The sequence below is a fragment of the Phascolarctos cinereus genome, unplaced genomic scaffold (assembly GCF_003287225.1).
Source record: "Phascolarctos cinereus isolate Bilbo 61053 unplaced genomic scaffold, phaCin_HiC Scaffold_1;HRSCAF=81, whole genome shotgun sequence".
Taxonomy (NCBI): domain Eukaryota; kingdom Metazoa; phylum Chordata; class Mammalia; order Diprotodontia; family Phascolarctidae; genus Phascolarctos; species Phascolarctos cinereus.
In genome coordinates this window covers 238818700-238890788 of record NW_027555514.1, presented here as the reverse complement: position 1 = coordinate 238890788, position 72089 = coordinate 238818700, and the positions used below count along the sequence as shown (strand labels likewise).

General features: G+C 35.1%; 1 pseudogene; it reads right to left on the bottom strand.

Annotated features, from left to right (window-relative positions):
- Positions 1-13845: 13845 nt before the first annotated feature.
- On the bottom strand, positions 13846-68454 carry LOC110195959 (NADH dehydrogenase [ubiquinone] 1 alpha subcomplex subunit 7 pseudogene; annotated as a pseudogene).
- Positions 68455-72089: the final 3635 nt, after the last annotated feature.

The window sequence follows — 72089 nt, the reverse complement described above, 5'->3', positions numbered from 1 at the left end:
GTTTGAGAGTTTTGGAGATTTTCTAAGATGTACTATGTACACATCCACATAGTCCTTCACACCTGTCATAATTTAATCACATGATCTTGACTAAGATCTTGGACTCATACCCCATAAGAAAGAAAACCAATTCCCGGGTTTTGGTATACAAGCTCCAAGGAGAACAGACATTTGCCACATGCCCCCCTTCTGTTTCTAATAAGTAGATATAGATCAATTACTAAAATACCTTCGACTGAATGAGCACCTACTGTCTCTTTGAATTAGAACTGGGCTGGCACACCTACAGCTTATAGCCATGTAATGATCTTGCCATTTTCTTATTATACTTGCAAACTACAAAAGTATGATTACTGTATGTTTTATTCCAGTTCTGTTTGACTCAATAAGACACAACATATGGCACCATTATGCAATCACGACTGCAGAGAAATACTGCTGACAAATTACAATGCACAGAAATGTTTATGTCTTTCTACAATGATCGAGTCTGCCATAAGCAATCCTAGCTCTGCCATCTGACATTTTGACATGCTGATGGATTCCAGGAGCAGCTGCTGGAATCCACTGGCAAATCAAGATGTTTTAGAAGTCTAGCTTATTTTCTCTCTGACTCAGTCAAATGCTTCACAGAGAGGGGGCGGGTTAAGGCACTTTTAAAAAATAAGAATGTATAACAAATACTAATTAATGACTGGCTCATGTCCAAAGTTTAGAAAAATAAGGAAAAGGATGATAAAGAATAGGGGAAAAGCAATGGATTCATGTAAAGATTTATTAAGCACTTGTGGTAATGGCAGAAACTATGTTAGGCACTGGAGATAAAAAGGCATACATGAAACAGCCCCTGCCTTCAAGGTGTTTATATTCTACTGGCAGAAGCAGCTTGCCCATAAGTTTATATGAACTATAAGTGACATAAATACATTATTATTTGGAAACCAGAGCAGTAGCAGCTAGGAGGACCATGAAAAGGTCCATGTGAAAGGTGGCCCTTGAACTGAGCTTTGATATAAATTGGAACTAGGGGAAATGAAATTTAAGAGTGTCTTCAAAAACTAAGTTTCGTCAAGTGATGCAGTGCATTTAAAAATATATGTAAGGGGAAAATGAAGATAATAGGATGAAAAATTTTATTTCAAAGCAAAATTGTGTTTTTGTGTCAATTGCACAAGTTCCTTGTAGTGCTAGGGAATTTAGGAAGCAAAGGAGGAAAAGGAATGACTTCCAGACATCCATGATGGCTAGAACAAAGATTTGGAAATTGGAAATAGAGGATACTGTGTGATGAACAGAAAGAAGACCAGTGTGCTACAAATCCACCACATGGTGCCCAAAACACACAGACATTTTATCTTCCTTTCATTTTTTCCTCCTTTAAAAAAAAAATCTGTGGTCCCCAAACCTTGCCTGGCAATGAGGGCAGAGGCAGAATGGATTGGGGGCCATGACTAAGAGCCCTTGTTGGAAAAAAACTGCAATGACAAAAAGATAACTTGGTTTAATTGGAAAATCTATTGTGATAATAGCTCTGATGATAAGAGGTCAGAAGCCCTCAGGTTGCAATAATATAAGAGCAAATGCTCAATAATTGGGAGTAAGCAAGAAGGCAAGTAGAGGGGCATGTCAAAAAGTCCAGTAACACACTAGGAGAGAAAGAGTAAAAGGAAGGTAAGCATGTTCAGGCAAGATTCAAGCAGATTTGAGCTCACAAAGAAGCTATATTTCTCAGGCAACTTAATGCCTTGGCCATGCTCTTGCTTTCCTGAGCCCAATTATTTGAAATTAGCTCAATCCCTTTGATCTGCTACACAAGCTTCAGTTACGGACAGCTCCTGAATTCCAACAGCATTTTCAGTATTTGGAAAGAGCTGTATTTGAGTGGGATTAGGCACTTAGTGAAGCTCCCACCTTCTTTTCATTGTTCCTTTTTTTTGCATTCCTTTTCTTTTCTCAATTTCTTCCATCTCACTTACATAATACATATTCCAGACAGTCAATCCCACAGGAATTCAGACATAAAGAGTTGGGTGAAGAGCATTGAGCAATAGTGTGAGCAATGGGCAATTACACTTTATAAAGAAGAAGGCATGAGCAGGTAGGGAAACCAGGATTATCCCATAAATTATTTTGATAATCAACTTGATGAAACAAATATTACTATTAAATTGTTGAAGCACTACAATGTATTAGGTGATAAAGCTAAAATGCCCAAATGCTACCAAGTGAGTGTGTAATGTTTTAAGAGAGAAATATTATGGGGAAAGCACGAGAATGAATCCTTGAAAATTCACATACTAAAAAAAGAAAAATTGAGGGTGATGTTAAAAGTATCGTAGGCAATCTAGCACAATCCTCTTAGTAAGTGCCTACTTCATACAAGATATCATGTTATAGGTGCTCAAGAACAAAAACAGAACAAAAAAAATTTTCCTTTTCTTCAAAGAAACTACATTGCAACAAGACAAGGCATATTTTAAGGATGGACCTGTCCTTAAAGCTCAATTCAAATCCCAACTCCTATAAGAGGCCTTTTCTAATTTCCCAGATGTTAATACATTCAAAAAAAATTACATTTATTTGGCATATATTTAATTGTGATAGATGATGATGATGATGATGACAATAATAATAATAATATCTAGTCTTTATATAAATCTTTATGGTTTACAAAGCCTTTTATAAATGTCATTATATTTGATCCTCACAACAACTCTAGGAGGTGGGTACTATTAATATCCTCATTTTACAGATGGGGAAACTGAGGCAAATACGGTTTAAGTATATTGCTCAAGGTCACTGTGAATTCCAGTAGTAAGATGTGAACTCAGGTATTACCTGACTTCATTTCATCAACCTACTTCACTGAGTCACTTGGCATAAACTGCCTCTATTAAGAAAATGTAATCTCCTTGAAGTCAAAGGCTATTTAATCATTTTGGTCATTTGTATCTTTAAAATCTAACATAGTGTCTGACACATAGAAATTATTTAAAAATTTTTGGTTGATTGATAAGTAAAATATTTGAAGAGGTAGGGAATACTAAAAACTAAAATACATGGAATGCTTCACAAATTACTGGTGAAACTCCAAAAGACTGGTACATTAATTGAGGACAAATATTTCATATAGACATGACATACCAGCAAATAGGAGTAAAAGTTTTGGTTCCAAACTCTCTGGACATATGGAATGTGTCCTAGAATACACAAAAAAGAAATATCAGTAATCATCTAGAGTAGAATTAATAGTCCTTCAGTAAAGTGGAGGAGGGTGAAGTAAATTTCAGCAGCAATCAATAAGAATTTATTAAGCATTTACCAAGTGCCAGGCACTGTGCTAAGATGTGGGAAAAGAAAAAGAGGCAAAAGACAGTCTTTACACTCTAGGATTTCTCATTTTAATAGAGGAAACAACAAGCAAATAAATATATACAAAAAAGATATATACAGGATAAATAGGAAATAATTAAGAGGGTAAAGGCAATAGAAAACAGTTGAGAAAGGCTTCCTGTACAATATAGGATTTTAGTTGTTTATTTGGAGGAAATCAATTTTTGAGATAATGGTAAGGTAAAAATTAGAAGAATAAATTGTTAACCAAAATAAAAACCAAATCTCTATTTCTAGTATCATGGATGCAAGTGTAGCTATGAGCTATTAATCGTCTATTATTCTACACTTGAACAATGTGATATGCATATGGATTAAAAAGCAAGGAATAGAAATGTTTCTCAGAAAGCTTCAGCTTGCTTTCATCTGACTGAGTTTGAGGTTATTTGAGAGCTCCAATGCTGGTTTAGAATTATCATACTCATGTTCAATACCTCACCTTTGAAGGACTTACTCACGGCTTAAGGACATAAATATATTGTACTGCTGGACTATATTTCTCTCACACCAGTTTTGTCATCTGTCACCGTGGTACTTATTTGAATAAAGAGAAGTAAATATCTTTCTCTTCTCCTTCTATCCTAGTAAAGATAGTGGCAAAACATTTTATATCTCTCATTCTTCTAACCTCATGATATTCTCAATAAATGAATGTTTATTAAATTATTCAAAAGTAAACTATGGTTGAACTAAAATTTCATCCAAAACATACATTTTATATAAATGAAGTTGGACTGGCTGTTGAAAGGTGAAAAGATATAATAGATATTGTTCATTTAATGCTCAGCTTTAATGAGTGCTAATAAATACAATGGAAAATGGTTTCTGAAAATTTTAAAAATAGATGTACTTCCTTGCAGTGGAATCTAGTCATGGGGTTAATATTTCCTTACTCTACTGTGCATACCATTTGATCCAGCAATACCACTAGTTGGTCTAGATCCAAAAGACATTAAAAAAAAGAAAAGGACCAATTTGTACAAAAATATTTATAGCAGCTCTTTTGTGATGGTTAAGAATTGGAAATCAAAGGTTGGTCCATAAATTGAGGAATGGCTAAATAAGTTATGGTATATGATTGTAATGAATGTTGTTGTGCTATGAGAAATGATAAGCAGGAGGATTCAAAAAAACCTGGAAAGACTTACATGAACTCATGCAAAGTGAAATGAACAGAACCAGAAGAACATTATACGCAGTGACAGTGATATATTTGATGAAGAATTGTCAATGACTTAGCTATTCTCAGAATACAATGATCCAAGACAATTCCAAAGAACTAATTATGAAGCACACAATCCACCTCCAGAGAAAGAACTGATACTGCTTGAACATAGAATAAAGCATGCTATTTTTCACTTTTTTTTAAAAAAATTCCTTTCTGTTTTATTAGATTCTTACACAAAATGATTAATATGGAAATGTTTTACAACCTGTATCTGATTGCTAACCATCTTAGGGAGGGAGGAAGGGAAGGAGAGAAGCAAGGATAGAATTTGGAACTCAAAAATTAAAAAAAGAAAAATGTTAAAAATTGTTTTCACATGTAATTGAGGGAGAAATAAAACACACATCTAAAAATATCTCCTTACTCTGTCATTGGTAGTAAATATCAAGTATATCAATTCAAACGGTCAAATTGCTTCAATTATAGTAACATACACCACAGAAAAGATCTTAGGGAAACTATGATAAATTAAAAATAAACAAAATGTAATGGTTTTATGACATCATCTCTAATCATAGTTGGAGAATTCTACATTGGAAAACTGAAGCATTAATTTGGTAATTATTCAGTGTACCTCATAACATACAAAATATGACCTATCATTGTTAATACATTATTTTATCTTAGTGTAGTTTGTGAACCATTTGGGCTTGGTCTCCCAAAACAATGGATCACAGCATAATTTTGAGGAGGCTGCCATGAAATTCTTCTGGCTTAGAGCCCTACACAAAGAAACTGTGAACTTCAATATCTGGCTCATTTAGTAGCTCTCCAGGAAGCCCTCTGGATTATAAGACATCCAATATGAGACAGGTTGGTTTTTTAGCCCAACAAAAATATTGAATGGGCTCATACTCAATCCCCTAAATTCTTAGAAATATTCCTCAACAATTTTTTTTTTCCGAAAGATGTCAAACAATTTTTTCCTATAACAATTTCCATATTCCCTTGGGACTTCTACTGTATGAATGAAGGATAAATTGATGTTGTCCCTTGTCTTCCTGATTTGGGGCTTTCTTCACCCTTAGTATATACGATTTCCTGCTTCTAGCCTCTGGTGCTAGAAATAACAGTATGGCAGTGTTACTCCTCTCTGTGGAATTCTGTTGCTGCCTCACCATCTGTATCAGATTGGTATTCTCTCTTACATTCATAAGCAGAACCTTGAGCATGTGCCCTTGGACTGTCTTGTGAATGAAAGGGAGTATCTAAATATTAATAATAAATGTTAGAAACATAAATATAAGCACAATTTCTGATTTTTCCATACAGAAGGCAGTATTTATATATAGCCCAAAGCCTGAAGCTCATTTGCATGAAATTTCTCATTGATGAAGATTGATTACTCCATGCTCAATATCTGCATTGGGGGGGGGGAGTTGATGAGAGCCTGGGAGGAAAGGGATCCTAGTCCATCTTTGAAAGAACAGAAACATGTGGTCCCAGATACTCTTTAGGGAGAGAAAGACCCTCAGAAGGAGCCAACATGTAGAAGAGTTCAGGCTCAATCATGTCTCTATCCTCAGCTTGCTACAGCAGAAAATTCAGGAAATTTCCCCATGGGTGAAATCAGGGACTTTCTCTTTCTTGACTGATCTGTTATTCCCAATAAGATACCTAATTTATTCTGTGTATTTTCCAGAATATATTTATCTATATGCCTCCTCTGTTTCCTATTCGCTGTCCTTTCAGATAAATTAGTTTATTTGCTATTCACTATGTGCTGTTTTTCTTGAATTGGAATTTTGTGGGAAGCGAGTCAAGCCTTGGACATATACCTTGGGACATGCCTTCTTACTTGGGGATATAAATCAGAACCTGACCTTGAACCTAAATGTGTGTCTGTGTGTGTGTGTGTGTGTGTGTGTGTGTGTATGTGTGTGTGTGTACACATTTAGGTTCAAGCTCAGCTCCTGTTATTTATATGTGTGTGTGTATCATAATATATATTATATATGTGTGAGTATATATATATATATATGTATATATATATATATATATATATATATATATGTTATATATTTCCCCTAGATTATTAAGGGGTTGGCATATGGAAATAATTCTAGCCAAGTATTCCATCTCTGTGAAGAAGCAAATGGTCAGCCTCTGGCACCAATCTCCTGCTTCCCTTGCAGGAAAGAATTGAAGTCTGTCTTGAAGAAGGGTGGGTACAAGAGACTAGAGATATCTTTTTATGTTTTCCTGTGAGCCACCTTTAGAAACGCCCATGTGGACATACATAAGCCACATAGGTAACATACACACACTACAAGTATTTTACATTTCAGTTTATACTTCCAGTGCCACTCATTCATTCACTATTACTACATTCACCAAGCAACACTATCATTTAAGTGATGTTGGGAGATGATTTCACATTACATCACAGCCAGAATTAGAACTGAAAGTAACCGTACAGCTTAAAAAGGCAAGCATCCACTTGGGAAGAGAGGCAAATATTCATCAAAACTGACCCTGTGCAAAGGTCACACATTAAAACTCTTAGAGTCTGATTTATCTTCAGAACTTTAGTGTATCTTTGGGCAAGGAGATTAAACCAAGAATGAAATTAATATCACTTTGTATTTTTAGTAGATTGCCCTTGAAATTGAAAACCTAGAAACATGTGACTAGAAAGCAAACCAGAAAATTCCAGAGATTATTAGCGCAATCAGCTTTTGATGTCTTTGTCAAATTATAAGAAGCCCTCTAGTATCTTTCTCATTTTAGGCCATCCTCTGTCCATTAACATTTTTCAAACTAATTTTGAAGTTCTTCTCTTAGAGGACTGAAGCTGATCCTTACTCAAGGAAAAATACTAAAAAAAAAAATGAACGATGATATTTATTCAGATTGCTCTGGATGCCCAATTCCTGTCAGAAATAATTGACAGATAATTACTTCTTAGAAAGATCACCTAAAAACTTGAGTTATGAAATGAATTAAGAAAAAGCTTAAACTTTTCCTGGTACACCCTAGATTTTTAGCATTTGCAGAGGTAGGGGGAAAATCAGACGAAATCAGTGATTTAATTGGTAGCGGGATGTAAGATCATGGTTCTAGAGACAAAAGTACTTTGGAGGCCTAGTTTATGTTACAGATGAGTAACCTGAGAACTTAGGAGACTTAGTGTCACTAGTGGCAGTGAGAACCATAGGTAGGATTTGAATGCAGATCTTTTAACTCCAGTTCCAGTGTTCTTTCCACCGTACCATATTGCTCCCACTAGCCCTGGATAAGTAAACACCTCTACCAAAGTAGACTGACAACTGTTCATCAATGAACAGTGTTAGAGTGGCTTGGGGGTACTAAGAAGTTCAATAACTGGCCCAGGGTCATACAGCCAACATGTGTTAAGAGACAAACTTGAACTAGGGTCTTCTTGACTCCGAGATTGGCTACACTACACCATGAAGGCTCTCCGATTTATAGTTAAGGTACAGAAAAGCAGTTAAATAAGAAGGTTAATTTCTATAGCACAAATTGTCTAAAGTGAGTCTCTTTCTCCTTAAATATGCATCCTATAAAATTAATATTTAGTATTTTACAAGTATTTGAAAATAGAGACTATTCAAAATTATGTTATGTACTTCTAATTCTCCACTTAGCTGGTTACTATACTCTACTAACATATAAAGTACTTTCTAATGACATACTATTGTCATAAATTTTATAACAAGAGGTAGTTAGAATGTAGACATTTTAGAATGCATTCTAACATGTGAGTTTAATCTTCCATATTTGGTAAGATCTCCCTTCCTCCACTGAGTCTTCCCTCAGATTGATCCTTTGTCCAAGAACATAGAGGAAAACATATAACCAAAGCCTGAGAGATGTTCCCTCTACTCCCACATCAAATCACTGGAGTTGAGAAAGAATCTATATTAATTTCTCTCTAGTCTCTTTCAAGGGTTATATTCTTATTATCAGTAAATTTTCATTGAGGTAAAATCCATATAGCTAATGATCAGTACTTTGGGGCCACTACAAAATGTTCCATGACATACTGGCATACCTCAGAGATATTGTGAGTTCAGTTTCAGACCACCTCAATAAAATGAATATCACAATAAAGTGAGTCACACAAATTTTCTGGTTTCCCAGTGCAAATAAAGTTGTGTTTATATCCTACTGTAGTCTATTAAGTGTCCAATAATATTATGTCTTAAAATGGACATAACTTAATTAAAATAATTTATTGCTAAAAACTCTAATATCATTTAAGCCATCAGTGTGTCATGATCTCTTTGCTGGTGAAGTGTCTTGCCACGATGTGGATATCTGCTGTCTGATCAGGGTGGTGATTGTCAAAGGCAGGGGTGGCTGTGGCAATTTCTTAAAATAAGACAGCAATGAAGTGTGCCACACAGATTGACTCTTCCTTTTAGTTGAAGACTTAAAGACCATTGTAGTTTTATTAATTGGCCTTATTTCAATATTGTTGTTGTCTCAGGGAATAAGAAGGTCTGAGGAGGAGAGAGTTAAGGGAACAGTTGGTAGATGGAGCAGTCAGAACACACACAACATTTATCGATTAAGTCCTCTGTCTTATATGAGTATGATTCATGGTACCCCAAAACAATTACAACAGAAACACCAAAGATCATTGATCACAGATCGCTATAATAGATATGACAATAACAATAAACTTTGAAATATTGCAAGAATTGCCAAAATGTGATGCAGAGACATGATGTGACCACATGCTGTTGAAAAAACAGCACTGAGAGACTTGCTCGACACAGGGTTTCCACAAACCTTCAATTTGTAAAACATGTAATATCTGCAAAATGCAATAAAGTGGAGCACAATAAAACAAGGTATTCCTGCAGTACTTCTCACTTCTGTTAAGAGTTACAGGTAAATTGAACACGGGTTTGCCTTATAAGAAGAAATGCCCTTGTTATATGTTGCTTTCAGTTAATAGAGAAGTAACTTAATTTTAGTTTCTAATTCCTTTTTTTCTGATTCTTGCTATATAATGATGGTTGATGGTTGTCTCATGATTTTCAAATATAAAAATAGTCACTATCGTAGACAGAAAAGGCATAAACATCACTAGAGCTATAAGCAGGGATTTTCTTATCTGCCTGGGGTAAATTCATTGGAGCAATAGGAAGACCTAAGGTGGCTGAGAAAGAATGGAAACAGAAGTCACAGGAATTTGTGTATATGAATAAACTGAGACCAGATTGCTTGAGGGGGCAAGGTTGGGAGAAGGGGACTATAAAGCAGGTAGTGAATGTATTTGAGAGAACAATGATCTTGAGGTCCATAGGTGACAGCAACAAGGATTGGACAAGACCTAATGAATGTTACTATTACTCAGCAACTTTCTCCCCTCAAGTTTACATATTTCTTCTTGCTAATAGAAATACTGAATTGTACACACACACACACACACACACACACACACACACACACACACACACATACACACACATCCTTTTTATCACTTTGGCAGAAAGTGTCAAATGACAAATGTCATGCCTCTATGATATCATACACTGCCTTGAATCATTCTTACACTTAATCATTTAGCAATAGAAATGAGCTGCTAATGGAGGCTGCAAAGTCTTTCCCTGGAGATCTATAAAGTCTAAGAAAGAAATTTTTGTGAATAAGACATTTAAATTGGGTGTTGCTCTGGAACAAACGTATAGATTCAATGAATTATAGAAGTCCTATATTCCCCAGGGATTCTCAAATTTTAATTTGTTAAGAGGCAAGGTCTAACAGTGGAAACTTGGAATCAAAGGATCTGGGTTAAAATTTCAAATCTGTAAAAACTGCATATTTGTAAAGTGGTGATAATAATAGCACCTACCTCCAAGAGCTGTTGTAAGAATAAAATGGCACAATATTTGCAAAGTGCTTTGTACACTAAAAAGTGCTGCATAAATGTTTTTATCACTAAAAATAATATTACTATGGGATGTCAACACATATTATTATTGTCAAATACATAAATTTCCCAATTCTTAAATATACTCAGTTATCATTAGCTATTACTCTATTCCATCTAAATACACACATAGTCACAAACATTACTTTGTCTTCACCCTCAAATGAGGGTGTTCACAGGTTTGTGAAAAATTTACATGTTTGTGAAACCCCAAATTCCTTAAGTGATCATAATATTTTTATCATTTCATCTATATCTCTGCCTTATAGCCCCTAACCCTGTTCTTTATCCTCATTGTGATATCCATCCCCTCAGTTCTTTTCCAGGCCATCATACTGTTCTGTACACTTTCCTCTCTTCCCTATTTCAACCCTTTTGTGAACCACGAACCAGTGTTATGCCATTGGTGACACTTACCCTCTTATCATATAGTTGGTCATGAATTGCCAAGCCCCAAACCTAGATTACTCCTATCATCTACCTCCTTCACTTCTATTTATTAGCTGCTAAATAGAGCTGAAAGAAACCAGGAAACCATTGGGACTTGACCAAATACAAATTTATGTAACCTGATCTCAATGGGCTCTCCCTGGAGCAGGGCAAATATTCTATTCCTCCTTAATTGATTCACTGTCCTGCTCTCCATTGTGGCCATTCAAAATTTTCTCTTCCTAAAACAGTTCCACAGAACATCCTTGTCTCATCCTCTCACCTGACACTATGATTTATATTATCCCCCAAAATTAAAAATTAAAACATTGAATAAGCATTCTCCCTTCTGCCTTATTTCTCTTCTTACATTGCTCAGATATCTTCTACAATGTCTACCTTCAGTGTCATCTCACAATGTCAGATCAAAGTCATAAACATGCACTCTTGATTCTACCTCCTCCTGATTTTTCCAGAAAATTATTCTATCATCCCAATTCTCCCTTACCTTCACTCTTTTTATCTGCTGGCTCCTTCTCCATTGTCTATAAACATGCAACATCTGTTCCAATCTTAAAAATGGAAAAACAAAAGTTTCAAAACCACTTTGCATCTATGCATCCTTAGTTGTTATCATTCTATACCTCTCTTTCCTTTGAGGGATAAATTACTTGAGAAAGAGATCTAGAATTGGTGCTCCCAATTCCTCTTTGTTCTTTTCTTGACCTTCCAAAATCTGCTGCCTGCTTTCATCATTCAGCTGAAACTGCCCTATCCAAAATTATGAATGATCACTTAATTGCCAACTCTAATGGCCTTCTCTCAGATCTTCCTTGACTCTCTGAATTATTTGACACCTTCCTCAAATATTCATTTGTTCCTATATAAGAATGTTGCATTTGCAATTATCCCTCTCTCCTGCTTCATCTTGTCTGACCATTTTTTTCAGTTTTTCTTTTGTTAGATTTTCATATATGTCATACCAAATAAATTTGAATGTTCCCCAAGGTTCTATATGAGATCTCTCCTCCTTTGCTTCTCTACTCTCTCATATGGTAATCTTATTAGCTATTGTGACTTCAAATATCATCTTTATGCATATGATTCCCAGATCTATATATCTAACCTTAATCGATATGGTGAACTCTACTCTCATATCACCAGGTTCTTCTTAGTCAACTCTGACTGGATGCCCTATAGGCATCTCAAACTCAACATGCCCCAAAGACAATTCATCATCTTTATCCAAAACCTTCCCCTCTTCCAGACATCTGTATTAGTGTCAAGGGCACCAACATCGTACCAGTCACTCAGGCTCAAAACTCTGATATCAACTTCAACATTTTATTCTCTCTCAACCCACGTGGCCAATAGCTTTCCAAATAGTGTCATTTCCACTTTAACATCACTCATATAGGTTCTCTTCTCCCCAAACACATAGGCACAAATTATTTCAGGCCCCATCATCTCTTATCTGAAATACTTAAATCACATTCTAACTAATCTCCCTACTTTATGTCTCTCACTGGAATTCATCCTCTGCTCAATTTTCAAGGTATCTATTTTTCCTAAAGAATTCTTCACACCTAACCTTGGTCATTCAACTCTGATACCTCATTGTTACCTTCAGGATCAACCATAAAGTCCTCTGTGTGGCATTTAAAACTCTTCATAGCCTGGCCTTTTCCCCATCTTTCCAGCCTTTATACAACTTATTTAAGTTCATGTACTTTGTTATCCAGCCCTACTGGCCTACTTGAAGTTCCTCAAAAATGACACTCCTATCTCCAGGCCTTCTTAAGTGGTTGCTTCCCATACCTGCCTCAGATTCCTTTGGCTTTCTTAAAGACTCAGTTCAAATCCAGATCCACAGGAATACCTTCCCCTTTCAGATTACTTTCACCTGCATGTATTTTTATGTAACTAGCTATTTACATGTATCTCCCATTAAACTATATATTCCTTAAAGGCAGGAACTTTTTTTTTTGCTTTTCTATCCCCAGGGCTTACCAAAGTGCCTAGTTCATGCTGAATGTTAAAGAAATACTTTTTGATGTACTGACTGAGAGTTTTTTCATATGTGAAAGTAAAGCACCAGATTCTCAAAAAAAAAAAAAAAACCTTTTAACTCTGCGCTTATGATACTAGGAATCACCACATTGGAATACTTTTATCATGGGTAGGGACTGCCAAGGCTTTCATTCTTCTGCAAAGCCTCACAGAGCATAGAATCATTTCACACAGTGAAAACATATAAGAGTAGGGCTTTATGGAAGTGACCTAGTGACGGACCACCATGAATTTGCTGTCTACCATGCTATTCAGAGACTCATTCCAACTTGACTACAGTTTGATGACTTTTTCTTACCATGATAATTCTAAAAACAAATCTTAAAAGTTGTGGAGTGGTTTTAATCAGAGCTGATGGTGGGAATGCCCTCATTGAAGAAAACACAGATCCTTGAATATTGAAGTAGATATTTCTTCTAGTTATTCCACCTGAATTTCCTATTATTTATTAAAATAAGACAGGGATTCTTAACCTTTTTGGTGTATGATGGATCTCTTTAGCAGTCTGAGGAAGTCTATGGATCTCTTTTCAGAATAATTTTTTTAAATGCCTGAAAGAAAATATATAGGATTACCAAGGAAGTCATTTGTATTGAAATACACTTATCAAAAGTTTTGTTTGTTTTTTTTTACTGGAGCTCAATGTATTTATCATTTATTAGGATATATGTTTCTCCCCTAATTCCAAGATAAAATATAATGATATAATATTCACTGTATGATCCCCCATGATGCCTTTGTAGCTGAACTGATGCCTTCAAGTAAATCCCCTAAAAACACAATCTCTCAGCATCTGTATGTCCATCTTCCTATGTCCATTTCACAAATACAGTTCATCCTTTGACAGTTCCCACTTTTTGAAGGGGGGTCCTGGTAGCATTGGCTTTTCCCAAGAAGTTGTCATTGCCTCATCTGAACTCTTACCAGGAAGTCTAGATGCCAAAACTTTCACAGTAGACATTATGATTGAAGGAGGAGAGGCTTATCAATGTCCATCACAAGTAAAATAGTAATTGTTTGAAAATTTATGTCTAGGGCCCACTAGCAGCTTAGGAGGTGGTTGAGCTCTCTTAACTATCTCTTGGTAATGTAACTGCAATTTACCTTGGAGATTACACCCGGAGGCCATATTCCAAAGCCACTGGATGAAGCCAGTGGCCAACACTGTCTTGTATCTGGGCTGAAGGACCCAACATATATATATGTTTTTAAAGTTAACAGTTCTCCTGGTTCTCCTTTAAACCAGTCATGTCCTGACACAATGCCTTTACACTGGCTGTTACCCATTCCAGAAATAGGCTCACTTCTCTCTCTTTCTTAGCTTCCTTGTCTTCTTTCAAGACTCATTTCAAATACTTCCTTCTGTAGGAGGCCTTTCCCAGTTCTCCCTACTATGAGGGATTTATTTTTGAGATTACTTTACAATTATACTGAATGTATCTTGTTTATGCATAGTTATTTGTATGTTGTCTCCCCATGAGAACGTAAGCTACTTGAGACCAGGGATTGAGTTTTTACCATTCATTTAACACCAGTGATTAGCACAATGATTTACACCGAGTAAATGCTTAAGGAATGTTTGCTGGCTTACTGACTGCCATAGCACTGATGGTCAAAAGCCCAAGTTTCCAAAAGAGTGAAGAGTAAAGCTTGCCAACTAGAAGTCATTGAGTTTAACTTCCATTCCTAACAAAAAAAAAAAATTCTGCAATATATAAACAAAGGTATTCTTAGCCTTTATAAAAGGAAGCAGGGGTCATAAAGTATCACCATGACTTCATCAAGAACAGATTATGCCAGACTAAATTTATTTCATTTTCGAAAGTGTTCTTAAAATGTAAATTGGGATAATCTTGTAGATATAGTTTACCTAAACTTTAAAGCTGCATTCCACAAAATTCTTTATGCTATTCTTATGGAAAAGATAAAGAGATATGGGCTAAGCAATCACAGAGTCAGATGAAATCAGGACTGGCTGAGTTGCTAGACTCAAATAATAGTTATCAATAACTCAATATAGGTTCAGTAGGAACTCTCTGGGGGAGCACCCCATGCATCTGTGCTTGACTTTGCGCTCTTGAAGATTTATATCAAAAAAGGGGCAGTTAGGTGGTGCAGTGCATAGAGCACCAGCCCTGAAGTCAGGAGGACCCGAGTTCAAATCTGGCCTCTGACCAAACACTTGACACTTACTAGCTATGTGACCCTGGGCAAGTCACTTAACCCCAATTGCCTAAGAAAATAAAAAGATAGATTTATATCAAAAAAAAAAGGAGGAATGATTATCAGATTTTCTCTGTGTAGGGAGAAATAGCTAACACATAGGATGGTAGAGATAGGATCTCAATAGGTTGAAGAAAAAAATGCAACAGTGTCAAATGGAAAGTCTCAAACTTAGATTCCAAAAATCAACATTGCAGGTACAAGAGGAGGGACTCATAGCTAGATAACAGTTCATACAAATAAGACTGAGCATTTAGTTTAATACCTACCAACAATGTGACAGAGTAGCCCAAAACAATATAATTTTAGAATCTTAAGTGGGAGTAAGACACAGTATTTATGACTCAGGAGACAATTTTCTCAATCTACACATTCTGATCATGTCTTGAATATTTAATGAGATCTTAGTGCTGTATTTTGGGAAGGACATTGATAAACTGGAAAGCCACCCCCAAAAAAGGGTAATGAGTGTAGTGAAGGGCCTTGGGTTTTATAAGCTCATGTATATGCTCTGTGAGGATCTGTTGAAGAAAATGGGGATGTTTAGCCTAGAGAATTAAAAAAAAGAACATGTAAGCTGCCTTCAATTAATTGAAGGGCCATTGTGTAGGAAAAGAATGAAAATTCTTCAGTTTGTTCCCCAAGGGCAGAAGTAAGAGCAATGACTGGAAGCTGAAGAGAAGAAAATTGAGGACTAACATGAGAAAACAAAAATGGCCTAGTACTAAGAGTCATCCCAAAGTGGAAAGGCCTTCCTTGGAAGTAGCTGGTTGCCCCTCATTACAGGTATTCAAAAAAAAATCAATATTACCACAGTCAAGTGTATTGGAAAAGGGATTTTTTTTTTAGGTACCATTAGAATGAGATAGTATCTAAAAGCCCTTCCAACTCTGAAATTCTGTGATTCTGTGAATAACCAACCAAAAAGAAGCAATGTTTGTTATTTATCTTGGGACGAAGATCTCATATTATTGAGTACTGCCTACCTGTAATGTAGCACATTGACCATGAAAATGCAGATAAGGGCTGTGAGAGGCAAAATGGGTTAATCAGTTGTAACCGAGAATACATTTCCAACTTTAAAACAGGTACTGAGCCTACTTTGATTAAAAAAAAATTCCTGAAAGCTTTAGGAATTTCATAGAATGCATAATTATTATAATTCAGTTCCAGTTAAAATGAGTACTTCAAAATACTGAGAGCCATTTACTGTGATTAGCTGCAACCAATAATTTATAGGTGGATTATACATATTGCCTTTTTTCTTGTCTTAACAGGATTCTTTTTCTAGTGGCCTCACATCACCTTAGGTAAAAATTCTCTTTGGCACAGTTTTTCTGCTTCTCAGCCAGGATTCCCCATATTATAGGATTTTCAAGGTCTTAGATCGGAGGTACGGTTAGTCCACTCCAGACTCAATCTTTGCAAAGTACAGGCATATTCTGAATATCAGTAAAGGATTATCCTCAAAGTAACTAAACTGTATATACCCTTTGACCCAGTGATACCATTACTAAGCCTATTCCCCAAACAAAGGGGGGGGGGGGAAGTAAGCACAGATATATTTATAGTAGCCCTTTTTTTTTTGGTAGTGACAAAAAAATTGAAGCCTAAGGGGATTTCCCAATGGAAAAACTGTGACATATGAGTAAAATGAAATATTATTGTGATATAAAAAGATAGTTTTATAAAAACCTGTTAAGACTTATATGAATTAATGCAGAATAAAATGAGCAAAGTCAGAAGAGCACAGTATACAGTAACAACATTGTAAAGATAAGCAACTTCAAAATGCAAAGGACTCCAATAAGGACAATGATCTACAGGTTCAATAAAGAACCATACTACTCACCTTCTGTCTTGGATGTGATGAACTAAATATGCATAAAGAAATGTGTATTTTCAGACCTAGCCAATGTAGGTATTTGTTTTGTTTGACTACACAAATATGTTACTATAGTTGTCCTTCCTTTTCATTCTTTATTGGTGGAGGTGAAAGGGAAAACAAATATTTTTTTTCTAAATTAAAAAAATAGTACATGCAGATTCTCTTTCTTTCACAGCACTCTATCAACTCCAACAGCCAAATCAATCCTTCATCTGATTTCCACACAAAGCAATTGCACTTTGTCTCTCACTGAGTCCCTGCTCTGCTCCCTTCTACCTATGTAACCTTCAGTATATTTCCTTTACCTCTTGAGGGCTCAGTTTCTTCTACTGTAAAATTTGGGGAATAGGGAATATTGGAGCTCCAGGATCATAATATGTCAAAAGCCCATTAGAACTCTAAATTTGTTAATGGACTTTTGAAAATTGGCTATAGAATTTCTATAGATAAAAGTATTCTATTATAAAATTGTGATGAAAGAATGGGTGGGGTCAGACAAAGGTGACTCAGTGAATAGTTCTAGTTAAACTCAGCTTCCAAAACAATTACTCTAAGAGCCAATGGAAAAGATCAAACAAAGCATAACAGTTGAGTGAAGCTAAGAGGATTACCAGTAAGGTATTACCCAAAAAAGGGGGGGCAGCTAGGTGGCCCAGTAGATAGAGCACCAGCCCTGAAGTCAGGAGAACCTGAGTTCAAATCCAGACTCAGACCAAACATTTGACACTTACTAGCTGTGTGACCTTGGGCAAGTCATTTAACCCTAATTGCCTAATTAAAAAAATAAAAATAAAAAATAAAAAAGTACCCAAAAAAGAAAGAAGAGAGAAGAAGAAGAAGAAGAAGAAGAAGAAGAAGAAGAAGAAGAAGAGAAGAAGAAGAAGAAGAAAATTAGGAGAGGAAGGGGAGGAGAAGGAAAATGAAGAGAATGAGACAGAAGAGGGGAGAAGAGAGGACAAGAGAGGAGAGGAGAGAATAAATCACCATGCTATGAAAATTACCTTGCTATGTAGTCTTAGGATAATGGGACCCCTTCATACCTCATTCCCCAGTGGAGCTTGTACAGATATTCTCTTTCTGCTTGTATTAGACTACACGGGAGTTCTGGAAGGCTTGTTTCTAGCTTTGTATTTGAGAGCCCTAAAAAATAATGATGCATGGCACCACCCCTGGTATAAGAAGAGAGCTGGGGGCTTCTGGAATGTAGCCTTCTAAACGTGAAGATGTATTTCCAGTGGAGAATGAAAGACACCCCTTCTCTATCCTAACATGATGGCAGTTGAGGCTACCACTTTCTACATGGAATATTCACTGACCTAACTACACTTGTACCTGGATGCTCTGATTGCTTTTGCCTCCTTTGTGTGTTTCCTCTTTTCAACATTAATTTTATAACCATCAAAAGGTCTGGAGCTAGCATATTCTCCTTCTTTCACCCTTGGGGAGCAATGAGAAGAGAGCAGCTAAGCAAGAGCAGAAGTGGATTAGCCTAAAAGAAAACTTTGTCATCAGAGAGAGACCATCAAACAGATGAAGCTTGGATGTTTCCTTGGATGATGCAAAGGGAGATTAAAAGTGACATTTAATTAACTGTCTTGGAAAAAACAAGCCTTAAACATTAACCTTCCAGCTGATCACACTAGTAATAACTAAGACACTGAATCCTGTTAAAATCATTCTGTTCATGTATATTCTGTGATTCTTTTGTGCTCATTATTAATTTCTTTTAAGTTGTATTATCACAGAATCATAGAATTGAAAAGTTGGAAGAGGTCTTAGGATAATTATAATTCTATCTATAAGTGAAATAACTTTTCCCCTAACATACCTTCTATAAGTGGTAGTCTGATCCCTACTTGCAGAACTCCAAGGAAATAGGCTAACCCACCATTTCTTGAAGGCAGCACACTACACTTTTGGACAACTCAATTTTTTCTTGCCATCAAGCCCAAATGGACATCTTCAAAACTGCATGCACATTGTTCCTGATTCTGTGTTCTGTGGCCAAACAGAACAAGAATTATCCCTCCTTTAAATGAGGGTCCTTCAGATACTTGAAAACAGCTATCCACCCCTCCCCCAATTTCATTTCTAAAAGCTAAATTTGTCTAATGTGTTCAACTTGTCCCTATATGTCAAGGATTTGAGCGTCTACCAGCCTGGTTTGCTTTCTTCTGTACACTCTCTAGCACGGTGCCCAGAACTGAAAACAATACTCTGCAACACTAGGTTAGATCTAACAAGGTCAGATTACAGTGGAATTACCACATTCCTGTTCCAGGAAACTATAGCACTACTAACAGAGCGCAATATCATATTAAAGTTTTTGGTTTCTCTATCACATTGTTGACTTTCCATCTACTAAAACCTCTATGTCCTTTTAAAGCCAACATATTTCTACCAATTCCTTCCCCTGTTTTGTATTTTTGACATTGATTATTTTTGGATCCATGAAAGCAAGTTAAGAATTTATTAGCTGCTCTGTTTTCAGCAGAAATATATAACATGTGTCTAAATAATTAGATTCCTCATTAACTACTATCTAATGCTTTTATGCCAGGCTTGTGATATATTGCCCAAATTCTTCATTTATTTCCTCTTTCATTCTAGGTGATCTGTAGTCCATTCCTATAACAAAATCCATTTTTGTTTCTCTCCATTGACATTCTTTGAAAATAAACTAAAATGAGGGGCCTAGACCCTTCCAATTCATTATCTATGCTCCTCTTAACCTTGGACAAAGGACAACAATGTAGTCTAATAGGGGTTTTAGATGGAGAAGGTAATCTGCTTACTAGCCATTTGAAGGAGTATCCATGAAGGAAACTGGATCCAGGTAGTGATGTCTTGGCTATGTAGCGTACATCTCCAGAGCAAGGGTTTTAACTTTGCATCCCTTGGCCAGTTTGGTGACATCCACAGACTGTTTCTCAAAATAATATTTCTCTTTTTTTAATGTTATAGTCAAATTCAAATAAAATTTAGTAAAAATAAAGATGTAACTCACATTCATAGATCTGCTGAAATTTGTCTATGGATGCTCTGTGAACTCCAGTTAAGAAACCAAATGTTCTAGAGGAAGTAGCAAGAGAAGCTAGTCTAGGTGCAATAGAAGCAGTATTCTAACCCCTCCTTCTTGGCAGACTTTTTTGTTGTTGTTTCCTTAAAAGGTGTGGGGGCATTCCTCAAAACTTAGTTGTTGGAATTAAAGGCTCAGACTGTTTATATCACTTCCTCATAAGCTGGGTATAAAGTAGACAAGAGGAGCTGAAGGGGCTTTCAGATACTTGGTTATTGCATCATGATGGGAATTTTTCTCACTTGAATCAACTCAAGGAGAGGTTCTCAATGCCTTTCCTTCATGTAATATACTTCTCTTACTGTGGCTAAGTAAATCATCTTTTGTTAATGTTGAATGAACTTATTGTCTCATTTTGTTCCAATATCTAAACCTAAACTACCAGGCAACTGGCCTGAGTTAGGCCCAGTCCAGAACACGAGGATTATATAGGAAAAAACCAAATTTCATCATAAGGGAAGAAACAGCCTCAGATAAAGTAGTGATATGTGGGAAACAAAAATCTATAATGTTTAAGTAAGAGTCATTACAAGTTGAATACCCATATTTTATTTTAGAGGCAAAAACATTAAGTACTATATTAGATAAATTCCATAATATCTATTTTTGTAGTATATAACTTCTTTTAAGCCTCTCCCCTTGTATTTCAAGGTGCCATAGACATGGCACCAACTAATCCCCGTAAGGTAGTAACAAACCAGAATGACTTTCAGTATAGATGGAAATGAAATGAACAGAAGATCAGTCCCATAAATACCAACCTGATGAAGTTCAGAAAGGCTCAGCATCAGAGGGCTAGAGACAAGGTGATGATGTTTTTCTGATTCATAGCAACTCATCAAATCATCTATTAAGGTTAAGTAAAGAGGAGATGCAATTAGTGAATGGATGAAATCACCAATCCTTAGAGATGTATTCGTATGTATATTTATGTTTTGTATGCGTATGTATGTATATATTTATGTTTGTGGGTGAGCATATGGATGGATGTATTTACATATGATATACTAAAAGTTTTAGTATACTTTAGTATACTTTAGATGAGAGAGAGAGAGAGAGAGAGAGAGAGAGAGAGAGAGAGAGAGAGAGAGAGAGAGAATGGCATAATGGGTAGACAGCTGACTTTAAAACCAGCAACTTTTAAAACCAGTTTTAGATCTCACCTCTGACATATTTTGATTGTGTGACTCTGGGAAATGTAAACTCTTAGTGCTCTAGAAAAATTGCTCTAAGACTTTAAGTTACAAGGAAGATGCCAACCTGCATTGATAAAGAGTTGTCGGCTTAGATTCTTATAATCTAGCCACAGCTCAGATTCTTATAATCTGGCCAACAGCTCACTAATTTTCAGACTCCTTAAGAGTCTGCCCAATATAATGGATGTTCCAATAAACCTTGTCTTGGCTGAAAGAAGGCTTGGATCAAATTTTTTGGGCAGGACTCACATGTTCTGATTTTGGGGTCCAAGCACCCCTAAACCTCACCATTTTGGTGGCCCTTATGGAGAAACTGCCTAACCCCAAGTTCTTCAGCCAAGATGTAAGGTATGTAAGCCTCTTCCCTTTTTCTTGCTCAGCAGTTGGGGTCGCTCTCCAAGCAGCAAGGCTTGGAGGTGATTTTCTGGCAGACAGTTACTAGGCTGTCTCACACTCAGCCTGACACACTCAGGCTCTCGGTCCACTGGGTCGGTTTGAGACCATGGACCTGGGTACACCTTCAGCAGCATAGAGGACAAGAATGGATGCCCTATCTGGAAGTGTGTACCCAGTTCTGTCAGTTCTCTCACTGCTAGAGAATTGGAGAAAACTGCAGTTGCTTTTTGGTTCCCCGAGGTTTACTTACTCCCTTCCCTCTATACCCCTGAATCATCCTTCATGGAGGTTACAGGAAAAAGTTAGAACAGCTAAAAATATCTTGGCAGATTTTGGAGGTTTTGTGATTGATCATTAAGGAGTTTTGAAACTCCTTACAACCCTAATCACTCCTTTCTCTCACTCCCTTCCCTTGAGTCAAGAGGGTATGTTAACCCCTCTAATAGGAGAGGAGAGTTTCATCCTTTACCCCTCATCTTTGATTTTGCCCTCCCCTACCTGGGAAAGGAAGGAGAGGGGAGGGGCAGCAGCTACAGCCTGGGACCCACTGGTGATGGCCTTGAGCCCTAGGGCAACCTTTCCCTGGAAGCATTACCCAGGTTCAGCATATCCTGCTCTAGGTAAAGTAGCTGGCCTCCAAACTTGGGTAAGCACACTCTTTTAAAGATATAGTTTCAACTCTTAGTGATGAGATGTTGATTCTCTGTGTATTTGGAAATACATTTAACAAAATTGAAGTCACCTGATTGGTAATGAGTTTGTTTCATGTTTCAAATTGGTGAACTTTTTGTATCAGTTATGTCAAGCAACTTTTCGTAATTTGTTTACCATTAAAATAATTTGGCTAGTGTTGGTTATTGTTTTAATGTGTAAACTCAAGAAAAAGATTGTTTGGGTTTTGTCTTGCTAAGAATTTGCAGTTATATAGGAATAATCTCTAATGATTGATTATTATACCAGGACAAATTTTAAATTGAAATGTAAATCCTGGAAAAGTTCTTTCCTAAACTCTGATTAGTGAAACTTGCTGTTTGAGATAAAAGCTCCTAGGCTTTTATTTTGAGTTGTCTGATGGGTCATAATCCATCAATAATCAATCCACCATCTGAGAGAAATTACAGAAGCCACTCAGAGAAGGTGATAATGGTGAGAAGTTAGCATCAGGAAAAGTTGAGAGGACAATTTTAGCCTCAGTCTAAGATGGGATCCTCCCAGCTCAGTTTCCATATTATGTTCCTTTGAAAAGGAATGCTACCCACCTAGCTATTCCTGAGTCTGGCTATGAGGTGGGTTTGATACTGCATGGTGGGAAAACTGAATTATCTGAATCCAAACAGAGCTAAGGATCTTTTATCTGGTCATATCTGTGCCCTACAATCTTTTCTGTCAGATTTCTGTCTTTTGGACTACAGGCCATTCACCTACGGTTGGCAGCAAACAGTGGGTACCAGCCAATGTACACCCATCATTCCCTGGATGCAGCCTGTGCTCAGTTCCACTCAACCTCCTCTTTGGGACCCCCTTGAGGCAGGGACAGCTCTATGCCTCTTGACAGCAGGAAGCAGTTTGAGAAACTGAGACCTTCATCCCTTACTCCAAAAGAATTTGGGTCCCATTTGTTTGAGGGGGGAATGATGAGGATGGGACCTAGACCCAAAAAAGGAAAAAACCTGGACTTTCCCACATGGCTAAATCTCTGTTGTTCCCCTGAGGCTATAATCCCATCAACTGTCTTTCATTGTACACCTCCCTACGGCCCCAGGCCACTTCCTACCCTTAATCCTGTCTAGGCTCCATTTTCCCTTGGCCATGTGGTCCAGGTCCCTGGAATTCTATTACCTTATACACTATTTGGCCACTCCTAGATCCCTCTCATAGTCTTAATGTATATAAGATCCATCTTGTTTCCATTAAGGTGCTTAGATTCTTACAATCTAGCCACTGCTCAGATTCTTATTATCTGGCCAATAGCTCACTAATGTATAGACTCTTTAAGAGTCTGCCCAATATGACAGATGTTTTAATAAATCTTGTCTTTGGCTAAAAAAAAAGAAAAAGAATTGCCTCACCCAGGAGTTATCTATTATAATGAAATCATGTCTAGTTACTATACACATATGGTATTCTCATAGTAACTTATATATGCATGTATACGTATATATAGATATATATATGTGTGTATATACATATGTACATATAAATACACACATATCATAGGAAAGGTAGCATTTTATACTTGTTAAAAGGCTAATTTCAGAGCAATAAAGCACACATTGGCTATGTAACTCTGGTCAAGTTGCTTAATCAGTGACCAAGGCAAATCTCTATGCCTATAAGTGGCACCTACCTGAATTGGTTGAGAGCACTTCCCCATCAAGAGTTCCCTGTACTCATGAAATATCAAATGTGGAACACTGTGTCTCCCAACCACAAACCAAACCTTATCTATTAAACCAAACAAACCAAACGTTTTTTTTTGAACTCACATTTCTTTTATGTAGTGGCTTATCAGTTTTGTTAGAAATCTACTGCTTCTCTCTGTTTCTAACTCTTACTCATTCAATAGACATTTATTATGTGCCTGTTATGTACCAGGCCCTTTCCTAACATGTTGGGATATAACAGGAAAAAACAGGCCTTCTCTCAAGAGTTTTACATTCTACCGGGGGGGGGGGATGTATAGATCAATGAATAAAATATACATTAAAAAAGTAAATATAAAGTGATATCTAGGGGGAAAGAAGAACACTTACACATGGAAAGAAGAGGGGTCAGGAAAGAGATCATGAATGTTGAGCTGGCAGTCAAAGGAAGCTACAAATTCTAGCAGGTCAAGGTAGAGAGGTAATGAATCACAAACATGGGAAGGCTACATTGTGCAACGTTATATATGATGGCTCACAGAGAGACCAGTTTAGTTGGAACAAGAGATATAAATCATTTATAAACATATATGTCTCCACCTCCAATTTCATTAATGACTTCTATATTCCATATCCTGATGATTCTCATTGACTTATCTATATCTATATATTTTTGAATAAATACACATTTGCATTCTCTCATATTTCAAGGGACTGCCGATCTCATGTGAATTTGGTAATAGTTGAGTAAGAATCTTGGTGGTTGGAGATTTTTAATGACTATGGGTATGCTTTGGAGTCATTCTAAATCTAACTGAGGATGCTCTGCAATGTTCCAGTGACCCATGCAATCTGCATAGTGTCATTTGCAAATGAGGATCTGGAGGACATCACAATCTATGGGGAATCCCTCTTCTACTTTAATCCTGTATTGGACACTCTCCAAGAGAAGGGATGAGCCCCTTTGGCAAGCATACATCTCCCTCCTTTATATTTCACATAAAATTAATGAACAAAGCATCAGCCGACAAAGTAAACTCTGTTATTACAAAGTTCAAGGAATTGTTCGTGATCTGAATGCAAAATGCCTTTGAAAGCTATTGAGTCTCTTGCTGGCAAGGAAGGAAGCACTCATGGGATAGCTAAGCATCTTGGGATTTGTAATTTAACATGGTGGGAAAGTCTTATAGCAGATCTTGATCAACAAGGAGACACAACAGGAGATTTTTTAAAAAGCATTTGTAATTAGGGGGAAGGAGAGAAAGAGAGAAAAAAGATGGAACATGGAAACTTTATGTATGTGACCTAAATGGGAGCATTGCAAGTCAGGATTCTGGTGAGTCTTGCAATGTAATGTCCAGGACAAGGCGGGGAACCTGCAACCTCAAGGCCACATGTGCCCCTAGGTCCTCAGATGTGACCTTTTAACTGAGTCCAAGGGGATTTTTTCTGTGAAGCTTGGATTCAGTCAAAGGACCACACTTGAGGACCTAGAGGGCCACATGTGACTTCAAGGACACAGATTCTCCACTTCTGGTCTAGGAAGTTAGAGTTTTTCTTTTATTCCCCCCTTCCTCTCTACCTCTTCACTCCTTTCCTTTGAGTAAGCATTATCCCATATCTGTTCTGATTTGCATCCCGGCTGTCTTTTTTTTTTTTCAATTAGGGTTAAGTGACTTGCCCAAGGTCACACAGCTAGCAAGTGTCAAGTGTTGGGTCTGAGGCCGAATTTGAACTCAGATCGTCCTGACTTTAGGGCTAGTGCTCTATCCACTACGCCACCTAGCTGCCCTCCCCCCAGATGTCTGAATCTATTCTTTTGTTATTCTTCTATTTCCTTTCACATTAATAAAAAAAAAATGTGATCAAACATAAAATATTGTATATGGCTTGTTTGCAGAACAGTAGAAGGCACAGGGAGTTAATAGAAGATGTAGTAGCTATGTGGAATCTCCCCAAGAATTAAAAATAGATCAAAATAGTTAATCCTGTTCTGATAACCAAATGGGTATGATGAGTCTGAGTTTTTATTATTATTTTATTATATTATTTTATTAATAATCAGCACTAAGGTATTTTTTAAATCTCTTGAAATTCCAGAGGAAATAATCAAGCCTTCACACATGGTGAAATACAAGAGCTAATTTCTTCAATCTCTAGTGGTCTGGGTTGCTTTGATTCAAGGTAATTTGTGGCAGTCTCTACATTTGGACAAAGTGAGGGGAATAAAGGTAGATATTAGAGCAGAAAGTCTTGTGAGTACAGATAGGTATGATCTGAGGGTGAATCAGCCATTTTCCATTACTTTGGGGGTGAAAGAAACGAGAATCCTATATTAGTCAACTCTACTGTTCGCAATGCTGCCTAGTAGTTATATCAACATGTGCACAGGAGACATCTGAAGCAAATGCAATGTTTTTTTCTTCTTTTTTTCTCAATATATAGCTAACAATAAGAAATATAGTATATTACCATAACCTTTTGAGGGATGGAAAAATATAGTCTGCTATAAAATATCATTTGCAAAATCATTACTATTCCCTTATCATATTTCATTAAAGATGTTCTCAATTCAAGTGCATATTATTCTATTTTTTATCTTTTCAATCAGATTTTTCTTTCACAGAAGGTGGGATTTTATTTTATCTTATAACATTCATTTTTTTTTAGCTCTGAATTGTCTCCCTCCCTCCATTGTCTCCCCCACCCATTAAGAGGGAAACCAATATAATACCCATTATACATGTGAAGTCACTAAAACATATCTCCCTATTAGCCATGTTAAAAAAAAAAAAGAACAAAAGCTTCAAAAGCACTTAAAGTTCATCAGTTCTCTCTCTGGAGATGGGCAGCATTTTTTCATCAGGTGTCCTCTGGAATTGTCATTAATCATTGTATTGATCAAAGTATTTAAGTCTTCCCAAGTTGATTCTTTTCCATTATTGTTCTTAATATGTTTTCCTGGTTTTACTCATTTCACTTTACATCAGTTGGTACATATCTTTCTAGGCTTTTCTGAAATTGTTCCCATCATCATTTCTTACTTACTGAAAAATTATACGCCATCACAATCGTATACCATGATTTGTACAGTTATTCCATTCCCCAACAATGAGTATAGTCATTTTCTAATTCTTTGGCACCACAAAAAGAGCTGCTATACATATTTCTGTACATATGAGTTCTTTTCCTTTTTCTTTGATCTCTTTGGGATACATACCTAGTAGCAATGCTTATTATTCTTAAAAAGATTTAATTGGGTTTTTTTAGACCCAACGAAGCAAAGCCATTCCAGTGGCATTTAAGTATAAAAATGGTTAGAGAACAACAAAAGGAATAAAAGTGAAGTATTCATAAATTATTATAACTTTTATTTTGAAGGATGGTAGACCCATTGCACTTGAATACTAATATCCCCTAATAGGAAAGGTAGAAATTATACTAAAAAAAGGAAAGAGAGGGAAAAGCAGCCAGATTATACTAAATGTATGTTGAAGAAATATGCTTGAAGTGACACGATTGTAAAAGTTTTAAGGGATGAATAAAGAAGATATTTAGAAGGAAAGAAATAACAAAGTAGAGAAATAAATCTTAGAAGTTATTGATAAGTAAAAAGATAACTGAGCAAACAGCTAACAACCCAGGGGCCTACTTTACCATCAAAATAAAATCTTTATGAGAGTCATCCCTATACAAATCGAAAGGCATCCTCAATGAGAGTAGTCCTGACTGTGGGTCCATGATATTGGAATTGTTTCTTACTGGCTGTTTGCCATATTTTCTCCTTGATTTGGGAGCTCTGGAATTTGACAATAATATTCCTGGGAGTTTTTATTTTGGAGTCTCTTTCGGAAGATGATTGGTAGATTCTTTCAATTTTTATTTTACATTCTAAATCTAAGATGTCAGGACAGTTTTCCTTTAGTTCCCATCTGGCATAGATGTGGGATAATCTTCTAAAATGTTGTTGGATCCCCCACTGACTACCAGAAGATACTTAGTCTGAGGATGCCTAAACTAATCCTTCATTGTCAAGTCAATGGCTTGTTCAATATCTGCTAGCCAGGTCCAGAATTAATTTAGAGGAACATTTCTCAAACTTTTTGGTTTAACCCAAAAAGACCCTTTAACATTCTTAGTAGTTATGGAAGACCTCCCAAAGGAGCTTAGTTTCTGTAGGCTATCTATCTATCTATCTATCTATCTATCTATCTATCTATCTATTTATCTTAACTTTATTTGAAATTTAAATTTCTTGATATTATTATGAGATTAGATTTCACCTAACAGACTTAATGAAAGGTACAGAATCAGTTCCATCTAACATCAGAGGAAGAGTAAGTAAAAGTATGTAAGAGGCAATAGGGAAAGAAAGGGTCTACATATGTTTATGTAAGGAAGTCAGCAGTCATCAAAATAAAAGACCAAACTAAAATGTGTCACTTCTTTGCTCTTCCCATCCCAAATTGTCTTCAAAATCTTCCACTGAATATGCCTTGTGTATACACTTGTTAGGACACAGAATGAGAGAATCACACAGAGTTTGTAGGGCCTTCAAAGGCTAACTGGTCCAACCTGTATCTTATTAGGCAACTAAATGGCACAGTGCATAGATAACTGGGTCTAGATTCAGGAAGCCTGTTTTTTAATCTGATCTCAGATGTGTACTATCTGTGGGACCCTTGGCACATCACTTAACCTCTATTTGCCTCAATTTCCCGCAAAATTTGAGATAATAATAGCACTTACCTACCAGGGATAAAACAAGATAACATTTTCAACATACACTGAAAAATTTAAAATATTATGTAAATGACAGTTATCATCATCATCAAAATATCCTCCCTCTAGCAGTACTCAAAAGTACTCATTCAACCTTGGCTTAAATAAGTTCAGTGAATGGAAACCTACTACTACCCCTTTCATTTGGGGATAATTCTAATTTTTAGAAAGACTTTTTTTTTCTTACTTCAAACTTAAAGGTAAACATGTTTACATTAAATAAGTATTTAGGAAGTCAAGTGTATTTTTTTCAAACCTCTGTCATTTAAGTTCCCCTCTGCAAGAGAAAGTCTCCTTTTTCAAATTGTAGATCTCTTAGGCTGTAAGATTCCTTGAGATCTCATACTTAATAGGTATCAACTCTTACTACTTAATTAAAAATAATATATTATACTCCCCTATGTCTAATACCACAAGTTGCAAATTACTTTATATTTAATGGGAGTGTTTAATGCCTCTGAGGTTTCAATAAAAGTCAAGTTAGATCATAGACTTCAATGATCAGTAGTATTTCTTATGAAGATTGCTGCCAGTGAAATTGTTATGGTAAATCAGAGTTGAAAACATTCTGTATCTGTTGGACAAATATTTTTTACTTAATTTTATCTCAGCTCACTATTAATATTTTTGCTTACCTTGGTATTTTTCTCCTATATAGTTGTATGAGGAAATATTGTACATTATTTGATTTCTTCTTTTTTAATGATTCTCTGGAGTACATTTTTGAAAGGAACCAGCAACGCTGTGTATATCACTGATATTGCTTATGTTGCATTTTTCCCTTGGTGTCTTTGAAATCTTATCTACAATATTAACACTATCCCTGTCTTAATAGGACAGTAATGTCTACAAACTGAACTCAATATCAACTCAATTATGTTTTCTAAGGACTATTTACAGTCTGAAGTCTAATCTAAATCAGAAAATTTAATTCAAAACTTTCAAGTTAACCAATAATGATAAGAAATCAGTAAATAGTGGGAAACTTCTTTTGTCTTAGTAGATATAAATTAGCCATCACTTAAAATCTTATTCTGATTCTCATAACAATATCACACCATGGAAATGAACTTGAAACTAATGAACATTATCACTGGAAACATCTATGCTATCAATTTCTTATACTATTGAAATGACTTTTATTATCTCAATATTGTTTCAACAAAAGATTGCCGTTTTTAAAGAATGGATCATTTTAGTGATTTTATGTCTAAATTCAACAAATATACCAAGTGATAGGAGATTATTGAAATTACTTTATCCATTTTCTTTCCAGAAGTGTTTGTAAAAGCATAAAATATAACTCTATAGACATCATACAAAGGCACTGGTTTCATTACAAGATTTTCTAGTATAACTACAATATGTGTATATCTTTCACCTATCATATTTATGTGTAGATGTCATGATATCATGGTTATGGGATGTTCAGAGAGGGCTAGCACCCATCATGTGAGGACTTGCTGTGCCCTTTTCAAGGCTGTTCACCTACCTTTGGTGTCCACATTCACCCAACTCTCATTTATGACTCTGAGATGAGTGTAGCATATGGTAAAATCATGATGGCAGATGGGCTAAAGCAGCTGAGGGTAACCAAGAGGCCCCAGACCTGTTGGTGAGTTAGGGGGGTGTCTATCAGAAGCATATGAGGACTTGCCCTGTGGAATGGGCAGATGACAAACAATATTTGTTCCAACGGCCATGAACGCAGCTTAAGCAGGTTCTCTGTGGGGTGCTTTGGGTTTGGTCAGATATCAAAGATGCCAAGGTCATCCACTACATCCTGAGACATCACCTGTCATCTTACCTTTTGTCTTACCCCTGGACTTCCATGACTTTGGAAGAGAGACTGATGTTTATGACTTTGTACAACCTACCTCACTTAAATCCAAATTGACCTGAAAGTCAAAACATCACTTTGTGATGTCATTGGTCCCCTTTGAAATGAAAGATAAGTATCTATCATCTATCTGTATACTAAGAATCTTTTTAACATAAAATTATAGAGCAAATATAAATGTTAAGTAATGTGAATTTTTATTCAAAAATCCTATAAACACTTTGGCTATTTTTTTGTCTTTTTTGAAGACATACGAGTTTATCAGTGTGGGAAGCTCTCTAAAGAGCAAAATCCTTCTGCCATTGCAGATTTGAAACTGTGTTTGATTTTTAGCCTTTAGTAAGTTGGATGGCATGTTTTATCCACATGACTAGTATGTGTCAGAGGCACATCTTAAATCTAGGAGTTAGGACAAACTAATTTCTATTCTAGAGCAGGAGTTCTTAAACTATGTTCTTTGAACTTTAAAAAAAATTTACAACCATTTCAATGTAATTTTTCCTTTGTATTCCTGTGTGTTTTATTTGGTGCCTTTAAAAACATGATTTTGAGAAGGAGTCCAAAGCCTTCCACCGGACTGGCAAAGGGGTACAGGGCACAAAACAAGTTAAGAATGCCTGCTTTAGCTTTGCACTCTGGCAGAGTGAAATGATCATTGTTCTTTAAGTCAGAAGATATGGATTTAATCCCAACTTTGTCCATTACTGGTTATGTGACATTGTGTACTTACTTAAACCTTCTGAACCACAGTTTCAATTTAGACAAGCTTGAGATAATAATATTCTCACTACCTCCCCAGGGCTGTTTTGGGAAAAGTGCTTTGTAAACCTTGAAGAACTATGAAAATATTACCTGTTACCATTATAAGGAGCAAACAAAGTATATTTATCCATTTATCCCATCATCAGAGGGATAATCAAATGAAATGTGGCACCAAGGGCCCTTCCACATTCTTGAATGTGGTTGTGAAGTTATTGAACAAGATACCTTGCCTCAAGCAATTTCTGTTTAACTTTAGAATTAAATACATCCAAAAATGATTTTAATTTTTGCTAATATTTGCTACATTCAAGTGTATGGCAGGTAGGGAAACAGATCACAGGAGGGGAATGAACAGAGAAGAAAGGTGTAGGTGAAAACACTGAAAAACAACACAAGAAAACAGATACTAAAAATCACTGAAATATTTATAGCTAGAAATTATGAGAGTTTTCTATTTCTGAACCATATCCTGAGTACATATGTTGTTTTTATTTAGTACAACTGGAGGAAATAAGGGAAATGCTTTTGTATCCTACTAAGAGGAAACAACTGAGAAAATGAGCCTTCAAACCATGTACAATTATAAGGCTAATTTCTGGGGCAAAGCCTACTGTACCAGATAAGAGGAAAGTTTCCTTAGATGCAGGTTCTCAGTATGAGTAACCTGTAGCATGTATTTTAAAACCCCTTCCAATTCCCATCTTAATTATTCACTTGGATTTTACTTATTAAAGGGGAAATTGAGGCAGAAAATAAGACTGAATTCAGACACAGAATCAGAAGCTTTTTTTCAACAAACCTATTAGAGATGATTGAGTGAAAGGATGTGCATAAACATGAGGGGAAAAAACTCCAGTTTGAATAGGGAATTGCAAAAAATGAAAGTAAAATTGTCCATGCCTTTTGAAAAAATGTGTTTATGAGAAAGGATTGGTTTCAATTGCATGGTAAAACTGACTTTTTATTGATGAGGACAACATAAATAGAACTGATAGAACTGTGACCATATTCTCACAATGTAGTGAGGTAGCTTGAAGGAGAAATTTCTCTAGATATAGCCTAGAAGGGGGAAAGTCTACCTGAGTCATTTGAACCTAAACCAATTATTATTGGGTATAAATAAATGACACCATGAATAGAGTGCTGCACTTGGATTGAGGAAGACCTAAGTTCAAATCCCATGTCAAATATTTACTAGTTGTATGACCCTGGACAAGTCATTTGACCTCACTCTCCCACAGTTTCCTCATCTCTAAAGTCGTGATAATAATAGCACTTGCCTTATACATTTATTAGGAGGATCAAATGAGATAATGTGTGAAGTGTTTTGCAAACTTTAAAGCAAAATATACATGCTAGCTATAATTATTATGATATGGTATGGGAAGAAAGGTTATAAACAGTACTCCTCATAGTGAGGTTCAACTCCTCCCTACCACCCCTTTTGCTGAGGTTTGAGTCACAGGCCCCATAAAAAGACTCAATACCAACAGATGAGATCCAAGTACCCTGAATAGAGGTCCCCAGGCTAATTCAAGGTTAGCAACTTTAGACCTTTTTTATGGGGGAGGGGTGTCAGTTTTCCCATTGCACTGGCATGAGCTGCCCTTATCAGTTCCTGATTTGTGTTGCCATCTGCTTGCCCAAAGGCTGTATCCATAGCCATTCTGCAACTCCAGGCTTGCCTCAGGCTCTTCCATTTATTGAATTTCAGCTGCCATTCCCTGCTATGCAGCTTCCAGCTTGCCTCAGAAACTTCTGGCCACTGGTCTCCTTCTTCATTGCTGTCATCTGTTGGAAACTACTCCTTTTACCCGGCTAGCCTTCTGTCTTACCTGGCAGTCCATGCCCTGTTCTCTTAGGGTATGTGCCTCAGGTCCATATTATTCATGACGGGAAAGTTAGTCCTTTTGTAAAGGGCATGGCTCCTCTTCTGGAGAGTGAAAAGGAAAATAAACTTGACATATTGAAAGAAAAAATATGAAAAGAAAAAGCTCAAAATATGTTCGTTGATTTACCTCACTGAATAAACATAAGGTTATTCATTTTGGAAGAGGACCAAGGACATTATGGATAATGTCTTGACTTGCAGGTGAATTATATTAAAGTGAGGCAGAGTTACACAAAATTATCAGCCTCACACTCTCTTCTTGAGTCATTAAAGTCTAGATGAAAGTCAAGATGACTGACGATGGTTTGGGACTCAGTGGATGACTCTAGTGTCTTCACTTAGAGACCAAGCTCTAAGCACTCCATAATGTCTACTTCAGTCACCTTTATGGCCATTGGAACAAATCTGCCCACTCTGCTAGGGAAAGTCTTCACATGCTTTAGGTAGATATCCCCCTAACTCACCAATAGGGTTAAGTCCTGTCAGTTACCTTCAAGCTGGTTTAGTCCATCTGCTAAGACAGTCCACCAGTGTGTGGCTGCTGTACATGCTACAGCTTTTTGGAGCCACAGGTGAGAGTTGAGTGAAGGTGGACACCAAAGGTGGGTGAGCAGCCCTCAGAAAAGCTTGGCAAACCCTCTCACCAGAGGTGCTAGCCCTTCCTGAACACTCCATACACCCAAATTATAAGATTATAGAAGCCTGACCAAGGTAATATGACTGATCCTATGGCAGCTAATTTTTATTACAATTTGCTATGATATCTTTGCTTCTTTAAACAGCTTTACATGATAAAATGTTGGACCTCACACCAGTTTCTACCTTTCTTCTTTTGTGCATCCCTTTGTTTTTCTTTCTTTTTCTTCTTTCCTCCCTTCCTTATTCATTCTGTCTCTTTCTCTCTCTCTCTCTCTCTCTCTCTCTCTCTCTCTCTCTCTCTCTCTCTCTCTCTCTCTCTCTCTCTCTCTCTCTCTCTCGTTATAAGGTATTTGTTGGGATTGGGGCAGTCTGCACTCCAGCCATGAATATGCAATCTATGAATAACTGATCAGAAGTTTATGCAGTTATTCTTTATAAGTCCATACTATAGAGAAGGACCCAAAATAACTCTTCATCACACACCCACAAACACACCCATACACCCACACTCACACACACACACAGGTGATGCTAAGATCACTTACAGGGAACTGACAAATCCTACGTTTATTTCAGTACTAATCCAATTGATTTCATGGAATGGTAAACTTTTAGAATTGAAAGGAGTTGGAGTTCAGATCTGCCCTTTTATATATGAAAGAAGGAAGGAGCAGAGTGAATCACCCAAGGTTGTATAAGCTACAGATGGTTATTTCAGTCAACAGTACATTCTCAAATTACCATTTGTGATTTTTAAAAATATCAGTTAGCAAATAATATTTGAGGAAAGTTAAACTTGGCAGGATCCAAATATTAGTGGAGAAAAGACCAGCCTGACCAACATGACATCTTCCCATAAAGAGTACATCAAATTCAATTATGCATCAGCTATTTAAGGGAAGGTGGTGGCAATGTAGTAGTTAATAACAGAAGCCTTATTTTGTTGTTGTATAAAGTCACCACATTTTTATTTTACACCGTAGAATTGCACATAAATGCTTGCAAATAACAGATGGTCATTGAAACAAACATATTTCCCACCATATCATCAGCATCAAGTTAGGTGCAGAAGGCTTATTTTCATTCTGACATGGCATCGGTGAACTCCTGGTTATTAGAGTATCTTTGTTAGACTCAGTTTTAATAATAACTCAGCTGTGTCTTCCCATTGTCATTTGAGGTAAGAAAGCTGCAGTTGTTTTTTAAAGGTTATTAATAAGCCAATTATTTTCCTTCACTTTGTCAAAATTGACAGATAAATTCTGTTTTGACTAATGCAGCAATTAAATTTGTTCATATGGTAATTCAAAATTCAGAGTCACATTAGCATAAATGTAGTTCTCTTCAATTACCATGAGAGAGCTAAGCAGTAACTAAATGAAAAGGAGAGTTAAATGTCACTCCATATTCTCTATAGACCTCTACCCTGTTCTGCTGACTAGCAAGTCTTCTATACCGAGCTTTTAGATCATAGGTAAACTGAAAAATATACCCTCAAGCTTAATCCATAGTAGCTATGTGCAATAAATTGCATTAACCTATATCATGTTTCCTCTATGATAAATATTGCTAACCCATTTTTTCTAAATAGACATTTTAAAATTGGAAAAAAAAATCGGCACTAGGAATCAGCTGAGGCCACATTAAGACCTGTGATACAGTTCATTACTCATGAGGTGTTCTACATCAGTAGGCATTTCCAGAGGCTTAATTCTACATACAAAACCACCAAAATGGGTCTGATGAGTGATAAGATGATCTGCAAATTCATTTGCTTTCTGAAAGGAAGGGAATTGAACATTTTGACACAGAGATGGCAAAGCAAGGTATGTATTTCTTGAAAATCAATGCTAGTAGAAACCTTAGAGAATTCTATCATCTAAATTATTTTTAAAAAAATACAACTCATTAAAATGCTTATATGTCTGTACATGGACAAATATTGCCACTACCTAGGCATTTAGATATTTTTTAAATATGCAAAAAAGATATTCAGTATTCCAAGTTCATTGTCCAAAATCTGACCAGGTGCCTGTGTTTGTGAGATGTGTCCCTGAAAAGATGTGATTAAACATACTTTTCTTTTTGAAAATTGAATTGTAGTTTCATTGTAGTATGAAGAATATGCTATTTAAAGAACATTGACTTCTCTTGGGGAGAAAAATCTTCTTTACAATATCAATAACTGAACTTCTATTTTATCCTTTAATTTGTTTTGTTTCTGCATATGGGACATTTCTCTTTTTGAACTAGAGACAGCACTGGATCTTCCAACCAGAATACTTGTTTATGTCCTGCCTGATACTTAATACATGTTTGACAAGTCATTTAACCTTCCTTGGTCTCAATTTCCTACTATGTAAAAGAGCTGGACTTGGTAGCTTCTATCTATGATCCCATGATCCGTGATTTCATTAATATAGGAAACTCTCCAAAATAAAATTCCCTCCACTAATGCAGATTGCAACTCTCCTTCAATTTGTAGGATTGGAGAGTTGTCTGGGCAGCCTAAGAGTTTAAATCACTTGTCCAGGGTCATACAGTCTATACATGTCAGACATGAGATTATGTCTTCTGAACTCTAAGCCTTTCATCATGGTCTCTCTTGTTTTATTTTAAGTGAAAATAACTCTACAAGGAAGTTGAACATTTCTGTAATTAATTCTCTGTGTAATCTCATTTGCAAATGAGGACTATGCTAACCTAAGAAGAAAAGGTATCCTGACTAGATACTTGTTAAATCCCATACTGTGGCACTAATCACTTTCCTTAAAATTTCTAGCCGTGAAAAGTTACCAAGCAGGAAAACCCATGAGACTGTCATGACAGCAACATCTGAAGATGGGGTATGGATTTGCCTTGTCTAAATCAAGATCATAAATTTGACAGAGCATAAGTACAAATCAATTCATTTCTCCGTTCCTGTGAAAAAACTCTTTTCTTGAAAGATTTCTGGTATATCCTCAACCACTGGGGATAAGAAAGAGAAGGTTTACGGGGGGGAAGAAACAAATTCTCTGAATACAAGGTAAAACTGTAGGAAAGCCTTTAAACATGAAAGAATGCTTACTAATTAATAATGACTATATACTGTGCCAAAAGCAATTGTAACAAAAACATTTTCAGAGGCTAATTCATTTTTTTGCTGTGTGTGTATGAATTCTTCTGATTTCCAGAAGTTTTGATTCTCTTTGAAGGAGAATGTGGTCTAGCATGGCACATACTAGCTAACATTTATATAGTGACCAATTATCTACACAAAAACTTGTTTTGCCTTAATATTTCCTGCCATGATGCAATCAAATAATGAGGAGAAGAAAGTGAATTAGGGGTTGATATTGAAGGAAAGATAAGTTTAAATTGTCTAAGCATGGCTTCTACTTCTGGCACACACACAAAAAAGATGTAATTAACTGCCAAACAATAGGTAAGTGTCTGGCACAAGAAATGTTTATTAATTGATCAATGCAGTGGTTTAAGCTTTGTAAGCAGTTTCTCTCCATATTCTCCCAGGATGTGGGAGAACTACTTCTGAGGGATTGTGTGATTGATGTCTGACCCATAAATTGCATCTATATTATCTCATTTGATCCTTCTACAACTTTGTGATATGGGTACAAGGGTGATAAGCTCTTTATTATTATGTAAATTGTGCAGAACAGCCAACTGAAGCAAAGAGGATTTAAGTGACTTTCACAGGGCCACACACCTAGTAAATGTCTAAGATGAGATTCATACTCAGGTGTTCTTGATTTCAGTGATCTATTTGTTATGCCATGCTATTTCCAACCTTTCCTTTGTTTTTTTTTTTTTGTTATTGTTCTAAGATAGATCCTATGGCATAGCGGAAAAATCGTTAGCCAGGAAGGAAAGAGACTTTGTTCCAAATATTATTAGTAACACAGTGCATCACTTTGGGCAAACACCTATTTTTCAAAACTCCTATTTTCTCATTTGTAAAATGAAAACTTGGGATTACATCAGGAGAAGGGGATTTGTTCTGTGAAGTTTGGATTTAATCAAAGGTCAACCTTGAGGACCCAGAATGCCACAAGTGGCCTCAGAGCCACAGGTTACCCACCCCCAGATTAGATCATCTTTGAGGTCCCTTCAAACTCTAACATTTTATAATCCTATGAAGAGAATTGGAGAATCCTATGGAATATGAAATGACTGTAATGAAAGACAAGCTACTGAAACAGATACTATAGCAAAATCCTCATTGAAATATGGACTAAATCAGCTTTCTGCTGTTAGGGAAAGATAGGATTGTTATCTCTATCAGGAAGGAGAAAATAAAAGAGGGCTAGCTTAAGTAAGAACATCCTGAATGATTTCCAAGATCTCAGTATAATTGTTCCTGAAACCATGTAATGAATGAATTAATATGTATTTCCACATTCCTACATGTGACATAGTAGAAAGCACACTGACTCCAAAGTCCAGGGATCTAGGTCCAAATCTGACTTCTGACACCTATTTTCTGTGTAACTTCACACAAATTATTTAAGCTCCTTAGGCCTCAGTTTCCTTATCTTTAAAACAAGAAGATTGGACTATATGGTAACTAAATGCACTTCTAGCTCCATATCTGTGAGACTTTGGCGTGTCATAGCCTCTCAAAAGAAAAGCAATTTTTTTTTGATGACCATGGTCATGAAGTTCATGGCAAAGCATCACTCCCAATTCAACTCTTTTTAAAAGGTCTATGCACTGATTGCTCCTCCTTGGAAATAGAAAGTGAATAAATCTCTCAGGGTTGGGGTTTGAGGTCATGGTGTCTGGGAGTTTGAAGTTATTTGGCATGTAGCTGGAAAACAAAGAGCTAGAAATATTTATGCACAAAGAATTTAAGTGCTTTTTATGTTCTTAAAGGAGCATATGAAAGAAACATCAAAAATGTTTACTACCTTTCAGGAGCTTGTAATCTAATTGAATAGACACACATGAAACAGTTCAATAACTAATCAATAGATGACCCAGCATCCAAATGAATAACAGACATTAAGTTTCAAGAAATTCAGAGACAGAGGGAAAAACATGTGTTGGAGCAGTTAGTTGGTGAAAAAGGAGAGGCATGATGTGAACTTCAAAGGATGACCAGGAATAAAGAGAAAAATCATTGCAGGGGAAGGGAAGAGCATTAGTAAAGACTTAGAATTGAGAATGAATAAGATGTGATCATGGGACAAGAAGGACATCAGCTTGCCTGAAGTGGAGGACTCATGACAAAAAATCAAAGTCTCACAGAATTATTTCTTCAATATTAATTATAGTTCATGTTATCAAAGTACTTTACAATTTGCTTTTTTCATAATAACATTGTGAGATAGGTAATGCAGATATTAATCTGCATTTTACACGTAAGGAAATTGATGCTCAGAGAAATTAAGTAATCTGTGCATAGTAATGGAGCCAAAATTCAAACCCAGGTCACAATTGCAGGGGGTTTTTTCTCTTTTTGCTCTATTATATTTACTTTCAAGACATCCAGAAAAGTAATGAGATTTTTCAAAAAAATAAAAAACACTAATATAGTATGTTTAACCAGTGTGAATCACTAGATTTAAAGAGCCTCCACATAGAAAAAGGAATTCTATTTATAATGTGTAGTTTCTGAAGGCAAAACTAGGCACTTATGAATTCATGTTTAAAAAGAAATTGAATGAAAAAGCTACCTTGCAAAGAATGTAGCTCTCCACAAAAGAAGTGTCTAAGATGACAGAGATGATACAGAAGAGATTACTTCATAAGATAAAATGTCATTCAATCTTAAGATTCTTTCAGTCTTTAAATTGTTATGTTCCTTAGGTGGAAACTGGGCTCCATTTTTTAAAACATGTAATCAAGTAATACATGGCATGGGATTAGAAGATATGTACTCAACTGCAAAAGTACCTATGCAAAAATAGACCTTTCCTTAACACCTCAAAAACTACTGCTGTACATGTATAAGGAAGAGGTAGGGATACTACAAGTGGTTGGAACACTACGTATCCATGTTATCTTAAATACAGGAAGGATCAAGTGTCTGTTTCTGGGTAAAGAAGTGTTTCAATCACCCAAAAAGCATTTAAAAGTACCTCTTGCTTTCCAGGCACATTGCTCTGTGCTGGTGGTACAAAGACAACAATAAAACCACCCCTGCCCTTAAGGAACTTTATTCTATCTGTAAACAACATTCATATGGGCAGCTATAGAAAATGGGTCAGCTGGGCATGGATATGCCAACATACCTGACCCATGCACTTTGTATGTCTGTTTTGTACACATATACGAAGTAAATGCAAGGGGATTTTTTGTGAGCTTTTTGTTTTGTTTGCTTTGTATAAAGGAGACACTAGTAGATGGGGTCATTCTTTATAAAGAAGTTTTTCTACCTGGAAGAGGAAAACTGGCTTTTATATACTGTCTGTCTCTCCACTTCCAATCTACAGTGATAGTCAAAATATACTGCCCTACCCCCTCTACTCCAGATCATAAAGTCTCAATCTAGTCAAAACTTGAAGGAAGTTGGGGCCAATATTGTTCTAATACTTTTACTTCCAAGTAATTTCATTATAGTTAATCTATAGATCCAGTCAGATCCAAATCTCTTTTGTCTTTGGCCTTCACTTAAAGACAACTTTAATTAAAGATAGATCCTTTAAGTCCAAGTGCCTAATTTGTCAGAACTGGGTATATAGTTTGGTTTGCCTGGAAACTCTGTATGGTCCTCTCTTAGAAATGCCCTCCTACTTGGAGTTTCCAACTTTACCATAGTATAACAAAACTGTCAGGTTTTCCCAAAAAATTCTATTACTGATAGGGTTATTATAGTATCTCAGCAAATCTGCTATGAGGGTTTTTTTCCCTTTACAGATTACTCTTAAGAATATTTTCCCCCATTACATTTATATAAATAGAAGTAGTAGAGTTAAAAACTTACTTATTTCTCACCTCTTTGATGACACTATAAAGGTGCCAACCAAGCTATTCTGGAGTTCTACCAGTCACTCAAGGCTAGGCACCACAGTGGGGCAGCCTCTGGCATCAAGAAGCTCAAATAGGAAATGTTACCAGCAATAAAGGTGATGTTTTCAAAAGATCAGATCAATGAAAGCAAGTGAGAAAAACAGATCTTTTCCCTTTAAAGTCAAAGAAGCTCATTAAGATTCTAAGAATATAAGGGAAATTCTACTAAGAAAAAAATAACAATACATTGCATTTCCTTTCAAATGGAAAGGAGAAATTCCATTTTTATTTCAAATTCTTCAAGTTGTTTTGTTTCATTTTGTTTTTAAATAATATGTGAACAAATATTTTCAGCACAAATGAAGATGAAAAAGAAGCCATGGGCTTTGTTAAATCTATATTGAACAAACCAAGGGAGGGAATGAAATAGAAATTTGTTTGTTTGTTTTTGTGGGGTTCTTCTTTGTATTTTAGAGGAACAGTTCTCAGCTGCGAGTGCAGTGACTTATAAGTCTGATTAACAGACTCTAGAAGGAAAAAACCCTCATGGAAAGCCATAGCTTTTCTTCAGTAAAAAACAATCCCAAGGGCAGCTATGTGGCGCAGTGGATAGAGCACCGGCCCTGAAGTCAGTCAGGACCTGAGTTCAAATACGACCCCAGACCAAATACTTGACACTTACTAGCTGTGTGACCCTGGGCAAGTCACTTAACCCCAATTGCCTAAAAGAAAAAAAAACAATCCCAGTTATGGTGAAGTGATAAGGTATGTTAAGATGAAGGATTCCACAATAGTGGTAAGACTGTTGACTCTGCAGTCAGAGTAATTGGGTTCAAATCCTACTTGTAAATTAATACTTACATAACCTGTGGGAAGTCACTTAACATCCTGGGGTCTCAGTACTCTCATCTGCAAAATAAACAGGTTGGATGACCTTGCCTCTCAGGTTCCTTTGAGCTCTACTTCACTGGCAAGGCCTTCAACCACAGATTCCAATAAAATTCATCACTAAAAGACCCATACTGCATATCCACTGGCACTTTCCTAGAAAACATTCTTGGATCCCTCTTCTGGTCTATCACATTCTACATTGTATGCTAATTTATGTTATACTCTTAATCTGTAGGGGCTGCAAGTTGGTGCGTTAAATAGAGTACAGGACCTGAAGTCAGGAAGACTCATCTTTCTGAGTTCAAATCTGGCCTCAGACACTTACTAGCTGTGTGACCTGGGGAAAGTCACTTAACGTTGTTTGCTTCAGGTTCCTCATTTGTAAAATGACCTGGAAAAGGAAATGACAAACCACTCCAGTGTGTCTTTGCCAAGAAAACCCCAAATGGGGTCACAGAGGGTCAGATATGACGGAAAAACAACTGAATAACAACACACAGACATGCTCTCTAAAAATAGTGTTTATCTCTATCTATCTATCTATCTATCTATCTATCTATCTATCTACCATATCTACATCTAAACTATAAATATCCAATTCTACATAATTAGAACTTTTTGACCTCTGTATTTTGTACAGTGTCTTACATAAATTAAGAGCTTAATAAATGTAAATTAAATCTGAATAGATTTGTTATATTGCTATATATCTGAATTATTCATCTTGAGCCTTTAAATACATAATCTAAGCCTTTATAAGTGAGTTTTTATTAAATCCAACATTCATATAGCTCCACTTTATTCGGTCTTTTTGGCTCAACTAAAATGAATTATTTTATAGCTTAACACTTCTTCCAAGTCAGAGTGGTTCAATGGAAAGACTAATATATTTGGAGCCAAAGGACCTAAGTTCAGAACCTGACTTAGGTGCTTACTATGGGTATGATTTTGGTCGTTATTTACCCTCTCTAAACCTCAGTTTTCCCCTCTATAAAATGAGGGGTTTGCATTAGGTGATGGCTAGCTTCTTTTGAGGTTCTAAATTTTTACTCCAATGGAAGGTAAGCTCTATTTAGAAATAGAGGACACATAAAAATCTGTATACTCTCCATTTTTCTACTTAAAAAGATAATGAAAAGGAACTCTTACTAATCTTCTGTTCTACAATATCAAATTTGAATTTTAATCATGTAAGTTTTTTAAAACAATTGGTTACATTATATTTAAATGACCTTGTGGAAAAAAATGTAGTTAAAAAGGGTCAAATGTTTTGTGCTCAATTATACTTAACTTGATGGGTTTGTTTCTTGTTGCTGTTTTTTTTTCTTCTCTACAAGCAGCATTGTGTGATGGAAAAAAAAAAAAGCAAGCACTGAACTAGTCATGAAACATGTAAGCCAGCCTTTCTGAGCGTCAGTTTGTGGCTGTTATTTGTTCATTTCAGTTGTGTCCAACTCTTCATGATCTCATTTAGGATTTTCTTGGCAAAGATACCAGAGTGGTTTTGTCATTTCCGTCTCTGGCTCATTTTATAGATGAAGAAACTGAGGCAAACAGGGTTAAGTGACATGCCTAGGGTCTGGGGTAGATGGATTGGATAAAGTGACCACTGTGATCCCATTTAAGTTATGACATGGTAAGATTCTGTTTATAGGAAGAAACAGATGTGCAACATTCATATTATACATAAAATAAATATAGACAAATATAAATTATAAATAAAAACCTATAAATAGGTTTAATATTTCATAAGTTAAGATAAACAAATTGTTCTAATTCTCATTTCTTTCTATTATAGAATGATTAAAAGGTATCATATATAATGAAGTTTTATCATTTTTCTTTTTAACCTAAGTCAATCAGAACTGTTCTGCACAAAAAGGAGATAAAGAAGGGAGAAGAGAAAGATAGATATAAATAGAGATAAGGAGAGACAGGCAGGAAAAAAGAGAGAAAGAACAAGAAACAGGAATGAACGGTGAAAAGGAGAGAGGAAGGAAGGAAGAAAAGAAGGAAGGAAGGAAGGAAGGAATGAACGAATGAACAAATGAACAGAGGAAGGAAGAAACAAGAGATAGAAATTAAATAGCGTGGCTGGTAGAACTAATGTGAGGGATGGCCTTAGTTGGCCTTTCTAGGTTTCTACATTATCTAGAAAGTCTATATTTTGATATTATATATGTTTGCATTGCCTGCCTTGGTGAAGAAGGAAAAATAATTCATTATGTGTTATTGTTATCACCTTCTAATGTAACCACTTTTAGCTGTAAAACCTTTTCAAGAGTACTTTTGTAACCTTACATTTTTGTGAGCTTATTTTGGGCTTACTTTATTTAAAATTTCTCCCACTCCCTACCCCCCGTTGATAGTCTAACTAGATATTACCAAAAATTAAATTTTCATTCTTATTATTTCCATAGCAACCATCTTAAATCCATCTGTTCTCTGATATCGAATGTCCCCTTTTAAAGAGACCATAGGCTTTTTCTAGCTACAACTTTCTGAAGATACAGTACTATGCTTTATAGGTAAATTTAAAAGATTTTCAAGGGTAATTTTGATTATATTCAATTTTCCCCTTAAATACTGTGTTTGGAACCTAACCCAATTGTATGTTGTAATTCCACTGTATTAGGTTAAATTTCAGTCACAGGAAGTTCATCAATGTTATATCCCAAGGAATTAATTTCCCAGTTTAACACTAGCTGCAATAGCCTCTGTGACAGAGTATAAATATTGTTATAGTCTCTTTAAAAGGTGATGGAATATTAAGCAGTTACAGCTTAAGTGTCATTCTTTGAGTTCTCTATGAGGAGAAAGAATTTAACTGTTGTTCTGGAGAGTTCAGTAAACTGGGGTGTTTAAAGAAAGGACAGAGAAAAAGGACTCAGGGAACTTGTTTCCTTAAAGTACTGGGTTTCACTCCAGTTTTATTAAGAACTATGAAAACATTAAAAAAAATAAGACTTTAACTGGTATCCTGTGAGAACTGAATGTTGTGATGTTTCCAGAGTTAAAGAAAAAGATGCCAGTTTTAGTGGTTAAAGGTGATTTTCTGACAACTGATATGCTGAAGGAATTATTTCTGCCTTGATTTGTAATCTGAATAAATAGTATTGTGACTAGAAGATTAGGGTGATTTTGATACACACTTGCTCATAGGTATATACATATGTTTTGTGTACATAATTTTATTAAATCTAACATTCATATAGCTCCACTTTGTTCAGTCTTTTTGGCTCAACTAATATGAATTATTTTATAGCTTAACGCTTCTTGAAAGTCAGTGTGGTTCAATGGAAAGACCAATATATTTGGAGCAAAATGACCTAAGTTCAGATCCTGATTTAGGTGCTTACTATGGGTATGATTTTGGTCAAGTTATTTACCCTCTCTAAACCTCAGTTTTCCCATCTGTAAAAGGAGGGGTTGACATTAGGTGATGTCTAGCTTTTTTTGAAGTTCTAACTTTTTACTCCAATGGAAGATAAGTTCTGTTTAGAAATAGAGAACACATAAAAATCTATATACTCTCTATTCTTTTTTTTTCAGTACCCTTCCTCTCAGGCTGTGCCTTCATCCAGACTTTCAAGCAATATGTTAGATATCACATACACACGTGCATATATACACATATATTTTCTGCATTTAACATATATATTTATATATACATAAATATAGAAAGAGATTGTTTATGTTTGTATGTATGTTTATATACACACATTTGAGAGAGAGAGAGAGAGAGAGAGAGACAGAGAGACAGAGAGACAGAGAGAGAGAGACAGAGAGAGAGAGAGATGAACAAGTGGTTGTAGGCAAAGTACGGGAAAAGAAATCTCTATTTTATTAAATAAACAATAATAAGCTGTGGTAAAGGCTATTTATATATGAATGAGAAAATGTTGCAGGAGTAATAATCAATATGGAAATATCTGAACATAACACTTGGCTGCCTCAGAACCTGGGGTGAGAAGGAATAAGGAAAATAAACCAGTAGCAATTAGAGAGAAAATAATTTCACCTTACCTATTCTATACATAGGAATCATCACCTTTAAATCCTTATTATGTCAATAAAGGGGGCAAAAGTCAAATAACAGCTAACTATTTTCTTCACTATTTTTATAGTTTTTCAAATTTCTAAATGATGAACTTTCCTCTTTCCCTCTTTAATGAAAATATGTAGATACCTCTTTCAGGATAAACCTATGTTAGCATATGATGCGTTACTAATGAAATATCAATAAAAATTTACTTTCCATTTCCATAATTTCCTTTGGGATTTACATGTAATTTACATAATAATCATAATTAAGTAACATTATTGTAATTGGGTGAAAAAAATAACCATTCTAAATATGACATGCTCATGAGTACAACAAAGAAAGGTGCCTTTCTCTCTATAAAAATATATCATTTACCATGTTGTAACATGCATATGTATTCTATTGCCTTATTTTGGCAGGACTGTATTCTTACCTATAATGTATTTCATAATATTTGCATTTAGCTTAAACACAGAATTGCAGGAATTTATTACTATTTATTTTGAGAATAATGTGATATAAAAACAAGAAATGTTCTCAATATTTAATTTTACTTTTTGGTCTAGTGCCAAGTGCCTTGAAAAACATATTTGTATGAAGGAATTCAGTTGCCAATTTTAGTATTATTCATTTATATGGCTATAAGTACCATTTTCATATCTTAGATATTTCTTTCTCACTCTATATTCCATTGATCATTATTCTTTTTTCTTCCTCAATTTAATCTGGCAAATGTTTGTTGAACAATTATTTAGTATTAAATATTTTTTTAAAAAATTCCAAATTATACCTTTTGTTTTTCTTAGTTATAAGATTTTTGTTTTCTTAGTTATTAGATTTCCAAATGAGTTGATTATATTAGCATAAAGAACTATGGGCTGATATTTTGGATGTTTTACAAAATATATACGTATGGGCCAAATATATATCCATGATCACCTGGTAAATTGTGACTCCACTTAGAGCTCAGAAATCCTCTTTGCTAAATCCACAATAGTTGTTACTGCTATTCCTCTTTGAGAGAGCTCTTTTTTTTCTTTTTTTTTAGTGCCGTTCCTCTCAGGCTGTGCCTTCATTCAGACTTTCCAGCAATATGTCTCCTTCCATTTCAGTATCACTCCAATCCCTATCTCCAGGCCATCCTTAGAAATGGTTTTATAGTCCAATCTCCTCCTTCAAGCACAACCAAGGAATTCTATGCTCACCATTCCTTGAAGCTTCATTTGATTTAGTTAATAAATTCATTCATGCTAAGTGTTAATGGTAGAATTAACCCAACCCTGCAACAGCTTATACCTCACAGTGCTATTCAAATGTGTAGTTTCCAGGTATTGGCATAGAATCCAGTTCAGTGACAAGACTTAAATTTCTCACTCCTTAACTTTATCTACATATCCAACTTATTTTAGGTAAGTCTTGATTGATGGGATCAGGAATTCTTTTATTGAGCTATACAGAGCTTTGGAACCCACTGGAGTTAGATAATCAGCAATGATTTCCAATATACATAAAATAAGTATAATGTGAACCATGCTATAAGTAACCAAAACAGAGTGTGTATTCTACCCTTCTAGTTATTTTTTCATTTTATGTTATGTCATAAAGCTTTTTTTAGAATTTTTTCATTCCACACACTTCTCCATTTTAATTTGTTTCCAAGGAATTAGAAGGGACAGCTAAAAATGTGTTACGTTTTGTGCATTGGAATTAATTTAAATGTGATTAATTATTAAATAAGAACAATTCTTTGTATTGATGTTTAACATAAAAAAAACACTAAAAAAATAAGGTAGATATGCAACTTTGATCAGATCATACCAAACTTCCCAATAAATGGGCTAATGAATTCTCCAGAATAACCATCCCTTTGCCTGGGCAGAAAAAGCAGCCACCTAGTCAGTATAATACGAGGATTATGGCAAAAGACCTTTGAATAGCAATATCTCTTCTAAAAGTTTTCTGTGAGATATCATTACTCCAATTATGGTCAAATTGCCAAAGAGATTAGAACACACAGCCTCTGTTCTCTCCACATTGAAAGCTAGAGCTGGTAGAACAGAGACCTCAGAGAATAGCTAGGGTGTTCTTTTCATTATATAATAATGAATATACATATATATATATATACATATATATATATATATATATATATATATATATATATACACATATATTGAATGTAATGTATAAATATGAGGCAACTGAAACTGGGAGTAAAGTCCCTTGGCCAAAGATATACAAATCAGGTGTGATGTTAACATTGCTAAATTGGCTTCCTCTTGCTTAGCGAAGGCAGATGTAGAAAAATGTAGTAAAAATATAAAACTGAACTTGGTGTCAGAAAGTCCCAGGTTTGAACTCTATTTCTGTCATTTCCTCAGTTCCTTTTTTAAATTAACTTCTTTTAATCTCAGTTTATTTTTTTTTTGTAAAATAGGAATCTTAATAATATGCTACCTATCTTACAGACTTGTTATGAAGTTTAGGAATCTTAATAATATGCTACCTATCTTACAGACTTGTTATAAGGTTTAGGAATCTTAATAATATGCTACCTATCTTACAGACTTGTTATAAGGTTCAAATTTGATAATGCATGTATTTATAAATGTAAGCTATTGTTAAATTAGTCAAAATAGGCCAAGAAAGAAAGAAAGAACATTTATTATATACCAGGTACTGTGTTAATAAAAATTATAGAATATCGTGGAAGATATTTAGTAATTATGTAGCTCTGGCTACTGGTAATCAGCTATTCTAAAAATCATTATGATTTCTAGAGATGATTTCTATTAAAAATCTCAATTTCATTTTGTAAAATAGTTGCCACCAAAAGCAGTTATTTAATAGGTGACTTGAGGGGAATAAAAGAAGATAAGTTCAAGTCCTCCCCCTGTCTATGTGACCATAGACAATTCACTTACATGCTCAGGGCTCCCAGGCAGACCTCAGAATTACAAAGGAGTTGCTGAACTGCTTCAGTGAGGGGATTTCCATATAGCAAGTTCCTCTGTACCCCAAGATACAAAAACCTACTATCTTACGATAATGAACTTAAAGCCAGAAAGGATCTTTGAAGTCATCTAAGTCTAGGTGGTGCAGCAGATAGAATCCTAGACCTAGATTCAAGAAAACTGGAGTTCAAAATCATCCTCAGAAACTTACTAACTATTGTGACCTTGGGCAAATCACTTAAACTCTGTCTGCTTTGATTTCCTATCTGTAAAATGGGAATGATAATAGTACCTACATTTGAGGGTTGTTGTGAGGATAAAATGAAATATTTGTAAAGCACTTTGTAAAATATAAAGTACTATATAAATGCTAGATGGTGTTTTTAAAGGAAACTGAAACCCAGAAAAATTAATTTATTTTCCTAAAGTCATGAAAGTATTAAGTGACACAGCTGAGAAATGAATCTAGATTGTTTTTTAGTCCAAATTCTAAGCTATTTCCACTATGTCATATAATTGGTATATCTATTAGTTTCACTGATCATTCCTGTATTGATCCTTCAAACTAATATTTACTCAAAGAAAAAATGTTATTGTAGGTATCCTAGTAATAGGACAGATTGGTTTCATAATAATGTGGTGTCAAGAGATACTAACAAGGATCACTTCTTCATATTATTGCATTACAAAGCCTAATACCTATATTCAACAATTGGACCAAAAATGGCACAACCTCAGTTGGTTACAGCAGAAATTCTGAGCACTGATCTTCCCATGCCTACTACTTATAGATCTAACATTCACATCCTCTAAGTGTACATAACTAAGAAGGCTATTTGTACCCTGCTTTACCTGATACTCAAGATGGCAACGTCTCTGGGAACATCATGATGATGCAAAATATTTTTTGTATTTTGTTATCAGTGCTTATATGGAAGAATCAGAAAAAAAATTTAGGATCCCTTGGCAAGCATAATACTTTGCATATCCTAGTAATAGTCTGGAAAAAAGGACACCAAGCTCAATTTTTAAAGACTATGAGGTCAGCAATGATTGAATGGCAGCTATAATTCTATTTGAATATGGTTATTAGGAAAATTAACTCCACTGGTAGCCCAGGATAGTAATAAAGATAAAAAAAATGGTAGGATGTGGTCAATGTCACTCTGAGAGGAAAAATACATAACCCGATCTTGGGTGAATGAGAGGCAGTTGAATTATAAATAGGGACAGTGTATCAAAGGGAGAAATCAGCTGAATTGGCAGTTAGTCCAAAAGCCAGTTTGAAGTTCTTTAGAAAGAGCTCTGCTCACTGGCCAAATCAGGAAAGGAAGATTGCCTGTTAAGAGTCGTCCTGTTGCAAAGTGGAAAAAAATTAGTTTTCTCATCTGTATAATAAAGGAGTTGGTCTAGATTGTCCAGCAAAATCTCTGAGTACAGTCTTCAGTATCATAGATGTACAAAATTTAAGAATTTATAGAATCGTGATAACTAGAAGGGATATTGGAAATCATTATTTTCTAATTCCTTCATTTTACAGTTGAGGAAACTAGAACTTCATAAAGTTATTTAAGTCACACAGGTGGTATGCAAAAGAACCAGGATTCAAACCCAGGTCTTCTAATTACAAATTTTATTTTACACTTTAACAATCTAGAAGAGCCAATCTATATCTGAAAAGCAGCATTCTCTAGATACTCCATAAGTACTCATCTGGCTTCTAATTTGAAAAAATTGAGATCAATCAATAAGCTTTAATTAAAGAACTAATAAGTGCCAGGCACTGTGTTAAGCACTGAGATACAAATAAAGGGGGAAACAGTTATCCCTGCCCACATCCTAATGGGGAAAAGTAACATGCAAAATCTCCATCATATATACACACACACACACACACACACACACACACACACACACACACACACATATATACACACATATATATGTATATACTATATATATATATATATATATACACACACACATATACACACACACGTATATGTATGTGTATATGTATATGTATGTGTATATGTGTGTATGTATAGGATGTATATATACATCTCTCCATATATAGTATGTATGTACACACGTATATATGAACATGCATGCACACATATGATATAAACAGTATAAATGAGAATTGAGCCAAAAGAGAAGATGTGGGGAGGTTAAAGTAGGGGAGATAGGGAGAGAGGGGAGAGAGACTAAGAAAGACCTCTTACAGAATCCAGGATTTGAGTAGAATCTTAAAAGAAGCAAAAGAAGTCAAGAGGAAGAATTGAGGAAGCTGAGCATTAGACGACCACCAATGTAAAGGCATTTAGACATTTAGACTTTCATAGGAACGGTCTGTTTGTTTATTTTTGTTTGTTTTATTTTTGTGTTTTCCTTATATGAAGTCTAAGTCTTTCCCTCAGCAATATTCAAACATTGGTACCAGGTCATAGGGACATGGAACTAGATATGAAAGTTATCTCAGAGACAGACTTATTCATTCCCTTTATTATACTAATTTTTGTATCCCACTCAGCATCAGGAAGAGGTTGGTTTCATAATAATATGGTTAAAATACTTATTCAAGGTCACAGAAATAGAAAATCTCAATGGTAAGACTTCAGTCATAAGTCATCCAATTGCACATTCAGCTAGCTCTCTTTCCACTGTACCGGGCTATACTGGCCTCTGGAATGAAGCAAAATAATTCCAATCATTCTTCCACATGACAGTCCTTCATATACCTGGAGAGAGCTATCACATTCCCCCTAAATATTTCCATCTTCAACCTAAATATCTCTATCAATTCTCTCAGGGTACCATCTACAGACTTGTAAGTTTCCCTCAGGAGATGCTCCCTAAAATCTGGTACCCAGAATTTGGCATAACGACCTAGATTTTACAACTCCATTTAATTCCGGTGTTTTCCTTCTGTTAATTATTTACTTTTTATCCTGTGTATGTCTTCTTTTGTATAGATTTGTTTGCATGTTGTCTCCCCGACTAGACTGTGATTTCCATAAGGGCAGGGACTATCTTTTGCCTCTTTTTGTATCCCCAGCACTTATCACAGTTTCTGGCACATAGTATGTGCTTAATAAATGTTGATTGATTGACTGACCAGACAGAGTAGAACAGAAATATCCCCTATTTTGCCCTTAGCATAGTGCCTGGCACATAGTAGGTGCTTTATAAATGTTGGTTTATTCATCAATTTATTTCAAATGTTGATTTTATTTATTAATAAATATTGACTGACCAGGCAGAGTAGAATAGATATATCCCTTATTTTGTCCTGAATAATATGCTTCCCTTAATGCAGCCTGAGATACAATTTTTTTTAATGATATATCATCAACTTGTTAACTCATCTTGAGCTTTTAGTTCACTAAAATACCCCATGCTTTTATGGAAAATGTTGTAGAGCCATGATCACCCATCCTTTCCTTGTAATGTTGACTTTCTGAAGCAAAGTGTAGCACTTACCATTTGCACTTATCACATTCCATTTTATTGGTTTCAGCACATAGTTCAAGCCTGCCAAAATCTTTTACAATCCATATTCTGCCATTAGATGTGATAGAATGTTGCTATCCTTTCTAGCTTCATATTATCTGTGAATTTGACAAGCATGACTTCTAGGCTATCATCTGAGTCATTGCTAAGAAGGTTAAATGGAACAGGAATAAGCACAGATCCCTAGGGCACTCCACTAAAGAACAAAAACCTCACAAATTCACACTGACCCATTCAGGACTTACTCTTCAAATCTTTTCACTCATCTCACTCCAAATCCATTTATCTATATCATTTCACCTTCTTGCCCAAAAGAATACTGTGATATTTTTTGAAATGTTTGTACATATACACACATATGTATACATATACATTATGTATATATACATAATCACAGTAATACTAATACTAATACTAATAATACCAAAAGTTAGCTATAGAAAGATTAATATTTTGTCACCAGAGTAAAATGATTGGCAATTGTTCACAGAGGATGTAATATTCAGGTCAAAAACCTATAGAAATTATTTTTGGAACAAATGGATAACACTTCACTGAACAGTAGTAATGGATGATAAAAAGTACTTTATGTTGAATTTGTCTAATGCACAAACTATGTGATCCTGAGCAAATCACTAGCCATTCTGTGATTCGTTTTCTTCTTCTACTGAATGAGATGAACCCAATTGCCTGCAAGGTCCTGACTAACATTAAATCTTTGAATCTATGATCCTTTGAGGCTAATAAAAGTTATTTACCCCTGGATGGAACCTATAAAATGTCTAAAGTCAAAGACAAGGATGAAAAGGTGCTCTATAAGCAACATCAGCATTAAATAACGTGTCAGCAAGGATTCATTAACTGAATGCCTAAGTTATTTGAATGTTTAAGGTAATGGAGGCCACATGATGTCAATTCAGAATAAGGACATCACCACAAAAATTACAGGAGGGTCATTTTTAAGTAACAGAGATATGGAAGTCAAGGTAGGATTGGTAGAAACTGTGCAACATTTCATTACAGGCTAAAAAAATAGCACCTACAAAACCTCTAATAGAACATGATCTGAAGGCTGTATGAGAAGCTGTATATTACTTGTGAAATTATGAATGACAAAACCACATTTTACAAAGACAGAGCTGAAATTATTCTTTTCTTTGTATTTCTTTCGCTAAATATTTCCAAATTACATGCAAATATTTTAACAATATGGGTTTTTTTAAATTTTGAATTCCAAATTCTCCTTCTCCTTCCCACCTTCCTATTCCTTGAGAAGGCAAGCAATTTGATTTAAATTATTTGAATTTAATAAATTATAATGATTAATTAAATTAAATTTAAATTTTTAAATTTTTAAATTTAATTAATTTAAATGAGATCATGCAAAACATATTTCCATATTAGCTCTGTTGCAAAAGAAAACACAAAAAAATTAAAATAAAATTTTAAAATGTTTCAATCTGCATTCAGAGTTCATCGGTTCTCTCTCTGGAAGTGGGTAGCAGTTTTCATCATGAGCCCTTTGGAATTTTCTTGGATCATTGTCTTGATGAGAGTATGCATCTTTCATAGTTGATCATCATATAATATTGTTATTGCTGCATACAATGTCCTCCTGGTTCTCCTCACTTCACTCTGCACAAGTTCACATAAGTGTTTCTGGTTTGTTTTTTTGTTTTTTTTTCTGCAACCATGCTGCTCATTATTTCTTATAGTGCAATAGTATTCCATCACAATCATATACAACTTGTTCAACCATTCCCAAATTAATGCACATCCCTTATTTTCCAATTTCTTCCCGTCACAAAAATAGCTACCATAAATATTTTTGTACAACAAGGTCTTATCTGATCTCTCTAGGATACAGAACTATTAGTGGTACTGCTGGGTCAGACGTTATGCACAGTTTTATAACTCTTTGACTATAGACCAAAATTGTTCTCCAAAATGGTTAGACTACTTCACAATTCCACCAACAGTACATTAGCATTCCAATTTTTCCTCATTACCTCTAACATAGTCATTTTCTTTTTGTATTATGTTAGCTAATCTGTTAGGTGTGCAGTGGTATCTCAGTAATCTTAATTTGCATTTCTCTGATCAGTAGTGATCTGCGTACTTTTTATGTGACTATTGATTTCTTCTTCTGAAAACTGCTTGTTCATATCCTTTGATCATTTATCAACTGTGGAATGGCTCTTATTTTTATTAATTTAACTTGGTTTTGTATATATTTGAGAAAATAGGTCTTTACCAGAGAAACAAAGTAATTTTCCCCAGTTTCCTGTTTTCATTTTCATTTTGGCAGCAATACTTTGGTTTGTAAAAAATCATTTTAATGTCGTATAATTTTAATTATCTTTTTTAATTATTTCTTGTGATTCTCTTTATCTCTTGTTTGATCATAAACTCTTCCCTTATCCATAGTTCTGTCAGGTACATTTTCCCATACTTCCCTAATTTACTTATGACATCACCCTTTATTTCTAAATAATTATACATTTTGACCTTGTCTTGTTATGTGGTATGAGATGGTGGTTTATGCCAACTTTCTGCCAATCTGCTTTCCAGTTTTTTGCCAAATGTTCCAGGAACTTTTGCCAAATGTTCAGTTCTTATCCCAAAAGCTTAGATCTTTGAGTTTATGAAATACTAGATTACTATCATCCTTTACTACTGTGTGTTGTATACCTAATCTATTCCACTGAACCATTACTCTATTTTTAAGCTGGTGCCAGATTTTTTTGATGACCACCGCTTTGTAATACAGTTTGAGATCTAGTACAACTAAGCCACCTTCCTTGACATTTATTTTTCATTGATTCCTTTGGTATTCTTGATCTTTTGTCCCTCCAGATGTATTTTTTCTTAGCTCTTTAAAATAATTATTTGATAATGTGATTGCTATAGCACTGAATAAGTAAATTAACTTGGGTAGAATTGTGATTTTGATTATATTGGCTCAGCCTACCAATTATATAGTTCTGTTTCAATTTGAGTGAAAACTATTTTGTAATTGTGTCCATATAATTCCTGGGTTTGTTTTGGCAGGTAGACTCCAAGGTATTTTATATTGTCTGCAGCTATTTTAAATGGATTTTCTCTATCTCCTGTAACTTTTTTGGAGTAATTATTTCAGCCATTTTTTTAGTTGATTCTCTAGCGTTCTCTAAGTATGCCATCATATAATCTTCAAAAAGTGATAGCTTTGCTTGCTCGTTTATTCTAATTCCTTCAATTTCTTTTTCTTAGCTTATTGCTATAGTTTAAATTTCTAATACAATATTGAAAAATAGTGGTGATAACAGACAACTTTGCTTCACCTCTCATCCTATTGGGGAGTTTATCTTTGTTACAGACAATGCTTGCTTTGTTTAATATAGATATTAATCATTTGAGAAAAGTTACATGCATTTCTATACTTTTTAGAGTTATTAATAGGAAAAGGTACTTTATTTTGTCAAAGGCTTTTTCTGCATCAATTAATATAACCACATGATTTTTGTTATTGATATGGTCAATTATGCTGATAATATTTCTAATATTGTTCCATCTTTGCATTTCTGGTGTAAATACAAAATGGCCATAGTATATGATCTTTGGATATATTGCTGTAATCTCCTTACTAGTGTTTTATTTATTTATTTTTTTGATGAGGCAATCAGGGTTAAGTGACTTTCCCAGGGTCACACAGCTAGCAAATATCATGTGTCTGAGGCCAGATTTGAACTCAGGTCCTCCTGATTCCAAGGCCAGAGCTCTATCTACTGTGCTACCTAGCTGCCCCCACTAGTGTTTTATTTAAAATTTTTACATCAACATTAATTAAGGAAATTTGTCTAACAATTTCTCTTTTAGTTTTTGCCCTCCCACTGTTTGTGTCACAAAAGGAATTTTGTAGAACTCTTTTGCCTATTTTTTTCAAATAGTTTATATAGAATTGGGATTAATTGTTTCTTAACATGTTTGGTAGAGCTCTCTTGTAAAACCATCTGGTGTGAAGATTTTTTTTTCTTATGGAGCTCATTTATAGACTATTCCATTTTTTAAGATTGGATTATTTAAGTAAGCTACTTCCTCTTCTGTTAATCTGGGTAATTTATTTTTTGCAAATGTTCAACCATTTCACTTAGATTGTCAATTGTACTGGCATAAAAGTGGATGAATTATTTTTTAACAATTGCTTAAAATTCATTTTTATTTGTGATGCATTTGCTCTTTTTAACTTTTGATACTGGTTTTGGTTTTCTTTTTTTTAAATAAAATTAAACAATGGCTTATTTATTTTACTGTTTGTTTCTCAATAAAAGTAGATCCTCATTTTACTTATTAGTTCAATTATATGTTTGCTTTCAATTTTATTACTCTCTCCTTTAATGTAGGCATTGAGATATAAATTTTCTTCTAAATACTGCTTTGGCCAAATCCCACAAATTTTGGAAAGTTGCCTCATTGTTGTCATTCTCTTTCATGAAATTATTGATTGTTTCTATGATTTGTTCTTTGACCCACTCATTTTTAAAGATTAGATTATTTAGTGTCCAATTAATTTTTAATCTAAACTTCCACGGCCCTTTAATTAAATGTATTTTTATTGCATTATAGTCTGAAGGGGGTGCATTTAATATTTATGCTTTTCTGCACTTGGTTGTGAGGCTTTTATGCTCCAATACTCAGTCAATTTTTGTAAAGGTGCCATGTACAGCTGAGAAAAAAAAAGTATACTCCTTCTTATTTCCATTCAATTTTCTCCAGATGCCTATCATATCTAACATTTCTAAGATTCTACTTATCTCCCTGACTTTTTTCTTATTTATTTTGTGGTTAAATTTATCTAGGTCTGAGAGGGGAAAGTTAAGGACCCCCAATTTATTTAGCTTTTCCTTCAAAACATTGGATGGTATGCATTTAGTACATATGCATTTAGTACATATATGGTTTGTATTCATATTACTTCATTGTCTATGGTTCTTTTTTGCAAGATGTAGATCCCTGATTGTCACTTTTAATTAGGTCTCTTTTTGTTTTGTCTGAGATCATGATTGATACCCTTGATTTTTTCTTTTTTTACTTCAGTTGAAAGGATAGATTTTACTCCAATCCCTGATTTTAACTCTCCATGTGTCTCTCTGGTTCAGGTGTGTTTGTTGAAAACAACATATTGCTGTATTCTTGTTTCTAATCTAGTCTGCTATCTACTTTCACTTTCACATAAACAGTTAATATTACTAACTGGGCATTCCCTTTCTTACTATTTTCCTCTGTTTACCCTTCTCTCTCTCTCTCTTTTTTCCTGTCTTTTCTCTAAAGTCTATTTTGCTTCTGACCACTGTTGTTTTTATCTGCCCTCCCTTTTATAACCACACCCCTTTCTTTTATCCCATTACCCTACTACTTCCATGTTGGATAAAATAGATTTCTATTACCAATTAAGTATGAAGGTATATATATATATATATATATATATATATATATATATATATATATATATATACACACACACACACACATATAAATATATACTCATTGATTCATACTATGAATATATACATATATATGTATATTCATAGAGATACACACACATAATATCCCACTTTGAATCAATATAGATGTAATATTGAAGTGTTTCCTGTCTTCTCTTTTCCTCTCCATCATAAAACCTCTTTTTTTGCACACCTCTTTTATGTGAGATAATTTCCCCCATTCTTCTCCTCCCTTCCCTCATCTCCCAACGTCTTCCTCTTTCTCACCTATCCATTTTTTTAATATTGTCTGAACATATTCAACTCACTTACTTGCTGTCTTTCTATGAAGAATCTTTCTAATTGCCCTAATAATGATAAAGTTCTTCTCATATGGAAAAGTAAACTGCTTGACCTTATTGTATCCCTTATGATTTTTCTTTCATATTTGCCTTCTTATGGCTCTCTTGAGTCTTGTATTTGAAAGTCAGATTTTCTGTTCAACTCTCACCTTTTCATCAGGAATGCTTAAAATACCTCCATTTCATCAAATATCCATTTTGCCCCTCAAAAGATTATATTCAGTTTCACTATGTAGGTTATTCTTGCTTGTAATCCCAGATCTTCTGCCTTCTGGAATATAATATTCCATGATCCTTTAACATGGTAGCTGCTGAATCTTGTGTGATTCTGACTGTGGCTCCACAGTATTTGAAAGGTTTCTTTCTGGCTGCTTGGAGGTATTTTCTCTCTGACCTGGGAGCTCTGGAACTGGGCTATAATATTTTTGGGAGTTTTCATTTTGAGATCTCTTTTAGATGGTAATTGGAAGGTTGTTTTTTTTTTTAATTTTCATTTTACCTTCTGGTTCTAGGATATTAAGGCAATTTTCCTTGATAATTTCTTGAAATATGATGTCAAGGCTCTTTCTTTTAACATGGCTTTCAGGTAATCCAATAATTCTTAAGTTATCTGTCCTCAAACTATTTTCCTGGTCAGTTGCTTTTCTTCTGTTTTTTTTTTTTATGTATTCTGACTTTGTTTTATTGTTCCTTGATGTCTTATGGAGTCATTGGCTTCTGATTGCCCAATTCTAATTTTTAAGTAATTATTTTCTTTAGTGAATGGGCTCTTTTTTCTCTTTTTTTTCCATTTGACCAATTTTATTCTTCAAGGAATTTTTTTTTCATCAATTTTTGTAGCTTTTTACATATAGGCCAATTCTGTTTTTTAAAGTGTTAATTCTTCAATCTTTTTGTGTGTCTTTTACACACTGTTAATTGTCTATTCACAATTGCCTTCCTTTGCTTTTATTTCTTTACCTAATTTTTCCTCTATCACTTTTATTTGATTTTAAAAATCATTTTTAAACTTTTCCTGTAATTCCTGTTAGGCTTGTGTAAAATTCTCATTTTTCTTTGAGGCTTTGCTTGTACCTGTTTTGATGTCATTCTCTTTCTGAAGTTTGTGTCTTGACCTTCCCTGTCACCAGATTAATTTTAGTTGTCAGGTCCTTTTTGTTGTTGTTTGCTCATTTTTTTCTTTTTCCTTGATTTGCAACTTTATTTTAAATTTGGACTCTTTTCCCATTGTGGGACTGAAGGGTAGGAGGGGTGCCTCAAATTTCAGGCTTTTTTGCACTGCCATTTTCAGAGGTAGTTCTGGGGTTTTGGAAGTTTTCAGTGCTTCCAAGGTGGTATGGTCTGAGAAGAGGCATAGTCACTGCTGTCTTGGTCTGCCCTCTGTTCCTTCCCCTAATCCCTTGGAATTGCAATCCATACTGCTCCACATACTGCTCCTGCTCCCTTATGACTAAAAGCAATACTGCCCCTCAGATATTTCACTCCCTGCTGACCAAAAGTGCTCCTTTCACCCTTAAACTATGACCCAGAAGTGGGTACAGGCAATGGAGTTGTCAAACAGCATCTGGTGCTGCATCTAGTGCTTACATCACTTTATGACTAGTTGGCAGGTCCCTTTCTTATCCCTGGCTTGAGAGTTCCCAAAGATGTTATTGTTTCTGTCACCACCACCTTGTCCCATCACTGATGTTTCATCCCCTTGGGCTTTAGGTCAGCCTCCACCCCCATGTCACATACTTCTCTTTCTGACCTCCTAAGTTGCCTTGAACTGGAAAAATGTCTCTCTCTGACTGAAAGTTTGTTGGCTCTACCACCAGAATTTCATTTGCTGTATTTTAAAGTTATTTGGAGGGCAATGTCCAGCTGAAAATATTCTTGAGAAGTCAATCAATTAACTGTCAAGAAATCAGGCCATTATCAGAAACTAAATTGTTGCCCACAATTGCCCAGGCATAGATTTAGCCATAAAAACTTGAGTATTGTAAATATACACTACTATACTAAATTTTCATAATCTTCAAGCTACATGGAATGAAAATCTTGCAAAATATAAAAACCTAGCAGAGATCAAAATCACAATGAAATGTAATGAGTAGTATTGTTATTGTTTTGTATGCTATGGGAGCCTTCAGAAGGATAATTTTATATCTAATACTTTTGTTCAACCATACCAAGAAAGTTATTCTGTCATCTGTGCAATTGCTCACAGAACATTAAATATAAAAGAATAATAGTTGCATAGTAACTTATCCTAGTGCCATTTCTATCTAAAGCCCTACTGGAAACAATGAAAATTAAATAATATTTGAGATAGCACAGAGATGGGGACTTCATCTGTGATTTCATTAATATAGGGAACTGCCAGGTGAGGAAATCCCTTCTACAAATGTTTATGTTGACTCTACTCTTAGAAAATTGCATAAAATACTAAGAGGTTAAATGACTTGACCAGGGTCATACAAATAATAGGTGTTAAATTATTACTTGAATCCAGATCTTCCTAGGTTTGAGATCAGCTCTTTGCAATAATGCATATTAAATCTCCCTCTCTCTCTCTCTCTCTCTCTCTCTCTCTCTCTCTCTCTCTCTCTCTCTCTCTCTCTCTCACACACACACACACACACACACACACACACACACACACACAGTCTAACAATGATATTGATAATAATTGCTAAGAATCAAGAATGGGATCAAAAGGTACTCTGGGCAACAACCACATAAAGTCAACTGACAGAAATGTATCTTACAAAGTAATTCATGTATATTTCATTGTAGAATACAATGGCTTTATGATAATAATATCAAATCAGGTAAATCCAATTAGAAATTGCTGAAACATTATCCTTACAGAGCCCTTACTTATTGATAAATGTAGATTGTGCAATTAAGTTATAAAAATGATGTACTATATTATAGATGCTTTCAAAAATTTAGTACCTACTAAATAACTAGAAAGACACATGGCTGGAATTAGACACCAGAAGGTTACTTGCTTTTGAACACAAAAGAAATCCTCCTACTATAAATACAGACCTAAAACTACCCTTGAAAATTTAATAAAAACACAATACTGGAACTAGAGCAGACTTACAAATATAACTGCTGCTCACAATTGCCCAGACAGAATATTGATACATAAAAAAATTTAAGAACAATGTTTTAATAGATGACACTCTACTTAAAATCTCCAAACTACATGAAACGAAAAGCTGTCAAAATATAGAGACCTAACAGAAGAAATCAAAACCATGGAGGAACAGGATGAGGTACATGTCACCTCTGTATCTTCTTTACTACAGCAATGATCATGAAGTTTAACTTATAGCCCAGTAATCTCATGTGTTTATGTTAATTGTTTTCACCCATGTGTTCAGTAGTTTTTAGAAGATCAATAATAAAATAACAATATCAAAAAAAAGAGTTATCCTCAGTGTGCTTCTATCAGGATCCCATTAAAGTATAAAAAGAATGGGGAAAAAAATGTAGTATTTCTTCTGAGCTAAATTCACATTGGCACTGGTAGGTTAGATCCAACTGCTATATAGGGTCCTAGGGGTAATTCTGTGGATGCTTCTCCTTAACAATCAATCAGTAAAGTCAATAAGCTCTTTAGAAAATGCATTTACCCAAAAGGCTTAGCAAGAACAGTAGCTACAAAACATTCATTCCAAAACTGGGAGGGGTATTCTTCCATAAGTACATATGCACAGGTTGTGGGGATTCTCCTCCCAAGTTTCTTCAATATGGGGAAGAGGTGGCACAAATGTAAAGTATCATGATAGCAAGGTGCATTTATAAGGAATGCATGTGGCCAAGGCAACAAGTGTGGAAGAGCAGGTCTTCAATATCCTTTCTTTTTCTGAAGAGTCTTCACAAAGTTCATTGCAGGGCCAGGCATGAGTGTCAATGATTGCTCTGCTTAAGTAGCTGATATAGTCCATGTATTATTCTAGGAACTGGAAATAAAAGAATAAAGAATGAAATAGTCCTTATTCAACAAGAGCTTACATTCTAACTGGGCAGAAAACAATTACAGATATACAACAAATTTAGTATCCAACATTTTCAGTTGTTACAGATCTATCACATTCAGTCTTAGCTGCTGGCACTCACACATTCCCAATAGCATTTCATCAGAATTTCTTGGATTCATTAGAATCTTTTCTGGCTTTGCCTTTAGAATTTCATTCTTGCTAGTATAGCATCTATTCTGGGTCAATTTTCCATCTTAAATATTAGACTATTTGGAACTTTCCTATCCTTAGTCTGAATCTTTTGAAATCTGTTCTCCCAAAAACTTGGGTTCACATCTGACTATGCCCACTTTTATTTTTCTCTATCATAAACTCAAGGATGGAGCTATCATTTATATCCTCTCTCAATATCCCACCCCCAATTCCAACATTCCCATAATGCCTACTTCAGGAATCAGTTGCTCTCTAAGGTCCATAATAGCAGTTAACTTTGTTGCTTCCTCCACCTACTGAAAGATGAAATTATCATTAAGGCAAGTCCAACAATTATCATTTGCTCTGCTTTTGGCAAAGAGTTCACACAGATGTCTAGGCAATTTAAAATCCTCCATCACTATAATAGTATGCCTCTTTGCCAGGTTTGTGATATCTTTCTGAACCCTGTCTAATTCCTTTTTGTCCAGGTGGTTTAGTCCACCCTATTACAATATTGCTTCTGTTTTTTCCTGGATTGTTATCAACTCAAATGGTCTCCACTGTGTTTCTTGATTGGGTTACTCAATTTACCTCCATGAAGGCATCATCCTAAAATACAATGTTTCTCTGCCAAATGTTTTATCTATTCTGCTTCTTTTGAATGAAATATGCTACATACTTGCAAAGTTATATTCCAACCATGAATCCTACCTCAGCAAAATTTAGTGATACATATGAAGTGATAGGCATGACCATGTAATTCCCCTACTCAAAAAATTCAATGACTTCAAATTATTATAGGATAAACTACAAACTTTTCTATTTAACACTTATATCCCTTCATAATCTGGCTGTCTCTCTTGACTTATTTTACATTACTTCCCTTCACTCATTTTAGATTTCTGCCAAACTGGCCTATTTGCTGTTCCCTAAAGTTAGCATTCCATCTCTCTTTTCTCTGTCTTTACACAGATTGTTACCCATGCTTGGCAACCTTCTTACCTCCACCTCTTAGAATCCTTAGATTTCTTCAAGGCTCAGCTCATATCTCACCCCTTATGGGAAGCTGTTTATGTTCTCTTTAGCTATTAATTCTCTCTTCCTCCTCAAATTGCATGTAAATGTATCTGTTTATAAGTTGCATTCCCCAGTAAAATGTGAGACCCTTAGAGGCAAGGACTATTTCAGTTTTTGCTTTTGAATGCCAAGAAAATAGTACAGTATCTTATTCAAAGCATATTGAATTGACTTGAAATTTCCAAGACAGCTGGTGAGTTCAGTAGATAGAACACTGGGCCTAGAGTCAGGGACATGAGTTTAAATTCAGCCTCGTAAACTGACTAGCTATGTAACCCTGGGTAAGTTAATTAACCTTAACAATGGCTCTTTCCTCCCAGGATTGTTGTGAGATCAAAAGAGATAAAATTTATTTAAAATAAGTGCTTAGCACATAGTAGGTGCTATATAAAAATGCTTATTTCCTCCCTCCATGTGTTAAGATGATGAGTTCACTTCACCATTACCCATATTTTGTATGTTTGTGTAAGAATATCTGAATGAATGAATTTTGTGAAAGCAAAATTTCTCCTTGGACTGAAAATGGTGATAGGGAATATTCACTGAAGGTCTCAGAACTACAGCCCTGAGAGATGATTATTTAGTGTTGTTTAGTAGTACAATGAAAAGCCCCTTGGAATAATAGAGTCAGGAAGACATGGGTTCAAATACCATTTCAAGTACAAAGAGATAATGACTTTGTGCATTAACCACTCAATGCCCTAAGTAACTCTAATGCAAAAGTTGCAGAGTTGTCACTGATCTACTGAAGTCATGAGTTCAGATTAAAAAGACATATATATATATATATAATATTTTTTTTGTTGCTCCATTGCACCCAGTTATCCAGTAGAATTTCTCCTAAATGTCTGGGTAGGTGCTAAAACCAACTGAAGTGTGATTCATTCTGAAAGGCTTCCTTTGCACTAGCATCTCTGATAGAAGGATTAGTTATCAGTGGAAGAATATGCCATAGGTTTTGGCCATCTTTGTCATCATAGATGTCGATGGGCTTTACCAAGGAACAGAGGAGCAAAAGATAAGATTATAAAGAAGAATTGAGCAGAAACGTAATAAAGAATAAAGGGTTATAGAGGGTTTAAAAGGGAGATAAAAGTTAATGTGTCATAAAAGGAGTTACTTCAGCAGAAGAAAAGAAGAATAAAGACAAGTTCAAGAAGAAAACAGATTAAAAATAAAGTGGTTGTGAAAATGTCAACCCAAAAAGAAACTAGCAGGCAAAAACTATGAAACAGCAGATACCATAGTTTTACTGATCAGCTGAATTTAATCAATTATAATAATTTGACACTTCTCTAATACGATATTGTCATTGTGTACCCAACTCCCCTATCTGTCCTTCTGTTGTTTGTGATAATAGCGATCATAACACTTCCCATTGTATTTAAAAATATGAACACAGTTAAAACTGCAAACAACAGTACCGAAGAGACTGCCGAAACATACTGATAACAATGAGGACTTTCCTGGCTGTCACACTGAAGCTCCCTCTGCTCAGAATTCATTATTAAAGCCAGAATAACCCAATAAGTCACAACAGATTCTGCATATGCCATGGAATTCTAATCTGAGACAGTGGAAATGTGTAATGGAATTTTATGAAACATTAAGGTTTTTTAAAGGAGTTTGCACTTTCTGAGTATTCTCTGATACTTACTTTCATACAACACTCCTGCTAAGTAGGTCAGTATCATGCTTCCCACTTTAAAAGTGCCCCCAAATTTGTAACCCAGAAGGGGGAAAATGTAGTCAGAGGGAAAGTTAGAACTATGACTGTTACTCACTGGGGAAGTGGGGTAGGAAGGCAGATTTTAACTAATTTCTCTGTCATCTTCATTATACTATTTTATAATTAGTAAACTCCCTTTTTTATTCCTTATTGAAAACCTCAAAAATTAAATAAATCAAACAAAACAGCACCTCAAAGGCATAAATATCTTTATTTAGAGGGCAGTATCAAAAAAATTGAATACTTGCTTAGATTTAGAAGGAACCTCATGTGGTCCAGTGCCTTTTAACAAAGTGTTGACATAAGGCTGCCTGTGAGTGAGAACATCTGTTTCTGCATTCGGGGCAAGAGACCACTGCAGAACTATGCATGACTTTCAGTTTCATCACCTATCCAATATTTCCATAACATCATGCTGAGCAAAAGATGGGTTATCTGTAGGAACTCTATGCTACATCAATTGAAACAGCAGGACTAATAATATGCTGTTCTGATAGGATCACTTTCGTTCATTGAAATGGATGAATCAATCAAGAAATCAATAGATTAGTATGCATTGAGCGTTTGTTATGTGACAGGCATTTTGCCAAGTGGTGAGGATACAGAAAGAAAAATCTAACAGTCCCTGACCTCAAAGATCTTGCATTCTATAAGAGGAGTTAAGTAAGAATAATTTCTATTAAGTTTCCTGGCATATAAGTTGGGGCTAGTTTTTACCTAAACACAAGGAAGCTTTCCCTAAGACTAAACTGTTTCAGGAGATTAAAGCCCAAGTTATTGACAGGGTTTCCCAGTTGTCTTGTCCATAAAAAATATGGCCCTTGAGGAATTGTTGCCCTTCAAACTTAAGAGATATTCCATCATCAAAGGGTGGTGGCATTAGATCTAACATACCTTTTTGACTAAATGCTTTTGCCTTGGAAATAAGTATTGCTGCAAGACCTAAATCAGTATTATAACTTTTCCATGAAATTTATTTAATTTGTATATTAGTTAATCTATTTCTCAAATTATTCCAAATCCAAATCTCAACCATTGGACCAGACTGAGTCAGACCTGGTTCAGAACATGTTGTTTAGTCATGTCTGACCCTTCATGACTCCAGTTGGACTTCTTTCTGGCAAAGATACTGGAATGTTTTGCCATTTTCTTTTCCAGGTCATTTTACAGATGAAGAAACTGAGGCAAACAGGGTTAAGTGACTTAACCAAGGTCACATAGCTATTAAGCGTCTGAGGGCAGATTTGAACTGTGAGGTCTTCTTGACTCCAGGCCCAGTTCTCTATCCACTGTGCCAACTATCTGGAAGATCAGGAAGGATTTCATGTAACAGTATTTGAAATAAACTTTAAAGAAAATTAGGAATTATTAGTCAAAGGAGAGAAGAAAACTTATAGCCACAGACGCAAAAGATAGTACAAGCAAGTTTATCCAAACTCTTACAGTGTGTGAAAGTGAATAACATATATAATAAGGTTGGAAAAGTAGGTTGCAACAAGGCTGTGAAGTGTTTTAAAGACTTAGCAGAAGAATCTGTTAAATGCTAGAGTTAATAAGGACCCATTGTAGATTATTCAGGACGGTGTGACTTAGTCAGATGGCCTTTAGTAATGTCACTTTGGCAGTTTTGTGGAAAACAGATTGGAGATGTGAGAGACTTAGGACAGAAAAGAGTTTGGAGGCTATTTCTATAGTCCATGAAAGAGGATATGAGAGCCCAAATTACAGTGGTTGGTTTCCCAAAAGAGAGAAGGGGACAATTATGAGAGATTTTGAAGTAGAATCACTATGACATGGAACATTATTGAATAATGCAGGGTGGTGGAGGCTTTGTGGTATGAATTTCTTTGCAGAATAATTTAGATCATAATGTGAGGAGATGTAAAGGTAAAATATCCATCTAGCACTGAGCTTGACATCAGAAAGATCTGTATTCAGATCCTGCTTCACATACATACTAGTTGTCGACAAATTTACCAACATTCATTGTGCCTATTACACACAAGGCACTATGCTAAGTGCTGGGGATACAAAAGAAATCTCTGCTCTCACAGAGTTTGAATTCTAAAGGGGTAGATGACATATCCACAAATATACACAGAACAAGCTTGTTGTTTGCTCTTTGTTCTCAAAGAGGACCAATGACATCAGGAAGTTGATGTCTTGACAGAACAAGTTAGTACAGGATAACTGACAGAGAAAAAGCACTAAAACTAAAGGGGACTGGTAAAGGCTTCCTGGAAAAGGTAGGAATTCAGTTGAGACCATCTAAACTGTGGGAAAATCACTTAACCTCTCAAGATCAGTTTCCTAATCCATCAAATAGGATAATAGTACTTACAGTGCTTACCTTGTTGGATTCACTTGATGATAAAATATGGTTACTTTTGCAAATTCTTCCATAAACATTACAGCACTATATAGTGGCATTTATATGGTGCTTTAAAGTTTGCAAAATGCTTTATAAATAATATCTAATTTTATCATAACATAATGAAGTAGGTGCTATTATTAATCCTAGTTTTACAGATGGAGAAACCAAGACAGGTTAAGTGACTTATCTATAAGATATATGCATATATGTATATATACACACATATACGCATACATACACATACATATATAAACAATAATTTATTATTATCATTAAAAATCATCATATCATCCCTTGAAGATTTTTAAGTATAACAAATCTTTGGAAGGCAGGTGCAACAGAGAAAAATTATCTTTCCCAGTTCGTCAACATTGTCAAAAGAATACTCATTAATATGGATTTCCACAATTATTTTTGTATATGTTATATTCTGAGTTGCTGAATTACAGGATTTTAGAATTACTAGAGACCTCAGGGACCATCTAGTCCAACTCATACCCAAGAAGGAATCCCCACTACTACAGAGCTGACTAGTGATCATTCAGCTCTGCTAGAAGATCTCTAATGAGAAAGAATTCATTCCACTCCAAGGAAGCCTGTTAGACCTAAGAAAAGCTTTAATTCTTGGGATTTTTTTTTGCGTCAAGTCTAAATATGTCGTCTTGAAATTTCCATATATTCTTCCTCATTCTCCCTCTGGGGACAAACTGAATAAATACAAGGTCTCTTCTACATGACAGCCATTCAGATATTCGCAGACAGCTATAATGTCCCCCTGACTCTTACCTTTTCAAAGCCTAAAATCCCCAGCTCCTTCAACCAGTCCCCTCTTGGCATGATCTCAAGGCCCTTTGTCGTTTCATTTGCCCTTCTCTGGATGCAATCCAACTTATCAATGCCCTCTTTAAACTGTGTCTCCCAGAATGGGAATAGCTAGATTCTAGCCTAGAAGACAGTTTTATGATTTATAATATTTTTCCTATTTCTCCTGCAATAATTCCTCATTGCTGTAAGCAATACACTTTTATCCAGTCTTTCTAATGTAGCTATAGAGAGTGATGTTGTTAGATTGGTTTTATAGTATTGAATGTTTTGCTTTCTAACGTCCTCCTTTAGGGAAAACAAGCACCATAAAATTTAGAGGGGGGAAAAACAACAACAAATATTTGCTGAACTAGTATTTCTTCAGCAGGGAAGAATTATGAGGATTAATCAACATAAGTTACAGCCTGAGAATGTGATGAAAACAATCTGAGTTATCATGTGATTGGCAAGATGGGGGAGCAGTTATTTTCTGGCAAAATAATACCATTTAAAAACCTTAGAAAAAGAAATTGTGTCCCAGATAGAAAGTAACTATGAACCTATGGGTTAAAAAGCCTGAAAAAAAAAGAAACAAAAGTGGATTGCAGAACTAGGAAATGAGGATATTTGAGGGAATAGCAATCTCTATAATGACATCCTCTAGTAAAAGGGCAGGAATTAGGATAAAGAGAAAGACTGCACAGTTGATGTATTGGTTATTTTTATTCTTTTTTTTAAATATGTGCTACAAGGGAAAGCTTTGTGATGAGAAGATCAGGGATGTGTTCCAAAATGAATGTGATATTAAAATAAAAGACATATTCCAAATTATTTTTACTGATTACTTTCATTTCATATCACATTAATTTCTGAATAGAGTCCTTGTCCTCCTCTCACTTTGAAGATATGCTTTTATAAGAAACATTTTTTTAAAAGCATAAAAGCAACCAACACATCAACTATGCAGCCTTTATCTCCATTCTCACCCTTACCCTCATACTAGGGGGCAGCAACACACAAACTGATGTTCACTTAAATAATCCAACTTCTCAGTACCCATCCAGCATCCCTTGGAATTTAGATAGCACTCATGAAAAGAAATGTTGAAAAGAAGTTGGCACGCAAACCTTGAAACAAAGTATGCAGGTTTTAAAGAAGCTATTATAGAAAGAAATGAGAGGTCCCAGTGATATTTTCTTCCACTTTTGGAGATGAAACCAAACTCTGTTTTGTAAGTTTCCACAATAGTTAAAATACTTTTCAGTTCTTTGCTACTCCTAGTCAGACGGACTATAAGTTAAATACCTACAAAGGTTCATCACGTTGCTCTGGAAAAGTAAAGATCAAATTTAAATTGTTCTCTCTTCTTTCACCTTCAAAACAGATTTTTTTTCCTACCCCCTTTCAATTCCTTCTTTGCAGAGATTCATGTTGCCTGGAGAAATCCCACAAGTGTGGTGCTTTTGAATATTCATAACAACCGAACTCTCCTCTATGCGTTCTGAACTTTGTCTTCTCTGATTTCAGCTCACCTTCTGGGTTTCTTTGAATTTAAGACAGAAAACATATTAGCTACATGGAAAGATGTTCTTCTATCATTTGAATTAAGCATACTCTCAGTTCCATTTCCTTGCACAGTAGCAATAGAGTTTTGAATGTAACTGGGATAATGTCCTCTGCTCAGAACATGCACATGCCTGTGTGAATTTAACAACAAAAAACTGAAATTATAATAGCTATTTTTTTCCTCTACAAGGAGAAAAACACACATACACACATATGTGTATATATATATGTATATATATGTATATATGTGTATGTATGTATGTATGTATGTATATATCTATACACATAGATATATACACAAAAAACATATGCAGTTGAAAGTAATGAAAGAATGAAAACTTGTTTGGATTAGGAGTGTTTTGAGACAACTTTAAAATTAGCATATTTATCTCAAACTATGTGTTGAAAACTGCACTTTTTGTTGTTTAATTGAAATGCGCAACTAAAAGATTTAGATCATTAAGCCCTTGAAAAATATAAAAAATAGTAAAAACAGTAAAAAAATAGCAAAAATGGTAAGCTTCAAAATGGAATATTCTTCACATACACAGTCATAACAGATAAAGACAGAATAACATACTATAATAATAATTCACATTTGTAAACCACAGTAATGTTAAAATAAGAAATTCCCATGGTTTAGTTATGTAAATATAAGTATAAATTGCTTCCAACATTATAATGTTTGGGCCCTTGAAAAACAGAACCTTAGAATTGGAAGAAATTTGAGGGGGTCATCTAGTCCAACCTGCCTAATGAATGATAAAAATCTTATTTATGACATCCCAGGCAGCCATGAGCTCTCTGCTTGAAGACTATTAATGAAGGGGAACTTACCAACCTCATGAAGCCTCCTGTTGTATTTTCAGACAGTTCTATTTTAAAAAATTACTTTTAATTGAACCCAAATCACACACCTTCTAGTAACTTCCATCCATTTATCTAAAATCTGCCTTTGGAATTCATAATCACAGAATTACAGAATTTAGATTTTGGCCATCTGTCTAAACAATATTGAGAATAGAACCCCCCTCTGCAATATATCTGATAAGTATTTATCCATCCTCTGATTGAAAATCTTCAATAAGGGAGGATCCACTACCACCTGAAGCAGACCATTCTACTTTTGGATATCTCTATTAGGAAGCTTAACAATTCACCTAAATTCACCTCTTTGTATCCTCCACCCATTACTCTTCAGAGATCATGAAAACATTTCAAATAGGTCTCCCAGGGTCTCCACTTTTCCATGCTCAACATTCCTACTTCCTTCACCTGCTACTTATCTTGTATAAACTTATGACCATTTATCATTGTCTTGACCTTCTTCTGGATGCCCTCAATCTTATCAATGTCCTTCTTAAATAGTGTCATACATAATTAAATGTAATTCTCCAGATGAAATTTGACCAGAGCAGAGAACAATTTATTTATCATCTCCTTATTACCGGAGGTTCTCTTTCTTATAAATATGGCTCAAATCATTTATTTGGAGTATATTTAAAGTGTGGTTCCGATATTCTGTATTTTTTTCCAATGAAACAAAAAATAATTATCTTTACCTATACATAATATATACTTAGGAATCTATCTGCCAACATACACTAAAGAGCTGTATTAATATGACTAATACTTTCTTTTACAAATGACAGGTAGTACTTCAAATATGTCAGGACTTCCATTAGGGCCAAGACTTTTCTTCTTCAGGTTAAATTTTCCATCTTCCAAAAACAGCACTAAGCATTGATGAGTTTATCTTTTTTTTCCCAATGAAATCAAAAGTATATCAATATGACATACAGTTTCATAAGTTCCATTTTAGTTCCTAAGGGAAAAGCAACTTATCATCCATTTAAATGCACGAGGAGAGTCCACTTTTCAAGGTTCTCAAGTATTTCTTTCAGGAGAAATTTGGGTAGTCATTATGCCTACGAGCTCATTTAAATGACAGTAGGAGAGTGTATAGCTTGTACCTAACATGTAATGTAGTAAAGACCATACCAAGCTCTTAAAAACACCTGTAATCTATCATTTGCAGTTCATATATATGTCTAATAACCACTTGCTCATTTTAACTTCCATTAATGATTCAGATGTAAGAA